The sequence below is a fragment of the Hyla sarda genome, chromosome 10 (genome assembly GCF_029499605.1).
Source record: "Hyla sarda isolate aHylSar1 chromosome 10, aHylSar1.hap1, whole genome shotgun sequence".
In the NCBI taxonomy this organism is placed as follows: domain Eukaryota; kingdom Metazoa; phylum Chordata; class Amphibia; order Anura; family Hylidae; genus Hyla; species Hyla sarda.
The window spans coordinates 27,381,633-27,453,721 of record NC_079198.1 but is presented as its reverse complement, the minus strand read 5'-3'; the positions used below and the strand labels follow the sequence as shown (position 1 = coordinate 27,453,721).

At 44.8% G+C, this 72,089-nt stretch overlaps 1 protein-coding gene across 2 annotated transcripts; it reads right to left on the bottom strand.

Annotated features, from left to right (window-relative positions):
- Positions 1-15,190: 15,190 nt before the first annotated feature.
- PNKP (polynucleotide kinase 3'-phosphatase) lies at positions 15,191-61,784 on the bottom strand. 2 transcript variants are annotated; one of them, XM_056542682.1, is made up of 17 exons: positions 61,650-61,784; positions 59,708-59,846; positions 56,948-56,994; positions 51,507-52,028; positions 48,575-48,654; positions 47,579-47,636; positions 45,576-45,683; positions 41,535-41,606; positions 41,226-41,274; positions 40,397-40,467; positions 39,440-39,532; positions 36,913-37,009; positions 23,146-23,207; positions 22,902-23,011; positions 20,720-20,807; positions 20,579-20,640; positions 15,192-17,930 (listed from the first exon to the last, which is right to left on the bottom strand). In XM_056542682.1, the coding sequence occupies exons 2-17, from the start codon at positions 59,832-59,834 to the stop codon at positions 17,810-17,812; spliced, it is 1,767 nt and encodes a 588-aa protein (XP_056398657.1). In that variant the 5' UTR covers positions 59,835-59,846; positions 61,650-61,784; the 3' UTR covers positions 15,192-17,809. The 2 variants fall into 2 exon arrangements, with proteins under 2 accessions (XP_056398658.1, XP_056398657.1); XM_056542683.1 differs by lacking the exon at positions 61,650-61,784 and having other exon boundaries at positions 15,191-17,930.
- Between the last annotated feature and the right edge of the window lie 10,305 nt (positions 61,785-72,089).

Genomic DNA, 72,089 nt, shown 5'->3' with positions numbered 1-72,089 from the left:
TGTTTGGAGCGGACACATCTCCTCCCACCTATTCTAATAACAAGAGCTCCCGGGTGGGTGAGAGGAGTATAGTAATTCCGAGCTGATAATGGAGGAACAATTGCTTCACGGAGGACTGAAACCTATTTGCATGTAACAATTCGGATAACCATTTTTAGGTTTTACTTGCTGTGTGAATGGTCGGCGTCCAAATGTTCCAATAACATTGGGTTACTAGTACGATCCAATATGCGTGAACCATATGAAGAACAATTGGAATTATGTAAATGTAAATCCCGCCCTGGAGATTAATTTGCCACCTTTCTTGCAAATAAATAAATTAATTAATAAATACCGGCCATGCTAATTTGCATAATTAATTATATATACGTAACATCACAGGATACACATATGTGGGGAAAATTTTGTCCTATTCTGACCCCTATAGCTTTTTTTTATTTCTCTTTATATGGGCCTGTATGAGGGATTTTCTTTTTGCATCCCGATTTGTAGTTTTTAACAAGATCATGTGACTTTTTGATCGCTTTTTTTTTTTTTTTTTTTAGCAAATTCGGGACTTGCAGTTAGTTACTAACTACAACTCCCAGCATGCCCTGATACAGCCTGTGGCTCAGTAGCTGTCCTAAATAAAATAAAAACTACAACTCCCAGCATGTTGGACTATATAGTAGTATTTAGTATAGGTCAGTGTTTCCCAACCAGGGGTGCCTCCATCTGTTGCAAAACTACAACTCCCAGCATGTTGGACTATATAGTAGTATATAGTATAGGTCAATGTTTCCTAACCAGGGGTGCCTCCAGCTGTTGCAAAACTACAACTCCCAGCATGTTGGACTATATAGTAGTATATAGTATAGGTCAGTGTTTCCTAACCAGTGGTGCCTTCAGCTGTTGCAAAACTACAACTCCCAGCATGTTGGACTACATAGTAATATATGGTATAGGCCAGTGTTTCCCAACCATGGGCACCTTCAGCTGTTGCAAAGCTACAACTCCCAGCATGCCCGGACAGCCAACGGCTGTCCGGGCATGCTGGGAGTTGTAGTTTTGCAACAGCTGGAGGTGCTCTGGTTGGGAAACACTTGTTTAGGTTATGGTGCAACATTCCGGGAGTTGGAGGATTGGTTGGATAAATACCGGCAGGGTGGCCAAAATACCGGCTGTCCCGGTAAAATACTGGCCAGGTGGCGACCCTACTGGTAATTTAGTAAAAACTTTGACACATTAGGCTTAGACTTTGGGACAGCATCACTAGGACCATACGTAACAAGCCTAGAATATCATAAATCCCTTTCACAGATACAACAAAGTACAGAAAGGGAAGTGTTAAGACAAGAGATAGAAGAGGAATTTCGCAGACTCAGGAAGTACTTGAAAGTTTCTATTGTATTCGCTTCCCCAAGCTATACACATTAAAGCCTATTTAACTTTCCTGGTTTTGTGATGCAAGTTATGCGACTACCCTTTAAATGATAAAGCTTCTGTGTTGCGTGAGGAGGAATTTTTGCGCCATGTCATCATTCGCCCCATGGGGCGTCGGTAGGGTCTTAAAAGAATAGGGGCAAGGCACCAATCATTGCAATTTCAGGAACACCCTTGACCAACATACTGACATGTAATGTTTAAAGGGGTATTCCATGAAAAAACTTTATTTTTTTTCCCTCATATCAACTGGCTCCAGAAAGTTAAACCGATTTGTAAATTGCTTCTTTAAAAAAAAAAAAAAAATCGCAATCCTACCAGTACTTAACAGCTGCTGAAGTTGAGTTGTTCTTTTCTGTCTGACAACAGTGCTCTCTGCTGACACCTCTGTCTGTCTCAGGAACTGTCCAGTAGCAGTAAATCCCCATAGCAAACCTCTCCTGCTCTGGACAGTACCTGAGACAGACAGAGAGTGTCAGCAGAGAGCACTGTTGTCAGACAGAAAAGAACAACTCAACTTCAGCAGCTGATAAGTACTGAAAGGATTAAGATTATTATTATTTTTTTTTATAGAAGTAATTTACAAATCTGTTGAAATTTCTGGAGCCAGATGATGAAAATATTAATATTTTTTTTCATGGAATACCCCTTTAACCACCATACAGAACTTTTTAGCCTTTTGGCCAAGATCTAGTGCAGCGGACATGAATGCACAGGTAGGTTACATTCTGGCTGTACACAAGCTGGCCCAAAGGTGACCCACGTGTCTGAATTGAAGCCATGCTGGCTGAGTAGTTTAAATGGATGGGGGGCACGTGTTGCACGCTCCTCTATTATACTTTGAGCACACTTATCTATATTCGTCCAAGCTTTTTGGCTTGGCAGTTTGTGGAATGTGTCCCCTAGGAAAGTCTGGGGTGTCATCATTCTGTACCCCCTTCAGCCCCGGCTACCTGTTTGAGAGGTCAAACCTGTTTTATGGCTCCTGGATGGAAACTGGGGGTGGAAATCTATGGAAATGCCAGGAGCAATACAGCCTCTTCCTAAGTTTCAGCAAAGGGTGGTCATCGATCCCCGACTCTTGCAGGAGCATTTGTGCCTGGGGAAGTTTTGTTGGAGAACCAAATTGCTGCTTCGTGGGTTACACAATTGTTTTTGCTTTATCAACACTTGTAGTGAAACTGGGCACAGGCACTACTGCAGCCGCTGGCTGTTTGGGCATGCTGAGAGTTGTAGTTTTGCAACAGCTGGAGGCACTCTGGTAGGGAAAATCTGGTATAGGTTATAGTGCAACATTCCGGGAGTTGGAGGATTGGTTGGATAAATAACGGCCATTGCATTGCCGGTTATTTTAATATAAAAATACTGTCAGGGTGGCCAAAATACCGGCTGTGCCAGTAAAATACCGGCCAAGTGACATCCCTGTCATCAGATCAGGTGATATACAGTCATGGGCGTAAATGTTCGCACCCCTGAAATTTTTCAAGAAAATGAAGTATTTCTCACAGAAAAGGATTGCAGTAACACAGGTTTTGCTATACACATGTTTATTCCCTTTGTGTGTATTGGAACTAAACCAAAAAAGGGAGGGAAAAAACCAAACTGGACATAATGTCACCAAACTCCAAAAATGGTCTGGACAAAATTATTGGCACCCTTTCAAAATTTTGAAAAATAAGATTGTTTCAAGCATGTAATGCTCCTTTAAACTCACCTGGGGCACGTAGCAGGTGTGGGCAATATAAAAATCACACCTGAGAGCAGATAAAAAGGAGAGAAGTTCACTTAGTCTTTGCATAGTGTGTCTGTGTGTGCCACATTAAGCATGGACAACAGAAAGAGAAGAGAACTGTCTGGGGACTTGAGAACCAAAATTGTGGGAAAATATCAGCAATCTCAAGGTTACAAGTCCATCTCCAGAGATCTAGATTTGCCTTTGTCCACAGTGCGCAACATTACCAAGAAGTTTGCAACCCATGGCACTGTAGCTAATCTCCCTGGGTCTGGACAGAAGAGAAAAATTTATGAAAGGTGTCAATGCAGGATAGTCCAGATGGTGGATAAGCAGCCCCAAACAAGTTCCAAAGATATTCAAGCTGTCCTGCAGGCTCAGGGAGCATCAGTGTCAGCCCAAACTATCGATTGACATTTAAATGAAATGAAACACTCTGGCAGGAGACCCAGGAGGACCCCACTGCTGACACATAGACATAAAAAAGCAAGACTTCATTTTGCCAAAATGAACTTGAGTAAGCCAAAATCCTTCTGGGAAAACGTCTTGTGGACAGATGAGACCAAGATAGAGCTTTTTGGTAAAGCACATCATTCCTGTTACGCCTAGCGCTCCGGGTCCCCGCTCCTCCCCGGAGCGCTTACGGCGTCTCTCTCTCCGCAGCGCCCCGGTCGGTCCCGCTGACCGGGAGCGCTGCACTGTCATGGCCGTCGGGGATGCGATTCGCACAGCGGGACGCGCCCGCTCGCGAATCGCATCCCAGGTCACTTACCCGTTCCCGTCCCCTGCTGTCATGTGCTGGCGCGCGCGGCTCCGCTCTCTAGGGCGCGCGCGCGCCAGCTCCCTGAGACTTAAAGGGCCAGTGCACCAATGATTGGTGCCTGGCCCAATTAGCTTAATTGGCTTCCACCTGCTCCCAGACTATATCTGATCTCCTCCCATGCACTCCCTTGCCGGATCTTGTTGCCATTGTGCCTAGTGAAAGCGTTACTGTGTTTATCCATACCGTGTACTAGACCTCCTGCTTGCCTTATTGACTACGATTCTTGCTGCCTGCCCCGACCTTCTGCTACGTCCGACCTTGCTTTGTCTACTCCCTTGTACCGCGCCTATCTTCAGCAGTCAGAGAGGTTGAGCCGTTGCTAGTGGATACGACCTGGTCACTACCGCCGCAGCAAGACCATCCCGCTTTGCGGCGGGCTCTGGTGAACACCAGTAGTGACTTAGAACCGGTCCACTAGCACGGTCCACGCCAATCCCTCTCTGGCACAGAGGATCCACCTCCTACCAGCCGGGATCGTGACAGTAGATCCGGCCATGGATCCCGCTGAAGTTCCTCTGCCAGTTGTCGCCGACCTCACTACACTGGTCGCCCAGCAAGCCCGACAGATCGCCCAACAAGATCACCAGCTGTCGTACTTGACCACCATGACACAGCAACTCCAGTCGCAGCTACAGCAGCTTCAGTCACAGCTACAGCAATTTCAGTCTCAGCTACAGCAGCAGCAACCATCTCCTCCGCCAGCTCCTGCACCTCTTCCGCAGCGAGTGGCCACTCCTAGCCTCCGCTTGTCCCTGCCGGACAAATTTGATGGGGACTCTAAGTTTTGCCGTGGCTTTCTTTCGCAATGTTCCCTGCACTTGGAGATGATGTCGGACCAGTTTCCTACTGAAAGGTCTAAGGTGGCTTTCGTAGTCAGCCTTCTGTCTGGAAAAGCCCTGTCATGGGCCACACCGCTCTGGGACCGCGATGACCCCGTCACTGCCTCTGTACACTCCTTCTTCTCGGAAATTCGAAGTGTCTTTGAGGAACCTGCCCGAGCCTCTTCTGCTGAGACTGCCCTGCTGAACCTGGTCCAGGGTAATTCTTCCGTTGGCGAGTACGCCATACAATTCCGTACTCTTGCTTCTGAACTATCCTGGAATAATGAGGCCCTCTGCGCGACCTTTAAAAAAGGCCTATCCAGCAACATTAAAGATGTTCTGGCCGCACGAGAAACTCCTGCTAACCTGCACGAACTCATTCATCTAGCCACTCGCATTGACATGCGTTTTTCTGAGAGACATCAAGAGCTCCGCCAGGAAAAAGACTTAGATCTCTGGGCACCTCTCCCACAGTCTCCGTTGCAATCTACGCCTAGGCCTCCCGCCGAGGAGGCCATGCAAGTGGATCGGTCTCGCCTGACCCGGGAGGAGAGGAATCGCCGTAGGGAAGAGAATCTTTGCCTGTACTGTGCCAGTACCGAACATTACTTGGTGGATTGCCCTATCCGCCCTCCACGTCTGGGAAACGCACGCTCGCACCCAGCTCTCGTGGGTGTGGCGTCTCTTGATTCTAAGCCGGCTTCTCCACGTCTCACGGTGCCCGTGCGGATTTCCCCTTCAGCCAACTCCTCCCTCTCAGCCGTGGCCTGCCTGGACTCTGGTGCCTCTGGGAATTTTATTCGTGAGTCCTTGGTGAATAAATTCCGCATCCCGGTGACCCGTCTCGTCAAGCCACTCTACATTTCCGCGGTCAACGGAGTCAGGTTGGATTGCACCGTGCGTTACCGCACGGAGCCCCTCCTAATGTGCATCGGACCTCATCACGAAAAAATTTAGTTTTTGGTCCTCTCCAATTGCACTTCCGAAATTCTCCTTGGACTACCCTGGCTTCAACACCATTCCCCAACCCTGGATTGGTCCACAGGGGAGATCAAGAGCTGGGGTTCCTCTTGTTTCAAGGACTGCCTTAAACCGGTTCCCAGTACTCCCCGCCGTGACCCTGTGGTTCCCCCTGTAACCGGTCTGCCGTCCTGCCATAAGAAGTGCCTCTCCCCCCCTCCCAGTCCAGTCAGGCAAGCCTCGGTGCCTCCCCATGGCCCCCGTCCTGGTGTCACACTGCCCCGTGCCAGGCCTCGCCCTCTGCCCTCCCTCCCCATTCCCACTCCTGCTGTACTGCCTGCCGTTGAGGAAACCCTCCTTTCTTTCCCGGTGTCCTCATCCCAGGGGAGGCAGTTACCGGACAAAGAGAAGGGGAGACCTAAGGGGGGGGGGGGTACTGTTACGCCTAGCGCTCCGGGTCCCCGCTCCTCCCCGGAGCGCTTACGGCGTCTCTCTCTCCGCAGCGCCCCGGTCGGTCCCGCTGACCGGGAGCGCTGCACTGTCATGGCCGTCGGGGATGCGATTCGCACAGCGGGACGCGCCCGCTCGCGAATCGCATCCCAGGTCACTTACCCGTTCCCGTCCCCTGCTGTCATGTGCTGGCGCGCGCGCGCCAGCTCCCTGAGACTTAAAGGGCCAGTGCACCAATGATTGGTGCCTGGCCCAATTAGCTTAATTGGCTTCCACCTGCTCCCAGACTATATCTGATCTCCTCCCATGCACTCCCTTGCCAGATCTTGTTGCCATTGTGCCTAGTGAAAGCGTTACTGTGTTTATCCATACCGTGTACTAGACCTCCTGCTTGCCTTATTGACTACGATTCTTGCTGCCTGCCCCGACCTTCTGCTACGTCCGACCTTGCTTTGTCTACTCCCTTGTACCGCGCCTATCTTCAGCAGTCAGAGAGGTTGAGCCGTTGCTAGTGGATACGACCTGGTCACTACCGCCGCAGCAAGACCATCCCGCTTTGCGGCGGGCTCTGGTGAACACCAGTAGTGACTTAGAACCGGTCCACTAGCACGGTCCACGCCAATCCCTCTCTGGCACAGAGGATCCACCTCCTACCAGCCGGGATCGTGACAATTCCACTGTTTAAAGAAAAGAACACAGTACCTACAGTGAAATATGGTGGAGGTCAATGATGTTTTGGGGATGTTTTGCTGCCTCTGGCACTGGGGGCCTTGAATGTGTACAAGGCATCATGAAATCTGAGGATTACCAATGGATTTTGGGTCGCACTGCACAGCCCAGTGTCAGAAAGCTGGGTTTATGTCTGAGATCTTGGGTCTTCCAGCAGGACAATGACCCCAAACATACATAAAAAAGCACCCAGAAATGGATGGCAACAAAGCGCTGGGGAGTTCTGAAGTGGCAGCAATGAGTCCAGATCTAAATCCCATTGATCACCTGTGGAGAGATCTTAAAATTACTGTTGGGAAAAGACACCTTCCAATAAGAGAGACCTGGAGCAGTTTGCAAAGGAAGAGTGGTCCAACATTCCGGCTGAGAGGTGTAAGAAGCTTATTGATGGTTATAGGAAACAACTGATTTCAGTTATTTTTTTTCAAATGGTGTGCAACCAAATATTAAGTTAAGGGTTACAATAATTTTGTCCTGACCATTTTTGGAGTATGGTGGGACATTATGTCCAATTTGCTTTTTTTCCTCCCTTTTTTGGTTTAGTTCCAATACACCCAAAGGGAATAAACATGTGTATAGCAAAACATGTGTTACTGCAATCCTTTTCTGTGAGAAATACTTCATTTTCTAGAAAAATTTCAGGGGTGCCAACAATTACTGCCATGACTGTAGATCACCTCAATGATGGAATATATACTGTATGCAGGTAATAAGTGAAAACAACGCTTACGTGATACATTGTGTTCTAGTAAAGTGAAATACACGCTACTCATTCTCCGGGCATGTGATGAGGTGTCCATTGTGAATCAGAGCCTCAGAGACATCCAGTCTGTTCAATATATAGTCAGCAGGCATGACTTCATGTGGCTGAGGTCATGTCTTGTCAGCTCAGGTGTGACAAGATGTCTCCTATCACAGAAATCTGCTTACTTTGGTGAAGTAATGTGACCAAGTCCTGGGTTGGGCAAGTGGAGATTCCGGAACGCGAACGGAGGAGCTGATACAAGGGAACGTTCTCCTGAAAATAAACAGAGAACACATTTTTGGGTGCTACCATTGCACTAGGAAATTTCCCAAATTGCTCATGATGTAATGAAATGACATCAGTAATACCAAGGAAACCTTCCAAGAAGCCTTTCCTTTAGGTCTCCTTATTTTATATGGATATTGGGTTACATCATACTCCGGTCGCATCCAAAGCTGTAAGATTTCTACTCTGTGTATCAGTGATCTCCAAACTGTGGACCTCCAGCTGTTGCAAAACTACAACTCCCAGCATGCCCGGGCAGCTGGAGGCACCCTGGTTGGGAAACACTGTCCTAGAGACATGTAAAAAAGTTTTGATTGGTAGGGGTCTCAGTGTTCAGACCCTGACCAATAGCTAGAACAAGCAGGGAGAGCTGTGCCAGCAACTGAGACAGCACCATAGACTTACAAAGTAAGGGTACGTTCACACGGGCGGATTACCTGCGGAATTTCCACAGCGTATTTGCTGCGGAGAATTCGCAGCGGATTTTGCTACCATTGACTTCAATGGGTCATCCGAAAATCCGCCATAGAGGCAGTTTTGCAGATTTTCCTTCGGACCCATTGAATTCAATGGTAGCAGATTATCTGCAGCGGATTTTCCGCAGCAAATGCGCTGCGGAAATTCTGCAGGTAATTCGCCCGTGTGAACGTACCCTAAGTTTGTCTGGGTCATCTGACACAGAGCTGTGAGAGAACTCTTCTCCCGGCTCATTGGGGTGGGAACACTGAGACCCTGACTGATTAAAACTTTACAACATGTCTTTTTTTTTTTTTTTTAAAGTGACAGTACCCAATTAATAAAAAGTTATTACCAAAACCCCTTGATAATAACATAGAGCTTTATGAATAACAGCAGGCTGTAGTCTGTGAAGAGACCCATAAGGCCGCCTGTAAAGTCCTAGATGCTACTGCCGGGTAACTTCTCTTATAGGAGAGAACCATTCTCTACACCAGTGTTTCCCAACAAGGGTATCTCCAGCTGTTGCAAAACTACAACTCCCAGCATGCCCGGACAGCCGTTGGCTGTCCGGGCATGCTGGGAGTTGTAGTTTTGCAACAGCTGGAGGCACCCTGGTTGGGAAACACTGCTCTATATACACTATCCGGTATCATATTGGGAAGTGCACAACCTACACTGTTAGGCTAGGTTCACACAATGGAATTTCCATGCGGAATTCCGCAGGAGAATTCTGAACGGACATTAGGCAGCAGCTAAGTCCCATCGATTTCAATGGGATTCTGCTGCACTGTGCACATTGCACGGCATATGTTTCTGCTGCAGAAATCCCGGTTCCGGAGTCCGCAGAAAGAATAGACATGTCTGTTCTTTCTGTGGAAACCGCATGGAAATGCATTGGTGTCTATGAAACGGTGCATTTCCAAATGGTCCTAGCGCCGACGGTGGAGTGATGCATGGAAATTTTACATGCGGACAATCTACCATCTGAACATAGCCTTACACTGCTGCAGTAACATAACAAATGATTAAACCTGCATTTAGAGAGTTGTGTTTCCAGAATTTCCATGGCACTCCCCTTCTATATCTGTCACCTTATTAGGGTGGGGTTGTGAGAAAAGTTAACCGACTTGGCAAGAAAAACAAAAAACCTGCAAGTAAGTGAGCAGGAATAGAGTGTACAAAGGGTTTTTATTCACAGACTGCTATTGAAACACAAAATGCTTGCAGAATTTGTGTCCTTTGTTAGGCCGCGTTCACAGGGATGTATCCGCAGCGTATTTTACACTGCGGATCCGCCGACGATGGACCCCTACACATTGCACCTCCATCTGAGCCTGATCATAGCGGCAATCCGCCGCTACGAGCAGACACGCTGCGATGTGCGAGTCGCCGCACGCATGCTAAGAATACTCGCACGCATCGCGGCTGCTCTCGGCCTAGCTCGGGGAGCAGTCGCGATGAGTCGCGACTCACAGATCGCAGCGTGTCTGCTCATAGCGGCGGATTGCCGCTATGAGCAGGCACAGATATAGGCGCAATGTAGGGGTTCATCGTCAGCAGATCTGCAGCATAAAATACGCTAAGGGTCTGTCCGTGTGAACACGGCCTTACATTGTAATAAACCCGCAATATAATTGGTGCAAAAATAAGCCCGCAATGTGCTGGACCATGGACATCTTCATGGTGGTCGTTCCACACTCCAAAAGCTCACTAAAGGCCTTATATACATTATGGTGATTATGGGGGGACTGGCTCAGCTTTTGATATATGTGGTTGCTATGACTGATCCTTTTGTTCTTGGGGAGTTAAAGGGGTACTCCGGTGAAATTTTTTTTCTTTTAAATCAACTGGCTCCGGAAAGTTAAACAGATTTGTAAATTACTTCTATTAAAAAATATCCTTCCTGTACTTATTAGCTGCTGAATACTACAGAGGAAATTCTTTTCTTTTTGGAATGCTCTCTGATGACATCACGAGCACAGTTCTCTCTGCTGACGTTAGTATAATAATAATAACACTTTATTTATTGTTGTCCTTAGTGGGATTTGAACCCAAGTCCCCAGCACTGCAAGGCAGCAGTGCTAACCACTGAGCCACCATGCTGCCCTTAGCATACATCTGCTATACACGGTTGCTAAAATGGACAGAGATGTCAGCAGAGAGCACTGTGCTTGTGATGTCATCAGTGTTCCAAAAAGAAAGGAATTTCCTCTGTAGCATTCAGCAGCTAATAAGTACTGGAAGGATTAAAATTTTTTAATAGAGGTAATTTACAAATATGTTTAACTTTCTGGCACCAGTTGATTTAAAAGAAAAAAGGTTTTCACCGGAGTACCCCTTTAAGCAGCATCCTGAGGTGTCTGGCAGCAGCTTAGCCCCCCCCTTACATTCTATTCAGAATACATGAATGCTCAACTGTGACATGCATTTATATGTATTATCGGATCAGGAGAATGAGCTGTTGTCCATTTTAAATGTTGAAGGTGTATGGCTACTATAAAGGAGTGACAGGAATGGTGATTGGGGATCATAATATCTCTTACGATACCTGTCACATGTGGACACAAGGTTTTAGAAAGCACATATCCCATCCAGAAAATGCAGGGTGGAATGCGGAATCCAGGAAATGGTTAAAATCCCTGGTAAGACTTGGCTTGCTAGGGAAATTGGTAAGTTCTGTTATCGGATAAAAGGCAGGTTTGGTAGTATGGACTTTTATCACCTTCCTGGATTTTTAGGTTGGCCCGAAGTCAGCACGGGGGCAGAGGTCAATTAATACTGGGTCTACTACAGTTATACCAAAGTCTGCACTGAGAGGATGTGAGGGACCTCTGATGAGAGTTGGAGTCCTGAGGTTTGCAGCCTCAAAAAAGGGACATTTACCTAGTGTGAGTACCACTTTTCTGGTGGCTGGTAGGAAGCCACCTGAGCAAATAGGGAAGAATTTGTGAACCTAGCACTGGACAAGCAGGATTTATTCTGTATTATTTTTGTTACTGAAAACTAAAGCCCTGTTTAAAGGGAATCTTTCATCAGTGTCACCCAAATTTATCAAAGCGGTCTATTTCCTGCATCAATATAGACCAACCTACAGAGCGTAAGGCTGGTCTATTGTGCACCTAATTTATCAAAAGTCGCACGGCTCTTGATAAATTCTGCGCACGGACTTCGGGATCTACAGCTTAGACTGTATTTAAACCTGCTTCAGCATGGTCTGACATTTCAAGTGTACCTGTTGTCAACAAAAACTTTTTATATAATGTAGATAATAACATTATATGTATATTTGTAAAATATGTGTATATTTTTGGGTGAAAAAATGCTGTCTCTGCAGCTATTGTCTGTGTGAGGAGTCCAAATACAGGAAGTGAGGGCGGGACAAGCAGGGCTCTGTGCAGGCTCCTGGATTGTCAATCATCCTCATGTGTGAGCCCATAGCATGTCACAGAGCCTCACTGTACAGAGCCCTGCATGTCCTCACTGTACAGAGCCCTGCTTGTCCTCAGTGTACAGAGCCCTGCTGGTCCTCAGTGTACAGAGCCCTGCTTGTCCTCACTGTACGGAGCCCTGCTTGTCCTCAGTGTACAGAGCCCTGCTTGTCCTCAGTGTACAGAGCCCTGCTTGTCCTCAGTGTACAGAGTCCTGCTTGTCCTCACTGCATAGAGCCCTGCTTGTCCTCAATGTACAGAGCCCTGCTTGTCCTCAGTGCACAGAGCCCTGCTTGTCCTCAGTGCATAGAGCCCTGCTTGTCCTCAATGTACAGAGCCCTGCTTGTCCTCAGTGCACAGATCCCTGCTTGTCCTCACTGCATAGAGCCCTGCTTGTCCTCACTGCACAGAGTCCTGCTTGTCCTCAGTGCATAGAGCCCTGCTTGTCCTCAGTGTACAGAGCCCTGCTTGTCCTCAGTGTACAGAGCCCTGCTTGTCCTCAGTGTACAGAGCCCTGCTTGTCCTCACTGCATAGAGCCCTGCTTGTCCTCAGTATACAGAACACTGCTTGTCCTCACTGCACATAGCCCTGATTGTCCTCACTGCATAGAGCCCTGCTTTTACTCACTGCACAGAGCCCTGCTTGTCGTCAGTGTACAGAGCCCTGCTTGTCCTCAGTGTACAGAGCCCCACTTGTCCTCAGTGTACAGAGCCCTGATTGTCCTCAGTGCACAGAGCCCTGCTTGTCCTCAGTGTACAGAGCCCTGCTTGTCCCTCAGTGTACAGAGCCCTGCTTGTCCCTCAGTGTACAGAGCCCTGTTTGTCCTCAGTGTACAGAGTCCTGCTTGTCCTTCCTGTATTTGGACTCCTCATAGAGACACACAGGCAATAGCTGCAGGGACAAAAATATACATAATTTTTTAACCAATGTATATTATAAATATACATATAAAGGTATTCTCTACATTATATCAAAAGCTTTTGTTGACGACATTTAAACTTTCAGCGGATGCTATTGATAAATTCAACACCAATGCATTTTTCCATCTATAATAGACTAGAATGCATCATGTACTAAAAATCCTCTAATGCAAAAGTCGGGAAAAAGTTGCACATATTTAGACTAAATCCTTTGATAAATACCCCCCCCCCCAGTGACTGTGTTATCATCCGTCTGCTGGGGGCCGGCAGAGCTTAGATAACAGACCCGGTCAAGTTAACAGGTCATGTCCTTGTTTCACCAAATATCTACAGTGTAAAAGGGAAATATTGTCTGGCTGAGCATCATGGAAGATGTAGGTCAGCAACAGCTGGATCCCCATCCACTAGCCAGCCCTGCCCCAGGCACAGAAGCGGCTGTCATTCTTTCTTCCCTGTATTTTCATTCTCTAATCAGATGATGTCAACATATCAGCTCTGCCCATTAACCCTTCCAAAAAAATACCCCTGCATGCCTATTGGGTTACACTTCCTGCCTGGTGCTGTCACTCAGGACAAGTGAAGACAATGACTTAAGCAGGTAGTTATTCCTTGAACTCATAGTTCATGAGGACTCACAGAACAACGTGTTACTGGCGGGGACATTCTTAGGACAGTTTTCGTGTCCCAGCAGTCTTCCTGCGTGATTGGAATAGGTTTCTTAACTATTTCCTGACTTGAAATCTTGGAATAGAACAGTGTTTTCCAAACAGTGTGTCTCCAGCTGTTGCAAGACTACAACTCCCAACATGCCCGGACAGCCTTTGGCGTGATTGGAATAGGTTTCTTAACTATTTCCTGACTTGAAATCTTGGAATAGAACAGTGTTTTCCAAACAGTGTGTCTCCAGCTGTTGCAAGACTACAACTCCCAACATGCCCGGACAGCCTTTGGCTGTCCGGGCATGCTGGGGGTTGTAGTCTTGCAACAGCTGGAGACACACTGTTTGGAAAACACTAAAATAGAAAAACCCTGTCAAGGAAGACACTGTCTCTCCTGCCTGCAAGGCTGTTTCAGACTGAGAAGAGACAATTTTTGTCACAAAATACTGCTCCCTTCATTTTTCACTTCCAAGATGCATTTTTTTTTTTTTAGGAGGTTTATCTCGTGCATTTTTTTCCCCGTACATCATGTGACTTAAAGCAATATTCCAGTAAAAAAAAAAAAAAAATCATTTCATATCAACTGGCTCCAGAAAGTTTAACAGATTTGTAAATTACTTCTATTAAAAAAAATCTTAATCCTTCCAGTACTTATCAGCTGCTGAAATTGAGTTGTTATTTTCCGTCTGACCACAGTGCTCTCTGCTGACACCTCTGACTGTCTCAGGAACTATACAGAGTAGGAGCAAATTCCCATAGCAAACCTCTCCCGCTCTGGACAGTTCCTGAGAAAGACAGAGGTGTCAGTAGAGAGCACTGTGGTCAGACAGAAAAGCAATTCACAACTTCAGCAGCTGATAAGTACTGGAAGGATTATGATTTTTTAATAGAAGTAATTTATAAATCTGTTTAACTTTCTGGAGCCAGTTGATAGGAAATAAAAATGTTTGTTTTATTTACTGGAATACCCCTTTAATGGGCACTGTCAGAATCTAAAACTTTTTATATGTTGTACGTCTTGGCAAAAAGGAGATTTTTTTGTACACACCGTAAAATCTCTTTCTTGTAGCCTTCATTCAGGCGCACTTTTCTAATATACTTCCTAAAAATGTTTTATCTCCTTTTTTTTTTTTTTTTAGAAATCATGGCTTATAAAAAAAAAAGACCACTAAGGGTCCCCATACCATCCAAAACATAATCCTGTTTGGCTGCAGCATCATCTTTGTCCCAGCTGAAATGCAGGCATGGACAAAGTCCAGTAAGTGAGGGCGGGTGAGACCGAGCACAGCAAAGCAGACTGAGGTAAGAAGTGAATGCATGGTGAGTGAGGGCGGGCTTAGTGCTTGCCTTGGACATGCCCTTTCCTGAGCAGTGGATGTCAGAATGAGTGAGCAGCAGAACAGAGTGATGATTTGTGAGCCAAATTCTGAAGCTAGACACATAAAGAAGACATAAAAAGAATCTGCATGACCTAGTGAGTAACATAAAGAAGCATTATTCTTTTCTGTCATATGACAGGTACGCTTTAATAAAAACTTGTACTCACCTGCTGCCATTTCCCCCCTGGTGTTAGTCCTGATGCTTAGAGCCTCAAGTCATCCAGCTAATCTTTCACTACCTAAAGCACCAGGGAAGCTGTCCTAAAGCACAAAATACCCTTGATGTCTAGTTATTACCAGTTACCTCTCCATCCATTTAGACCTCCAATAAAAAAAGTATATAGACTTCTATTCCACTTTATCATTAATCCCCAACATTCAATCTGTTTGGATTGAAACTGCATGAAAAAAAAAGGTAAGACGCAGGATTTTAACAAACAAATGTAGCAATTTTATTGTTTAGTATACCCTGAGACACAGATCCTGAATTTTACATTTTCATATCACAGGCAATAGTTTCACTGCTTTTAGAAATATGAATTCCTTATAGGTGTTTTCCAGGCCTAACAAAAAATTGCAGGTGGGCAGATATTTGGAGCGTACGGTGTCCATTTTAGGACATCATCAATCGTCAGCCGTACCTCAGGCAAAACAGCGTCCCGCCTCCTCCCTCGGACCAATCGCCATCAGGCGTCAGCCGCAACTCCCTCCTTTGTCATCCTAAAGTCTCTCATCCAAAACTCCGTCATCCCTCAGACGAAAAACCTTGTTGCAGTGTAGCGGAGCCGAGTCAGTGTCGGCTCTCTGCTATACGGGTTCTGCTGTACATGGTATTCCATGTGGGCTCTGCTATACAGTGCTGTGCAGCATCGGCTCTGCTATGCGGCAGGAAGTTGCGCCTGGGGCATGACGGCGTTTTGGATAAGGGACTTTCGGATGAGGGAGTTGTGGCTGAAGGATAAGAGCGATTGGTGTGAGGGAGGAGGAGGGACGCCGTTTTGTCTGATGGAGGACGGAGTTGTGGCTGACGGCGATTGGTCCGAGGGAGGAGGCAGGACGCTGTTTTGTCTGACGGAGGACAGAGTTGCGGCTGACGACTGACGGCGATTGGTCTGAGGGGGGAGGAGGAGGGGCGCTGTTTAGTCTGACGGAGGATGGAGGTATGGCTGACTATGTCCTAAAATGGACACCGTAGGAGCGGAAGTGCCTCAGAGATGGGACTAGCTTCGTGGTCATATGTACTTGTTGCTTATGTCCGGAATTGGCTGCAGCATCCTTGCACAGTGTATGGGGACGCCAGAGGGACACTGCCACCGCGTTCCAAAGAGGTACTGGTATTGGATTTGGAATGATTGGAAGACCCCTTTTCATACAGTGTATATTAGAGCACTCCGTTTTTGGATATTTAAATGCCTTTTATCAGTTTCATGATCTGTAGAACCCTTCTGGATGGAATGTATTGTACTGCTGGCAGCATGGTGGTTTAGCGGTTAGCGCTGGGATCCTAGGTTCAAATCCCACAACATCTGCAGGGAGTTTGTATGTTCTCACAGTGTTTGTGTGGGTTTCATCCCATGCTTTAAAGGGGTACTCTGCCCCTAGACATCTTTTCCCCTATCCAAAGATTAGGAGGTAAGATGTCTGGTCGTGGAGGTCCAGCTGCTGGAACCCCCGCGATGATGTCACGGCTCCGCCCCTCCTGACGTCACGCTACGCCCTCTCAATGCAAGACTATAGGCCACCACGCCCCCTCCCATAGTCTTGCATTGAGGGGGCGTGGCCGTGACGTCCCAACTCTCACCACCCGCTACAAGCATTCGCAACAAAATGTTCCAAACGCTGGGGCAGCGGCAAAAACCCTTTAAAACATACCAATTGGTGAATTTCATTTGTAAGCCCCAATGGGGACAGGGACAGCGCTGCAGTATCTGTGTGCGCTATACAAATAAATAATTACTATTCTTAATATTATTATTGTTCCTGAATACAATTCCAGAATGACAGTGAAGACAAAGAAATGGCTTGAATCATATTATAGTGCAGATTACTTGCCTTTCTAGGTTTCCAGAAATTGGTATGAAAATGGCCGCCATCATGGTGGGCACTGGTCACTGCATAAGATGCATAGAATACACAAAAGTTGGTATCATTTGTTTAAAAGTAAATATGTAAAGATTGTTTTTGGTTATTTAGGTATCTAGTGATTCTAGAACAGTGGTGGACCTCTACCTGTTGCAAAACTACAACTTTTAGCATGCCTATATGGCCAACGTTGGCTGTCCAGACATGATGGGAGTTGGAGATTTGCAACATCTGGAGGTCTGCAATATAGGGACCACAGCTTTAAGAGGAAGTGCGGGAGAAACAAAGACCCCCCTTCTGGGGACCAACATCCAGTCTTCTTGATATTAGCAATGCCAGCAGATTATCAGTGTGTTCCATTAGGAATCTGTGAAGAATTTTGTTTTTAATTAAACTCGCAGAACAGCCAAGGTACAAGAAGAGAAAATGTTCCAGGGTTTATTAAGTGTCTGCGTTAAGGGGACATATTTGAGCGATCTCAACAGCCTGTGCGAGAGCCAAGAAATGACATCATTGGCACGGGTGCAATGTCAAGAAGACATAAGGTGTCATTCAGTCTGCACTAACTCCTGTAATTGAGGGTCAGTCCCGGTAATGGATCTAATTTCTTCCACATTTCTAATGATTGTGATTATTTGCAGTCAGGACAATTGTATTTATTTAACAATAAGAACAATGTGCATTAGCAAGAAAAATTTGAAAAAAATAATAATAATTCTACAAATCAACAGCGCCACCAAGTGGTAAAAAATGAAGTTACAGAACCTTGATTTCTCGACTTTTCATCTGCTTTGAAGTCACCGATAAAAGAGCTTGTCTGGAGTGGCTTTGTCCTCTACAACATGTAAACTAAATTATTTAAGCTTCTTTTGCTTGGGTGATGACTGGTCCCAGATCATTGTAGAAGCTGTAACTCAGCCCTCTGAGAATTGCTCATACATGGCTTTTAGATCCGGATCTTTGAAATTTGGCACAAAGTTGATTTTAAGAATTTCACTAAAACCTTCGCTCAGAGAGGGAGCCACAAATTTACTTCTGTACAGAAAAAAAAAAAAGTAAAATAATGAAATTGTAATTATACTTTTGAGATGGCATATTAAATAGGCATTTATCTTAAAAACCTATAGGGGTGAAAATAACTTATTTCCTATCCACTGATGGGACTCCCCACGATCTCCTGTGGATAGGTGATAAGACTTTTTCACCTGACCACACCTTCAAAGGGGTATTCCAGCCAAAGATATCTTATCCCCTATCTAAAGGATAGGGGATAAGATGTCTGATCACGGGGGGCCCACTGCTGGGGACCCCCGCAATCTCCGTGCAGCATCTGAATTATATGAGGGGCTGCTGCTCCAGTCTCAGAAACCTCTGTGTGTCCGGGACTGGAGAAGTGATGCCACGCCCCCTCCAATCATGTTTATGGGAGGGGGCGTGACGGGGGGGCGTGGCATCACTTCTCCAGTAGACATGAATGGAGGGGAGCGTGAATGCGGGTGCTGCATGGAGAGCCCCCGCGATCAGACATCTTAGGCTGCTTTCACACTATATATATTCTCCGTCCGTTAACAAAACCATTAAAAACGTCCATTAAACGGCCGTTACAAAATCCCATTATAGTCTATGGGATTTTTATATTACCCGTCTTAACCCGTCATAGCTTGTTATTAATAAAGGACGTTATTTTTTGACGGGAGAAATAGTGCATTTCTCCCGTTAATTTCTCCCGTCACAAAATAACGTCCGTTATTAATAACAGGTTAAAAAGGGAAATGTAAAAATCCCATAGATAAATGGGATTTTGTAACAGTCGTTTTTAATGGTTTTGTTAATGGGTCATTATAATGGATCTTTTAAAACAGAGAATTCTATAGTGTGAAAGCAGCCTTATCCCCTGTCCTTTGGCTGGAATATCCCTTAAAGTGGAAGTCAACACTTGACCACCAATTATAGGCCCCAAAATTATGAGCTAATTACTTAACATTTCTTTAAAAGGGCAAAGCTCACTTTTCTTGCTACATGGCTCTAAATTACTTACACAGAGGTTTACAAAAGGTTACTTTGGGGGAAGTGGACGAAACCATATAGTGGCATGTGTTTTTAGGACCAATTGTAATTTTTAAGGGGCACCCATTGTTCTACGATAAGATGCCATTCACTGCAGTAATACTGACTTGCTAACTTTATTCTGCAGGTCAGTACAATTACAGCAACACTTTCTAAATGTGAGGGGGAAAAAAAAAACATAAAATGAAATTGCTGTTCATCACCATATTCTGACCCCTACAGCTTTAGTTCTTTTCATCTATGGAGGTGTGCGAGTTATTGTTTTTTGTCGAGTTATCTGTAGTTTTTATTGGTGTTATTTTGACAGGGTGTAATTGGAGAACAGTCGTGGCTGGCTGAGAAGCCTTTGCAAGGTTCACTATGCCCCCTGGCTGTCATGAAACCAAACCGCACCCTGAAACTGTGTTGTGGGCATGCAGGGTGGGGTCAACAGGGCTGACCCAAGGCTGTTAAACACCTACATGTCATAGTCGCTATTAACCACTTTTAGGGAGTTAAGGGGCTGGGATCAGTAATCTATAATTGTAGGTAGCAGCTGCCATGTACGGACCTCAGAGCTTCTGTGCCCCGTCCCTACTCTCTAACCCAACATTTCAATAACCAAAAAAGCAAAACACAAAATGACAAATAAATAAAAAAAACTTTTGACATGTCACAATCTGCATTTACTCCTCTAGTTGCACGAGACAGGCCCCATTATAAGTCTATGGAACCGTTCTAGTAAAACTGGACAGAAGTCGAAGCAACTCGGAGAATGAAGAGCACAGCACCACACCTCTTCCTACTTATGGTCGGTGGAGGTCTCAGCACTGAGACACTGATTGGCCAAAGCTATTGACAGGTCTTTGTGACATGTCAAAAGTTTATTTATTTATTTTTTTTTAAACTGGGACACATTAAAGTGGAGATATAAAAGAATAAAAAAAAAATAATTTATTTACATTTTTTTAAGAACAGAGCCCCTCTTGTCTATGGGCTAAGTCTAAGGGTGCATGCACACCATGTTTTTGCAATACAGTTCCCGTATCAGGTTTTTGAGGAAAAACGGATTCCTGACTAAACTATCAAAACGTGTGTACAAATTTCAACCCGTATACTGTTAAAAACCATTTGCGGTTTGAAAAATGTCCGGTTGCATCTGTTTTTTAATAAAAAAATGTATAAGTTTTTAACTTTCACTCCATTTTGAATAAAGTTTCACTTAAACTGTGTGGTGTCGAACCGTATGGAGCCGTAAGCACATATGGTTCTGTACAGTTCCCATTGACTCCCATGTTTTAAAAAAACGTATACGGTTTAATACTGTTTCACCTGGACCAAAAAACGTGGTAGACTACGGTTTTGGGTACGGGTAAAAAAACAGACAAAACCATATAAAGACGCAAAACGGACTAAAATAGATGATGCGTTGGACATACGGTTTACAATGTTAAGTCAATGCATACGATTTTCTGTACGGTTTTTACCTTGAAACCGTTTACGGGAACTGTATAGCAAAAAGGTGGTGTGCATGCACCCTAATATTGCAGGTAAGTCTCATAACTTAGCTACATTATCAAACAATATGGAAATTCCAAATTCCAACATTTGCGCCATAACCATTGTTAATAACTTACTTGTAGCTATTGATGACCATGTCATTTACTGAAACATGTCCTTTACTGGTCATCTCCCGGAACTGTGAACAAGTAAAGGATTGTTACGTAGAGTCATAAACTAGGGACGTGATATCTGGGGGACTATGTATTCACACCTACCCGATTGTTGTGCTTGGCAATTTCAAGAGGTGCTGTGAAGAGGAAGCATCGGACCGGGACGCCTGCCTTCTGTGCACAGCTGATATATCTGATGTATTGTAGGAGGAGATCACATTACGTATGGGAAATAAACATACAATATATATATACATAGAATTCCATTTGTGATGTTTGAAAAGCAGAGCAAAACTTTAGAGGTAACAGGAATTTGCGTGTCGCTGAATGGGACGGACACAATACAGGTGCGAGGACTTGAGAAAAAAAACCTTTATTAACCAAGATGCAACGCGTTTCACTGCACAAGCGCAGCTTCCTCAGGCATATCAGGTACAAGCAATGATAAGGTTATATACCACTGGATTAACCCTTGCATATCAACAGCAGAACACTTGTAAATAATATATCTATATAAATATAAATAAAATATGCATATTCAAGATTGCTTCTTAGAGTAAAAATAGATTTAAAAATATATATATATATATACTAATTATAACCAATATATATATTACAAAAAAAACAAAAAAAATATACAAGAAAATGGTCAAGCGCTGCAGGTGAACGGGATAAAGCGAATAAACGCTGGTTCCCGTACACAGTAAGATGTTTCATGGTATACAATGTCAAACCTCCTACAAACATAAGATACATAACATAGTAAATACTATATAATCTAAAATAGAATATACAATTGTTATATATATATATAACAAAAAAAAACAATTATATATAACAATTGAATTATATTAAAACGCTACTTTTGGATAAATTACCGAGTATTTTCTATTGTTTCATTCAACCCCGAATGCGCTAACGTGTCAAGTTTGTGAGTCCAAAAGGATTCTCTATGTATTAATTGCTTATATCCGGTGAATCACTAGGAATAAGCTCAATAATTTTTAGATTCAAAGAATCTAGTGAACCCTGGTGTACAGTACTGAAATGTCTCGATACACTATGGATTAGAAAACCATGTTTTATATTCCACCTATGTTTATTAATACGGAACCGCACTGTCTGAATATTTATTTTTATCCTTTTTTAATTATTATTTTTTTTAATATACACATTACAAAACCCAATACCTTTTCCAAAGTTCTGTTTATATCAATATCCACCCTATCCCAAGTACATTAATCCTCTGAGGAGCGAGGGGTCCGGAGGGTCAGGAGACCACCACTTAATCCCTCTTATATTTTATTCACCCTCTAAATTTCCCTTTTTACCTTACACTTATTATTTTCTTTTTCCTAAATCAACCATAGTAGATTAAGCATATACTCCTTCTATTTTACAGTTCCTTACAACCTGTCCTCCAAGCCCCTCGCCCCCTTACATCATAGTTCTATCACATTATCAAAACCAAACCCCCTAAATATTATAAATGTTTGTAACACAAATATAAGGCAGTGTTTCCCAAACAGGGTGCCACCGGCTGTTGCAAAACTACAACTCCCAGCATGCCCGGACAGCCGAAGGCTGTCCGAGCATGCTGGGAGTTGTAGTTTTGCAACAGCTGGAGGCACCCTAGTTGGGAAACACTGCACTAAGGACTAGCAGTTATCATTCGCTTTGTCAATAGGGTGTGTCTAACACTGTCAGATCATGCAGGAACACGCCATATTAATAAGGGTAATGGTAACATCCATTGTATTTATACATTTCCAGGAGGAATAAGAGAGGGACAGCATAATGCAGAGTTCTTAGAAACGATTCTCTGGAAGTAGTAGTCCAGTGCTGAAAAACTTATCCCCTATCCTAAGGATAGGGGATAAGTTTCAGATCGCGGGGGGGGGGGGGGGGGGGGGGGGGGGGCGACCCCTGGGTCCCCTGCGATCTCCTGTACGGGGCCCCGGCTCGCTGACCAGATAGCAGGTGTCGACCAACGCACGAAGCAGCGGCCAACATGACCCTTCAATACATCGCCATGGCAGAGCCGGAGATTGCCGAAGGCAGCGCTCTGTCTCTGCCATAGAGTTGTATTGAGGGGACATGTCAGTTGCCGCTTGGTGCAGCGCCGCCGGGGCCCCGTACAGGGGATCGCGGGGGGGCCCCAGCGGTCGGTCCCCCCCGTGATCTGAAACTTATCCCCTATCCTTAGGATAGGGGATACGTTTTTCAGCACTGGACTACTCCTTTAATTTACTAAAACAGATGAAATGCATTACAGTCACATACTAACCGGCTGCGAGATTCCACATCAGGGTTGGTGTTATCAATTACTATACTCTTGCCTTTTTTCAGAGCGTCCTCACAGGCTGCAACACACTTCTGCCACGTTCCAAGTGTGTCCTATAACAACACATACATATCAGGATACCAGGCAAACCTCAGTTTCACTTTCAATTTGGGTGTACAAGATACAGCACGTCATAATCTTATGAATATGCAAAGATTTGTTATGTCATATTGTTATATCGACTCACCCTGTTGGCATACGCATAACCTTTTGGCGCCAGGTGTTCTTTTATAAAAGTAGATTTTCCAGCTAGGAATAAAAAATAAAAAAAAACAGATAAATATACAATGCATTCGGAAAGCCTTCAGACCCTTTCACTTTTTTCACATTTTGTTATGTTGCTCCTTGAGCTAAAATAAAAAGTAAAATAAAAGAAAACAAGTTTTCCCCATCATTCTGCGCTCAATTCTACATAATAATAATGAAAAATCCTACAGAAAAACCTTAATTAAATGTACAAATAAAAATAGGCTCCGATTTATCAAAGAATGTCTATGGTAGAGCTATTTTCCCACGTTTATTTGGGTGGTGGGTTTGACTAGCGTGCATCTTATTTATCACGAAGGTGCAGCAGGATGATGAATTTTGCGCAGCTCTGCTGTGGTGGGAAAAGCTCTACCACATACACTTTTTCTAGACACTTGTGAGGGAGGGAAGTAGACACTTTCCCGGGTAATGAATTTGGCAGATTAGGTGTTTTTACTTACTTGCCCAGAGCTGCCTGGACATTTTTACTTGCATTTTAGATGCTACAATCAAATTTGATTGCGGTATCTAAGGGGTTAAAGCCGGGCATCACCTTGATCAGTGTCTGGCATTGGAGATGGGTCCTGGTGGCAGATAGCCGCCAGGACCACCCAGCCATGACCCGTGATCAGCTCCTGAGCACGTGTCATAGAAGGGGAGTGGGACAATGTCGTCCACAAGGGGTTAAAGGTTGAATTGCGGAAGGTAGAAGTGATTCTCACGTCTACTGGTAGGTGGTGTGGATTGGGCCTAACAAAGTACATTTGCGCACAAAATAGCGACTTTTGACAAAAGTCGCAAATGATAAATACGTGAGCACTGCATGGTCAAAAAGAAAAAGTTCTACAGGTAGACAAAAAGAGTGAAACTGTCTATATGAAAAGACGCATAAAAGTCGCTAAATATGCTGCTTGCGCCTGAACTGCGCCAAAACATAAACTAAAAAAAATAATTCTAAAAGCAATGAGAAATCTGCCCCATAATCTTTATTGAATCTATATAATTCATTGGCCCTTATTTACTAAGAGTGTTGTGTAGGTTTCTTTGTGGGTTTTAATTCCCTACAATTTATTTTCCACGGTATTTACTAACGTTTCGCTACATTTTCCACTTTCCCTACACTTTGCTTTTTTTACACATGCTCTGATCTGTCTGGTTTTCCTCAGCTCAAATCCACCACATTTTCTGTGGAAACCTTAGTAAATATATTGGGATTTTGTGAAAATGTGGGGAACACGACCCTTTTCGGTGACCACGCCCCCTTTCCCCGATGACCATGCCCCCTCTTCAGGTTTTCTTAGCAAAATGGAGAGTTAGTCTGGGTTTTTTCAATTCTGGCGCAAATTCTTGCACGGACAGAATTTCTGTCGCAATGCGCCAAAATCTGGCGCACAACCCGACAAAACATGTCAGATTTGCCATAGTAAATGAGGGCCAATGTATGTGTGTGTATATGTGTATGTTCCAGCATCACGTCCAAATGGCTGAAGATATTAACATGAAACTTGGCACACGTTACTTATAAGTCAACAACAAACATAGGATAGGTAAATTTAACCCTTATTCACCCCTATTTGCCAGGGTCGGGGTTTTTGTTTAAAGTCCCATACAAGTCTATGGGAAATATATGTTACTGCATAACTTCCAAACGGCTGGAGATATTTCGATAATACTTGGTCACATGTTACTTATATGTCCACTTAAAATATAGGATAGTTAATTTAACCCTTAACTACCCTCATTTGTGAGGGTCGGGGTTTTTGTTTAAAGTCCCATGCAAATCTATGGGAAATGTATGTTCCTTTGCTTTGTATAATTATATTGCTACGCTATAAAATGAATGAAAGTAAATTTATGTTAGAGCTACATCACAATTAGTGTTAATTTTGTTATGACTTTGTTTACAAGTATGATACAATCATATAACAATTATTACATAACAACTATAACAAAGCCTTTTAACTAAATAAATGAAAAACCCAATAAAAATTTAGTTCAAACGGAAATGTATGTTCCCACATAACTTCCATACGGCTGGAGATATTTCAATAATACCTGGTACACATATTACTTATATGCCACATAAAAATATATGATAGTAAAATTAACCCTTACCTACACCCTTATATAAAAGATGGGTTTTTGTTTCAAGTCCCATGCAAGTATATGGGACTTCCAGTACCTTACTCCACAAGCTCCGCTCTGCATCTCCTGGTGAATGTGTCAGTCCGGCTTGCAAGCCACACCCCATCTCACAAATACACGCCCACTGTTTAAGCCCCACCCCTTTTATTCTCTACCCTTTTTGTGTATCAGTTTGGTTTGCAAATCACACCCAGTCCCACAAAGCCATGTCCCCTTCTATTTTCAGCTTGCAATATCTTCATCACAAATCAGTCCCACCTGAGGACAGGATATGAGGATGGGACATAAGGATGGGATATAAGGACATCATATGAGGACGGGATATGGGGTCGGGATATGAGGTCAGGATATGAGGACGGGATATGAGGACGGAATATGAGGATGGGATATGGGGTCGGGCTATGGGGTCAGGAGTTGAGGGCGGGCTATGAGGACGGGATATGAGGTCGAAATAGGAGGAAGGGCTATGAGGACGGGATAGGAGGTCGACATATGAGGACGGGATATCAGTTTGAGATATGAGGACGGGATAGTAAGTCGAGATATGAGGATGGGATACGAGGACGGGATATGGGGACGAAATATGGGGGCGGAATATGACAATAATATATGAGGACGGGATATGAAGTCAAAAGCTTCCTCCTTTGTTGATTTTCCTCCCCAACATGGATTAGGAAGGAAAAAAACAGGCAACGCCGGGTACTCAGCTAGTTATCATATACAGTACAAGGATAAAATTCATAAAATCAGAATGCACAAGGACAACAAAGAAAATTCCACTGGGCAAATCATGAGACAAACATTGGGGCACAAGGAAAATTATCTTCTCATAGTGAGAGGTATATATGTTACCTAAAGTGCAGGGTATAAACCATTATATGGTGTGCATATATTGTATAGATATACATAAACAGGTGCAGTGCAACCTATAGTAACAGTACATATATTGGACAATAAGCCAAAGTGGCTCTATATTGCACCGGTATAATATAAGTGTATTTAAATAACCAAGTGATAGTCCGGTATAATGCAAATGTATCCAAACGGGCAACAACAAAACCCAAGTAATTCATGAAAAGTTGACCAGTTGCCATAGCAACCAGTTAGATCGCTTCTTTAATTTTTAAAAAGCCTTTTGAAAAATTAAACAAGCTATCTGATTGATTGCTATGGGCAACTGGTCAACTTTACCTCTACACAGGTTTTGATAAATCTCCCCCCATTACCTTTTTGAAGGCCTAGTCTGAGGTCCAGAGTGCTCTTGATCAGGTTTCCATTCAGAATATATCTTACTTTGCTTCATTCAGCTTTACCTAAACCCTGACCAGTCTCCCTGCCATAACCACTGAAAACATCTCCACCTTATGACGTCACCACCATGCTGTAGGGATTTTATAGGGCAGGTGATTAGCAGTGCCTGTTTCCTTTAGACAAGAAGCCTTAAAGTTTAGTCTTGGTTTCCTCAGACCAGAGAATCTTGTTATAGCTTTTATGTCTCTTATACTAAGGAGAGGCTTCCTTCTGGCCACTGTGCCATACAGTACAGATTGGTGAGGTGGCCAGCTCTAGAAAGAGTCCAAACTTCTTCCATTTAAGAATTATGAAGGATACTGTGCTCTTCTACAATCCTTTCTCTTTGCAGGCAGTTCTTTCCTGCTCATGGCTTGGTTATTGCCCTAATGCATTGTCAGCTATGAGACCTTCTAAAAATAGCACTGCGTCTTTTTTAAAATCCTGTCTATATCACCTGAATTTCCCGCAGGTATCTCTAATCATGGTGTAGGAACATCTCAGAGACGATCAAGAAAATTAGGAGACCTTAGAGCTAAATATCAACCGTCATAGCAAAGGGTCTGAATACTAATGTCCAGGAATAGTTTAACTTTTTCCTTTTTAATAAATTTGCTAAGATTTCAAGGATTATTTTTTCACGTTTTCATTATGGGGTATTGAGTGCAGAAAGATGGGAAAAACCTGATTTCTTTTTTTCTTATTTTAGCACAAGGCCACACAACAAAATGTGAAAAAGGGTAAAGGTTCTGAAAACCTTTCAAATGCATTGTACGGTTCTATCATATAAGCATTAAAGGAGTACTCCGCCCCTAGACATCTTATCCTCAATCCAAAGGATTAGGGAATAAGATGTCTAGGGGCAGAATACGCCTTTAAGGGTCTATTTACATGTACAGCGTCCTACGCAGATTTGATGTGCTGGTTTTAGAGTTATGTTCACTTAGTTTACATTGAAATCTGCAGCTTCAAATCCTGCGCTTCAAACCCGTGCAGGATACTGTACATGTAAATTCACCATAAATGAGTATTCCCATTAAATTGAAGGAGGTGCAAGGCCAGCATACAGCTACAGTCATGGCCGTAAATGCTGGCACCCCAGAAATGTTTCAAGAAAAAGGAGATTTTTTAACACTTACCGTAAAATCTCTTTCTCGAAGGATCCATTGTGGGTGTATCTTGCTGTCTCTAGGAGGTGTGACACTATGGTAATAAAAAAAGTCAGCTCCTCCCAGCAGGATACACCCGCCTTCAGGCTCTGAGCTAGTCAGTTTAAGTTCCAGAGCAATAGGAGGAGACCAATAGGTCAAAGAAAGACCCAAACACTGTCCGAGAGCAAGAAGAAAAAACATAACTGAAAACACCCAAAGAGAACCAAAGGAAAAAACCCAAAAAGGGCGGGAGCTGTGTCCCCCAATGGATCCTTCGAGAAAGAGATTTTACGGTAAGTGTTAAAAAATCTCCTTTTCTCTATCGGCTCCATTGGGGGACACAGACTGTGGGCCGTACCAAAGCCGTCCCTTGGGTGGGCAGATAAGTAATCAGGCAGACGGCCGTTCCACGGCCGCCTGCAACACTTTACGGCCCAGACTAGCATCAGGCGCTGCGAAAGTATGAACTCGGTAAAAAATCTCGAGAAGTATGCAAAGGCAACCAGGTAGCCGCCTTGCAATCTGCGAGGCCGAGGCTCTACTCTGGAGAGCCCAGGATGCCCCAACAGAAAGTGTAGAATGAGCCACAACCCTGAAAGGAGGAACCTTCCCCTTACAGCGAAGGCTTCCGAAACGGCAGACCCGATCCACCGAGAATGGTAACCTTGGAAGCAGGTGGTCCCTTGCGACGACCTTCCGTAAGGACGAAACGAAAAAGTGATGGAGACATAAGACCGAACAGCTCGAACTACGTCCGGCTTGCGTAGTAAACGCTCCTTAGAATGAGAAGAAACCGGACAAAAGGACGGGAGGACAATGTCCACATTGAGGTGAAAGGCCGAGCCCATCTTAGGTAAAAAGGAAGGATCTGGCCGGAAAACGACCTTGTCCAGTTGGATCACCAGAAACGGAGAACGGCAGGAAAAAACTGCCAATTCAGACACCCTCCGGATGGAGGTGATAGCCACAAGAAATGCCACTTTCCAAGAAAGGAGGCAGAGAGACACCTCTCTAAGGGGCTCAAAGGGTGCACCCTGGAGGGCACTCAGAACCAAATTCAAGTCCTAAGAGGGAGAAGGTGACCGATAAGGAGAACAGCGCGCTCCACTCCTTGCAGGAAGGACCGGACATGAGGATTAGAAGCCAGGGGCCGCTGAAAAAGAACAGTAAGAGCCAAAACCTGACCTTTAAGAGAACTGAGAGACAACCGCAGTTCCAGCCCCGACTGCAAAAAGGAGAGAAAACAGGGGACCGAGAAGGTTACCGGGGCGAAGTCCTGAGCTTCACACCAACGAAAATAAGACCGCCAAGTACAGTGGTAAGTTCCTGCGGAGGAGAGCTTACGAGCCTTGAGCATGGTGTGAAAGACTGGGGAAGGGAACCCGCGGACCTCAAAACCGCGGTCTCAACCGCCACACCGTCAAATACAGCGACTGTAAATTGGGGTGGCAAAGAGGACCCTGAGATAGTAGGTCCGGGTGGGGCGAAAGGCGCAGAGGAGCGTCGACAGGAGCTTGACTACGACGGCGTACCACGACCTTCGGGGCCCATCTGGAGCTACCAGAATGGCGGAGACGTCCTCTGCCACGAGCTTCCTCAGCACCCTGGGAAGGAGGGGAAGAGGAGGGAACAGATAAGGTAGGGCGAACCCCGCCCAAGGAATCCCTAGGGCGTCCACAGCCAAAGCCTGAGGGTCCCGGACTTGGACACAAACCGAAGAATTTTCCGATTGTGCCAGAACGCGAAGAGATCCACGTCCGGAATGCCCCAGAGGCCGTAGCTGCGTGAAGACCTCCGGATGAAGAGACCACTCGCTGGGGCGGGCGAGGACCGACTGAGGAAGTCCGCTACTCAGTAGAGCACTCCCGGCATGTGAATTGCCGTAAAGGCCAGAACTCTGTTCTCCGCCCAGGTGAGAATCTTAGTCACCTCGGCCAAGGCTGCCGAGCTGCGAGTGCCGCCCTATCGATTTATGTACGCCACGGCCGTGGCGTTGTCCGACTGAACGCGGACAGGACAGGACTGAAGACGTGACTCCCAATGAAGAAGACAAATTCCAATATGTTAATCGGAAGAAGGGTCTCCGGAGGAGACCAGAGTCCCTGAACCGTCCAATCCCTGAACACGCCGCCCCAGCCCGACAGACTGGCATCCGCTGTAACAACCTGCCAGTGACGGGGAAGAAAGGAGCGAAGCCACCAGAGCGGAGACTGACGGACCCTGAGAGGGAGAACAATCCGACGATCGAGGGACAGAGGAGACCTGTGCCATCGAGAGAGAAACGCCAGTTGACGGGGGCGGTAAGAAAACGGCAAAGGTTACGGCCTCCATAGGTGCCACCATCCGACCCAGGACTTCCATACAGTGCGGATGGAGACTGATACCTGGGTCCGAAGGGAGCGGACCCCCGCCCGGAGCGCCAGGCGTTTGTCCGGCGGAAGACAAATTCGGGCAGAGGCCGGACGAATCGAAATTCCAGAACGGTTAGAGACTGGGTAGGACGGAGGACTGACACGTCCCGGTTGTCCATCCCCCCCGAGAGAATCAGGGTGTGGAGAGTGACGTCCAGGTTCTCCAGAGTCTGGGCTCTGGTTGGAGCCTTGATGAGAAGGTCGTCCAGATAGGTTATCACCGAGATACCCCTCGACCGTAACAAGCCCATCACTGGCGCAAGGATCTGTTAAGACCCAAGGAGCCGAGGCTAGACCAAAGGGGAGGGCTACGAATTGAAAATGCCCCTCCTGAAGCTCAAGCAGAGGTACTGATGATGGCCCGGAAATATTGGCAAATGGAGGTAGACATCCCTGATGTCCACCGATGAAGGAACTCCCCCCTGTTCCAGGGACGCCACCACCGAGCGGAGAGATTCCATTCGGAAGTGGCAGATGAGAAGGACACGGTTGAGACGCTAAAGGTCTAGGATTGGTCGCACAGAACCGTCCTTCTTGGGGACCACAAAAAGATTAGAATAGAAACCCCAAAAACGTTCCCCTGGAGGGGCGGGAACGATAACCCCCTGGAGAAGCAGAGACTGGGGAGCCACCCGAAATTGCTTCACCAGAGGAGGAGACGGGGGGCCCGGGATCGAAAGAAGCGATCCCTCGGAAGGGAGGCGAATTCGATCCGGTAAACGTTGGACACCACATCCCTGAATGTGTGTCCTGAATGTGTGAGGTCCAGATGTCTCGGAAAAAACAAGAGACGACCTCCCTCCCGAAAAGTGAGGTGGGGCCTCACTTCATGCAGAAGTGGGGTTGCGGTTGTCCGGTTTGGGCGGTTGGAGTCCGACTTCCAAAACGGCGTGCCCGGAACGAGGGAGCCAAATACTGGGGCCAGAGGTCCGAAGGACAAAAAGGAAAAGGACTTCCTTTGGGAAGTAGGGCGAGCCTTAGTGTGAGGAAACAAGGAACTCCTACCTCTCATTGCCTCAGAGAGAGAATCTCATCAAGGCGTTTGCCAAAAAGACGGCCGCCCGTAAGGAGAAGCTCAATGAGAGACCTTTGGAAGCCGCATCCGCATTCCAAGCTTTAAGCCACATAGAGTGGCGGAGGGCCGCTAGGTGACCCACGGCAAAGACAGAACAGCGGGCTGACTGCATGGAAGCTGTGCACAGAAAGTCCCCAGCTTTAGCGCATTGGAGAGCCAGAGCAGATAGATCGTCTGGGGTGGGGGGGGGGGTCCCGCTAAAATATCCTGATAGAGCTTTTGGCACCCTTCGACAGGGCCCTGAACACCCATGTCGAGGTGAAGATGGGAATAAGAGAAGAGCCAGCTGCTTCAGAAGCGAACTTCGCTAAAGATTCCATCTTTTTGTCCGCGGGATCCATGACGGCAGCGGCATCTGCCAGAGACAGTGTAGTCGCCCTAGAGATCCGGGAGATTGGTGGATCCACAGAGGGAGGGGAAGCCACCTTAGCGACAAGGTCCTTGTCAAATGGGTCATGCTCTTGAATTGTCTTGAATCCCGGGAATCTCTCGTCTGGATGTTTCCATGCGGATTCCAGAATGTCATCAAAGTCAGCGAGAGAGCTGAACCTGTTAGGTGCTGGCTTAGTACGATGAAAGGATACTTCTGGACAGACATCCGAAGATCCTGGGTCCTCCAAGGGAAAGGTGTCTCTTATGGCTGTCACCAATGAGATCACCATAGAAATTGAGTCCGAGCGGTCCTCTGTGTCAGATGCCGGTTCAGAAGCCTCGTCCACTAGTTCACCAGGGGCATGTGAATGAGTAGAGGCAGTCTTATAGAGGGCGATCCAGACCGGTACGCGGCTCTGGCGTGGCAGAGCGGCGACTCCGAGAAAGTCCTCTAGAGGAGCGACGTTTGTGCCCAGCTGATAGGGAGGGGCGGGACCCACGCGTCTATCCGAAGACTCAATGGAAGGGTACCCCTAGCACGCTTGTGAGAGCGTGAGGTACGAGGGGACAAAGAGCAGGCCCTCTCAGAGGTCCTGTGCCGGGATGACCCCTTCAAAGCGGCCAGTTCGCGGAAGGCCTCAGCCACCGAACGGGAGACTTGGGACAAGTCAGCCATACACTGGGTCAGGGAAGAAACCCAGGCTGGAGGAGCGGCTGAACCCACTGGACCGAAGGGGCATCAGGGGGCACCAGGGGGTCTGGGGGAGCAGAGGAGCATGCAGAGCCAGCGGGCTCAGCGGAGCCAGGCATCTAGGTATTACAGTGCTTACAGGTATAGTAAGTCACTAAATTCCCAGGTTTCTGTTTAGAGGGATGAACAGCCCTGGGTACGGACATAAAGGGTTAAAAAGGAGAAGGCAGGCACTTTCTTAACCAGATCTGTTTCCCTTACAGCTGTAGTGAGGAGACATTGCTCCGTGCAGCAGCTAGACTAATAAGGCCAGCCAATAGGGAAGGAGGGGCGTGCCTAGCACGAAGTAACTGACCCCTAAACACAGAGAATCGCGCCCACGGCGCTGATTGGGCGCTGCTTCGCGCCTCTGAGAGCTCCCCCCGGTCAGTGGGCGGAGCTACAGCGTCGGGGAAGAAGTGTCATGGCACCAGCTCCTTGTCCCGATCACCCATATAACTGTATATGCGCTCGGGGGAACAGAGCAGGCGGCAAAACTGGGCCGGCGCAGAAGCGCCCGGCTCATAACAGTGCCGCGGCTGCAGACGCGAATAAGGCGCTGTGAAGGAGATATGTGCGCTCGGGGCCAGAAATAAAGTACAACAGAGCCGGCGCTGAAGCGCCCGGCTCATAACAGCGCCGCGGCTGCAGCCGCACATAAGGCGCTGTGAAGAGAGAAAAGAGCCGGCACTTGAGCAGAAAAAGCGCCGTGGCTGACAGCCGCATATGAGGCGCTAAGTAGTGTCCAAAAACACACAACACACACAATAAAGGAATAATATATGCCCCCTCAGTAAAACTGCTCCCCCAGCAAATGCAGCCCCTGTTAAAAAAGCCCCAAAAACTGAGGTGGGCCAAAACAGGGGGTCTCCAGAGGTTGCGAGGCAGTACCTGTGGAAAAAGGTACTTACCTCAGTGAAGTCTTCAGCCAGCTTATGGTCCCTGCATCACGTCTGGCTGCTATGCGCGAGCGAGGCGAGCAGAGACATAGGGGGACCCGGACCCATGAGGTACCACCCAGGCACTGACCGTTAGCGAGGGGGGGTTAACAGCGCATATACGCAATGTCTGTGCCCCCTTACTCGCAATGGGGAAACAGGGAACCGCAGTCCCTGAGTCCCCACCTGAAAACAGAAAAGAAAAGGAATTAAAAAACTAACACGTCCCTAACTAGGAAAACAAAAAATCAGAAGACCTGGTCTGGAGCAAACCAGACCACATCCACCTCCTCAGACACTAAGCTTAAACTGATTACCTCAGAGCCTGAAGGCGGGTATATCCTGCTGGGAGGAGCTGACTTTTTTTTATTACCATAGTGTCACACCTCCTAGAGACAGCAGCATACACCCCACGGTCTGTGTCCCCCAATGGAGCCGATAGAGAAATGAAGTATTTCTCACAGAAAAGGATTGCAGTAACACATGTTTTGCTATACACATGTTTATTCCCTTTGTGTGTATTGGAACTAAACCAAAAAATGGAGGAAAAAAACCAAACTGGACATAATGTCACCAAACTCCAAAGATGGTCTGGACAAGATTATTGGCACCCTTTCAAAATTGTGGAAAAATAATATTGTTTTAAGCATGCGATGCTCCTTTAAACTCACCTGAGGCAAGTAACAGGTGTGGGCAATATAAAAATCACACCTGAAAGCAGATAAAAAGGAGAGAAGTTCACTTGGTCTTTGCATTGTGTGTGTGCCACACTAAGCATGGACAACAGAAAGAGGAGAAGAGAACTGTCTGAAGACTTAAGAACCAAAATTGTGGACTGATTTAGTTATTTTTTCCAAAGGGTGTACAACCAAATGTTAAGTTAAGGGTGCCAATAATTTTGTCCAGCCCATTTTTGGAGTTTGGTGGGACATTATGTACAATTTGTTTTTCTTCCTCCCTTTTTTGGTTTAGTTCCAATACACACAAATGGAATAAACATGTGTATAGCAAAACATGTGTTACTGCAATCCTTTTCTGTGAGAAATACTTCATTTTTTTGAAAAATTTCAGGGGTGCCAACATTTACGGCCATGACTGTATATCATTTTCACTGTTATCTCATAGCAACACCATGTTCACCTGGTTGTTTGGGGGAACTACAGTCACCTCTATTCTCTTAATAGGGACCATCCTTTAGTAAAGGGGTTATGTGTTGAAAAGATCTTTTAAGAATTATGAAACCCCAACAATGAGATATACTAAAGTTAATGTAAATGCTCATCTCATTTTGGGACAATTGGAATCAATTGGTGACCACTTTTTTCGATGGACAACTGTATATAATAGTAAGTCGCAATTTGCAGTCCTGTTGACTGTATGAAAAATGCATAAATAACGGATCTCGGAAAGTGTAATTGTGCGGCAAGGGGGAATTTCAGAATTACCATCTCAATTAAATCTGTCAATATTTCATGAAATATAATTTGCTCATACTCTACCTCATAGCTGGCAGGCAGCCCAGAATGTGCCTCCATTTTTAAGATGGAATTACATCACAGGTCCATTTTGCAGGAGCTTGGCCTCTGATTTCACAGTATATGATATCATTATGTCCTCAAGCTTCAGAGCAGACATTCATGCTAGTCTCTAGTACAGGGTTTTTCGACCAGGGTGCCTCCAGCTGTTGCCAAACTACAACTCCCAGCATGCCCGGACAGCCTTTGGCTCTCCGGGCATGCTGTGAGTTATAGATTTGCAACAGCTGGAGGCACCCTGGTTGGAAAACACTGTTCTAGTAGCTGAGTGTATAATATGCACTACATCCCTCCTGCCTTTCTGTTCTACATGAATGGTACATACTGGAAGTGGCCCTAACAGCAATTCAGCTGTATGGACCCTATTTGAGAATACCAGGGAATATACAGATGGGAAATGATATATATATATATATATAGGGGTCAGTACTTTCCTCAGGGAGAGGACACCTCTTCAGGTGTAACAGAGATTCAGGTTAGGCCAATTCGCACTTCGCAGGCATTCTGCGGAGTGCTAATTGGCCTAACCTGAATCTCTGTTACACCTGAAGAGGTGTCCTCTCCCTGAGGAAAGTACTGACCCCGTTTAAAGCCTCAGGCCTCTCACCACAGCCAAGCCAGATCACCCTGCTCTGTACTGACGAGGGGCAAACACCCCGAAACAGCTGTCTGCAGATGGGTCGAAACTTCCCTTTTGGGGAGTAGTCTGGCTTGGCATAAATCCCGTTCAGCTTTTTATATTCCTTAACAGGAGCTAAGCTGATACCAGGGAACACTACCTGAAAAGGTTGTGTAATGAGCTGCTTTGCATATTCCTATATATATATATATATATATATATATATATATATATATATATATATGTATATATACTAGCTGAGTACCTGGCGTTGCCCGGTTTTTCCTTCCTAATCCCTGTTTGGCAATAAAATAAACAAAGGAGGAAGCTTTTGACTTCATATCCCGTCCTCATATATTGTTGTCATATCCCAACCCCACATCCCGACCTCCTATCCCGTCCTCCTTTCTCGACCTCCTATCCCGACCTCCCATCCCCACCTCCTATCCCGACCTCCTATCCCGTCCTCCTATCCCGTCCTCCCATCCCGTCCTCCCATCCCGTCCTCCCATCCCGTCCTCCCATCCCGTCCTCCCATCCCATCCTCCCATCCCATCCTCCCATCCCATCCTCCCATCCCATCCTCCCATCCCGTCCTCATATCCCGACCCGTAATATGTGTACCAGGTATTGAAATAGCTCCAGCCGTACGGAAATTATATGGGAACACACATTTCCCATTGATTTGCACGGTTTTTCCTTCCTAATCCTTGTTGGGGAGGAAAATCAACAGAGGAGGAAGCTTTTGACTTCATATCCCATCCTCATATATTGTTGTCATATCCCAACCAATGTCCCGACCTCCTATCCTGTCCTCCTATCCCGTCCTTATCCCGACCTCCTATCCCCGATCTCCTATCCCGACCTGTAATATGTGTAAAAGGAATTGAAATATCTCCAGCCGTATGGAAATTATATGGGAACATACATTTCCCATTGATTTGCATGGGACCTTAAACAAAAACCCCGACACTCACAAATGGGGGTAGTTAAGGGTTAAATTAACTATCCTATATTTTAAGTGGACATATAAGTAACATGTGACCAAGTATTATCGAAATATCTCCAGCCGTTTGGAAGTTATGCAGTAACATATATTTGCCATAGACTTGTATGGGACTTTAAACATAAACCCCGCCCCTGGCAAATGGGGGTGAGTAAGGGTTAAATCACCTATCCTATGTTTGTTGTTGACATATAAGTATAAGTATGTTAATATCTTTAGCCGTTTGAAAGTTTTTGTGGAACATACATACACACACGTTGAGTTTTATATATATAGATATAGATATATATATATACACACAGGGGTCTTGTCCTGTGAAAAAAAGTGTAGGAACTCCCCCAAGATTTCCACTCAAGGGCTGGTCCTGCTAATGGGAATGGTGTTCCTGCTCTGGAAAAAGTGCAGGAACTCCGTTCCTACACGTTCCTTACAGTACCTGCAGGAAAGCCAACAGTTACGACTACTTCTACAGAAGACGAGACCAAGGACGAAGAAGGAGGATCGTAGAGCGGACCACTGGGATTCAGAGCTTTCTGTTGGTATAAAAGGAGGTGGTGATAAGTATATAGCAAGTAACAAAGAGAAAAATCCTTCCAAGTATATGGTTTATGTATCTTCAAATATTGTTTACTTTAGGATTTATGCAGATTTGATGCGCAGGATTTTCTTCTGCAGATTTCAATGAAAACTAAATGACTGAACACAGCTTCAAATCCTGCGCATCAAATCTGCTCAGAATACTGTCCGTGTGAATAGACCCTGATAGAGTGTAAGCTACACATATAATAGTTACCAACAGCATGCACAGTGGTTTTAAGCTGTACGACTATGAACTTAGGGAAACTTTCTATTACAACCTAGGACCTGTAACCATCTCATTTTTGGAATCCACAGAGCTCCCAGCTGGCAAAACCTTCCAGAGTGGATTTGATCACATAGTGAATTTCCCAGGTGAATTTGTCTGCCCATACGTTTGTAATACACCTGAAAATATAGTATTCCATAGTGGTAATCCTAATGAATATTCAACTGCATAAGGCCTTGTCTGCCAAAGTGAAAAGTGTTAGTCCTTAAAGAAGTACTGTGGTCCTAAACCATTTATCCAATGGATAGGGGATAAGTGTCTGATCGCGTGGGGTCCTCCACTATCGCTTGCGAAGCGCCACCGCTCTCCCTATGAAAGGAGAGGTGTTGACCCCCACATGAAACAGTGGCCGACATGCCCCCTCCATGCATCTTTATGAAAGAGCCAGAGATACAGCATTTGTGTCTACAGCATTCGTGTATCTCCAGCTCTCTCATACAGATACATGATGGGGGCGTGTTGACCACAACTTCGTGCGGAAGCAGAGATCACGGAGCAGAGATCACTCTGAACACAAGGGGAGAAGGGCGCCACTCAGGAAATCAGACCTCCCACGATCAGAAACTTAGGGAGAGATTCATGAAAACCTGTGCAGAGGAAAAGTTGACCCGTTGCCCATAGCAACCAATCAGATCGCTTCTTTCACTTTGCAGAGGCCTTGTTAAAAATAAAAGAAGTGATCTGATTGGTTTCTATGGGCAACTTTTCCTCTGCACAGGTTTTGATAAATATCGCCCTTATTTCCTATCCTTTGGATGGGGGATAAATTGTTTAGCACCACAGTACTTTTTAATGTCTCTCAGTTTCGGCTACTATAGGAGGGACTCTAAAAAAAAAGTGCTTTTGCAAAGTGAAAGGATTGTAGGCCTTATCGCTTTGCTGTGTTGTATGCAGTTTGCATTTTCTGCAATGAAACAACGAGAAGTTCTTACTGTTGTTGAGTGCCGTGGAGCCTCTCTACTGCCTAGATTGTTTTAAAGGGGTTATCCAGTGAAAAAACTTTTTATATATATCAACTGGCTCCAGAAAGTTAAACAGATTTGTAAATAACTTCTATTAAAAAATCTTAATCCTTTCAGTACTTATGAAGTTAAGGTTGTTCTTTTCTGTCTAAGTGCTCTCTGTTGACACTTGTATCGGGAACCGCCCAGTTTAGAAGAGGTTTGCTATGGGGATTTGCTTCTAAACTGGGCGGTTCCCGAGACACATCAGAGAGGATTTAGACAGAAAAGAACAACCTTAACTTCAGAAGCTCATAAGTACTGAAAGGATTAAGATTTTTTTAATAGAAGTAATTTACAAATCTGTTTAACTTTCTGGAGCCAGTTGATATATAAAAAAAAAAAAGTTTTTTCCTGGATAACCCCTTTAATGTATTTCTATTGCACCAAGCACCACTAAAGGTTGGATAGTCTCTGCTGCCGCTAAAGGCGTGTCGGTGGAGTATGCAGATATCTTTTCTACTACCTGTTTTATTACAGGGGGGTCCTGGGCAGGAGTACCTCCTTTTTTTTTTTTACATCAATATCCCCTTAAACAGCCTTTGGCTGTCCGGGCATGCTGGGAGTTGTAGTTTTGCAACAGCTGAAGGCACCCTAGTTGGGAAACACTACCCTAAAGAAAACATCAAGGCAACCCCTGATGACACATGGCTGGATGCTAAAAAAGGGACTAGATCACATAATTACTAAGCGATTTATTTCAAGGCAATCTTAATTGTTGCAGAATTGTGGTGCAGATTATGTCCACTACATTTTACAATTTAATATAGGTAGTAACCTAAATTTTGCATTTGAAATATTCTGGATTTTCACCACGGATTTCACCTTCTGCGCTGCATAGTGGGGAAATCTGTGCCAATTCCACAGCGCTATCTGTGACAAAATCCAAACTTATCACCATAGGTGTGGATTTACCGTTTTAGGCCTTTTTTTTCTCTTATACAAACACAAATGACCTCTTTAAAGCAATAAATAAGAATATTGTCTGCCTTCTGGATTAACAAAACAAGAAAATGGCTTCACATGTGGGTGCAAGCATATATGAATCTAGGATTACATTAAAAACAGTTTCTTTCCTTTTTTATGTTCACACTTACAGGATCAAAGGTAGGTAGATTAAATGCAGCTTTCTTCCAGCCAAGGAAATACTCTTCTGGAGTGTAGAACTGTATGCCAATGTTTATTGCGAACTATAGAACAAAGTCACAAGTTACTGTCTTGTTATTTGCCTATTGTATCTTGAACAAAATTCATTAATGTCACACACGGTTAGAACTAACTAAAGGTTATGATTGTAGCATTAAAGGGGTACTCCGGCCCTAAGACATCTTATCCCCTATCCTAGGGATAGGGGATAAGATGTCTGACCGCAGGGGTCCCGCCGCTGGGGACCCCTGCAATCTTTTGGCACCCACCTCTTTGAGCTGCACGCCGCGGCGTGCAGCTCAAAGAGGTGGGTGCCGAATGCAAGATTGCGGGGTCCCTAGCGGCGGGACCCCCGAAGGGGATAAGATGTCTTAGGGCCATAGTACCCTTTTAATACTTCATATAATGTACAGCATAGTCAATTAAAGGGGGTGTCCATGGTAAACAAAAGAATTTCTCCAGTGCTTTGGGTAGTGTAAAAAAAAAAACAAAAAAACATGCCATACTCACCTCCTCCGCTCTCCCACAGCTGCAGCGCTGATGCTCCTGCTACTTTGCTGTTCTCTGCTTCTTCTGATTCTATGTCGACCCAAAGATCTGTCCATACTGCTGCAGCCACTGACTGGCTGAGTAGGTAGGTCCTGTAGGGTTGGAAGGACACACAACCAGATAGAAGTGAAGATTGGGAGTGTTAATGCAGCAGCTGTGGGGGACTGGAGGAGGCGAGTATAGGATGTTCTCTCTGTACAACCCATAACAATATTTGCAACGCTTTAACATTTTCCACCACGGCAGATACTTTTTCATAAAAGATGTACCGATGCAGTGCTCTTCTGTTCTATAACAGTAAGGATGCTTTAAAAGATACTGTAAAATATGAAATCTATGGCTGATTTTAGATGGTTTACCAAGCGGTCACTGCAGGAGAAATCTTTCTTCTTACGGTCAGGAGCCCAGTTTGCAGGTCTTCCTGCAGCATCTGAAACATAACATTAGGTCATTAAAAGAGTATTCTTATCTAATTAAAGGGGTACTCTGCCCCCTACATCTTATCCCCTATCCAAAGGATAGGGGATAAGTTGTGAGATCACCACGGTCCCGCTGCTGGGGACCCTGGGGAATCGCCGTGCGGCACCGCGCTATCATTACTGCACAGAGCGAGTTCGCTCTGCACGTAATGACGGGCGATACAGGGGAGAGAGCAGCGTGACGTCATGGCTCCGCCCCCTCGTGACGTCACGGCCAGACCCCTCAATACAAGTCTATGGGAGGGGGCGAGGCGGTTGTCTCGCCCCCTGCTATAGACTTGCATTAAGGGGATGGGCCGTGATGTCACGAGGGTGGAGCCATGACGTCATGCTGCTCCGTCCCCTGTATCGCCCGTCATTACGCACAGAGCGAACTCGCTCTGTGCAGTAATGATAGCACCGTGCTGCAGCGGCGATCCTCGGGGTCCACAGCAGCAGGACCCCAGCGATCTGACATCTTATCCCCTATCCTTTGGATAGGGGATAAGATGTCTAGGGGCGGAGTACCCCTTTAAGTCATGGCATATTGCTGGGATATTCCCGAGTTCCCTCCCTCTTGAAGCAAATATACCTGGGACGTACTGATCTCATTACCAGGCATACATGACTACCATTACCAACAGCTACTGAGGTATGTGACCCAAGAAAGGTCTCCACTGTGCAGTACACATTCCTAGGCCAAGCTTCCTATAACTGCACTCATTTTTACCTCCTACATATACGCAGTCTTCCTTCTTCACTTTCATACCATCATTAGCCTACAAAAAAACATCACAAATACAGAATTATGATTACGGTATATTTCCTGTAATTATTAACGCATCATTGCTATTTTGAGACTAATTTCTTTTAAACAGGGACAAACTTAGTTCTATAAAAATCTATAAATTACTGTATCATACTAAGAACATTAACCACTGACATGTCGGAGCTGTCACAGGAACCCCCATATGCATTGTGTTTAAACATAATACAAGTCTCTTCTACATAAGTTAAACTGTATATAGACCTGTCTCACCTTCTCACAAAGGTAGTCCCACATTCCAGTGACAGGTTTACGGTATACACCCAAACCAGTCGCCACAAAAATCTGCAATAAAATACAACAGATCTTATCAAGCACTCGTATTTAGGAGGAAGGTTTTCTAAGGTTCATGATATGGACAATAAACTGGAAAAAAAATGTAATGAAAAGGGGTTATCCAGGAATAGAAAAACAGAGGTACTTTCTTTCAAAAGCAGCTCCCCGTCTATTTCCAGGTTGGGTGTGGTTCTGCAGCTCAGTTCGATTGAAGTGAATGGAGCCAAGTTGTAATACCACACCCAACCTGGAGACAGATGTGGAGCTGTTTTTGAAAGAATTTAGCTGTTTTTTTCTATTCCTGGAAAACACCTTTAAAGGGGTACTCCACTGAAAAACATTTTTTTTTAAATCAACTCGTGCCAGAAAGTTAAACAGATTTGTAAATGACTTCTATTTAAAAATCTTAATCCTTCCACTACTTATCCCACTTCTGTATGCTCCACAGGAAATTATTTTCTTTTTGAATTTCCTTTCTGTCTAACCACAGTGCTCTCTGCAGACACCTCTGTCCATTTTAGGAATTGCACAGAGTAGAAGCAAATCCCCATAGCAAACCTATCCTGCTCTGGACAGTTCCTGACATGGAGGTGTCAGCAGAGAGCACTGTGATCAGACTGAAAAGAAATTCAAAAAGAAAAGAACTTCTTCTATAGTATACCGCAGCTGACAAGTACTGGAAGGATTTTTTATATAGAAGTAATTTACAAATCTATTTAACTTTCTGGCACCAGCTGATTTAAAAAAATGTTTTCCACTGGAGTACCCCTTCAAAGTGGTTCTGTCAGGTCTCCTATCTGAACTGCATAGGATATAGAAGGGGCTGTAGAACTCCGATATGCAAAGTTTTCTATCATATAATTGAGCATTTCAATACAGCTTACATTCTATCAGGACCCAGCCCGCACTGAGTGACTGACAGCTCTTCCTATATGAATTCATACAAGGATACCTGCTGATCAGGGGAAGCAGAACTTTTACGGATTCCTAGGCTGTAGGGCACACTCACATATCTGTTCTTCACTTTTCAATACCAACAGTGTGTGAAAATTGGGAGCAAATCCCATGATAAAAAATTAGCAAAAGAAAAGTTTTCCCCTCTAATTTCTTAAAGGGAATCAGTTTCTGCTTTTGGTTAAAACAACATTAACCCCTTAAGGACTCAGGGAGTACCTGTACATCCTGAGTCCCGCTATTGGGGTTTAATCCATTCTCATGAGCGGAGAACAGGTTAAACCCCGTCGGTCTCGGTTTCTACGGGCAGCCAGGACCCATGGCTAATGCCAGGCACCGCCGATCGGGCCGACGCCCCCGGCATTCAACTTTGATTGCGGCGTCTAAAGTGAAAGTAAAACTATCCCGGCAGCTCAGTGGAGCTGATCGGGACTATTGCGACAGAAAGTAAAAAGTGTTTAGAAAAAAAAGAGAATACATGTAAGTAAGCCTCTCCCCCCAATAAAAGTTTGTATCACCCCCCATTTCCTATTTTTTTTAAATAAAAAAACGTAATAAAAAAATAAAATAATCACATGTGGTACCTCTGCATGCGTCTATGTCCGAACTATTAGGGGCCTCCTAAATGCGACATGCCCCCAAGCAAAATTTGCTCTCAAAAAGCCAAATATGACTCCTCCTCTTCTGAGCATTGTAGTTTGCCCGTAGTGCGCTTCAGGTCAACTTATGGGGTACCTCCATACTAAGAAGAGATGGGGTTACAAATTTTGGGGGGTATTTTCCACTATTAATGTGAAATTTGGGGGGAAACACACATTTTAGTGAATTTTTTTAAACATTTTTTTACATATGCAAAAGTCGTGAAACACCTGTGGGGTATTAAGGCTCACTTTATTCCTTGTTATGTTCCTTAAGGGGTCTAGTTTCCAAAATGGTATGCCATGTGTTTTTTTTTTTTGCTGTTCTGGCACCATAGGGGCTTCCTAAATACAACATGCCCCCCAAAAACCATTTCAGAAAAACATACTCTCCAAAATCCCCTTGTCGCTCCTTCGCTTCTGAGCCCCCTACTGCGCCCGCCGAACACTTTACATAGACATATGAGGTATGTGCTTACTCGAGAGAAATTGGGGTACAAATATAAGTATAAATTTTCTCCTTTTACCCCTTGTAAAAATTCAAAAATTGGGTCTACAAGAACATGCGAGTGTAAAAAATGAAGATTGTGAATTTTCTCCTTCACTTTGCTGCTATTCCTGTGAAACACCTAAAGGGTTAAAACGCTGACTGAATGTCATTTTGAATACTTTGGGGGGTGCAGTTTTTATAATGGGGTCATTTGTGGGGCATTTGTAAGATGAAGACCCTTCAAATCCACTTCAAACCTGAACTGGTCCCTGAAAAATTGTGAGTTTGGAAATTTTGTGAAAAATTGGAAAATTGCTGCTGAACTTTGAAGCCCTCTGGTCTCTTCCAAAAGTAAAAACACGTCAATTTTATGATGCAAACATAAAGTAGACATATTGGAAATGTGAATAAAAAAAATTTATTTGGAATATCCATTTTCCTTACAAGCAGAGAGCTTCAAAGTTAGAAAAATGCAAAATGTTTAAATTTTTAATCAAATTTTGGGATTTTTCACCAAGAAAGGATGCAAGTATCGACAAAATGTTACCACTATGTTAAAGTAGAATATGTCACGAAAAAACAATCTCGGAATCAGAATGATAACTAAAAGCATTCCAGAGTTATTAATGTTTAAAGTGACAGTGGTCAGATGTGAAAAAAATGGCCGGGTCCTAAGGTGTAAAATGGCTGGGTCCTTAAGGGGTTAAAATATTAGGTTAGCTAAACTGCACAGATGATGGCGTACACGTAAAAAAAATACCAAAAGTCAAAAATTGCTCATTTTTGGCCACTTCATATACCATAAAAATATTAATAAAAAGTGATCAAAAAGTCCCATCAAAACAAAAATGGTATCGATAAAAACTACAGACCACAGCGCAAATAAATTTGCCCTCATATAGCCCCGTATGCGGAAAAATAAAAAAGTCATAGGGGTCAGAAAATGCCAATTTTAAACGTACTAATTTTGGTGCATGTAGTTTTTTTAAAGTAGTAAAATAAATAAAACCTACAGAAATTGGATATCCTTGTAACCGTATGGATCTACAGAATAAAGATAATGTGTCATTTCTACTAAAAAGTGCACTGCGTAGAAACGGAAGCCCTAAAAAGTAGCAAAATGGCGTTTAGTTTTTTTTCATTTCACCCCACAAATAATTTTCTTTTTGTTTCGCCGCAGATTATGTTATTACAAAGAACAATTGGTAACGCAAAAAACAAGCCTTTATATGGGTCTGTAAGTGCAAAATTTTACGCGTTATGATTTTTAGAAAGTGAGGAGGAAAAAACTAAAGTGAAAAAACAAGAATTGTTTTGAGTCCTTAAGGTGAAAATGGGTGAGTCCTTAAAGGGGCACTCTGGCCCTAAGACATCTTATCCCCTATCCAAAGGATAGGGGATAAGATGTCTGATCGCGGGGGTCCCACCGCTGGGTGGGTGCTGCATGCAAGATTGCGGGGGTCCCCAGTGGACCCCCCGCGATCAGACATCTTAAGACATCATAAGATGTCTTAGGGCCGGAGTACCCCTTTAAGGGGTTAAGGAGGCAACAAAGTCAGAGAATACAGTCATGGCTCACATGGGCCGTATTTTGCTGCATATTTAGTGCAGTGCATTTTTCTACCCATTAAAGTCAATGAGAAGCAAATACAGCACATGTGACCCTACCCTTAAAGGGAATGTCAGCTTTAAAAAACTCGTTTGCATTAGGGTACACAGGAATGTAATGGAGGAGGGGGGTCCTATACTAAGGAGCAGCTCACCCTCTGGAGGACTTGGTGTAATGCTTCATGTCTCCTGACAATGCAGGGAAAATGAGCACTTGCTACCTGCTTAGCCAGCTGATCATCGGGGGACCTTTCATATAAACAGGGGTTGTTTAAAGTCCACACTAACCTGAACAGGTATTCCCAACTGATCTAAAACAGCTTCTGCTTTGGCTTTAAAAACTTCAGGCCTTAGCTTACCACGAGTAATTCCCATCTGATTGGTGAAGAAGACCACCTGATAGAAGACAAATAAAAAAGATGATTCTACAGACTGTGCTTTCCTATATAGTAAGGGCCTATTACAAAAGCTAAGTATCGGACAAAGAGGTTGATATAACCCAACATAATAGGGTCAACGATCAGCTGACAAACAAGCAAACACTTTTCGCTGGCTGATCAGGTTGTTTTTGACCTGTGAAAAATTAATTGGCCATTGGCCTCAAATCTCCCAAATAATAGGGGATGTGCCGCTGAAGGTCTACACCAACCATCCAGCGCCCCTGAACACCGCTGCCTGTTGGGTAAAGGCTCTGTAAAGATCCACGCTCATTTACTATACAGCACTGTGGTCAATGGGTAATATATACCACTGTACGGTAGGGCTGGGCGGTATACCGGTTCATATCGAAATTTTTGTGCTGCACGATATGAATTTTAACCCATACCGTAATACCGGTTTGGCCCCTCCCCCTCGGGAATGAATGAATTGCCAGCCCAGCGCTGCGCTGTCCCCACATCGGGGAACTAATCATATGTCACCCGCGAGCGCTGTTCTGCCCCCCCCCCCCAATTAATTATCAGCCCAGCGCTGCGCTATCCCCATCGGGGTAAATACTCACATGTCACCCGCAAGCGCTGCCCTCCTCTTCCTTATGCTCGTTGCGGCCGCCGGCGCTGACACTCTATACCAGTGGTCTTCAACCTGCAGACCTCCAGATGTTGCAAAACTACAACTCTCAGCATGCCCGGACAGCCAACGGCTGTCCGTGCATGCTGGGAGTTGTAGTTTTGCAACATCTGGAGGTCCGCAGGTTGAAGACCACTGCTCTATACTGTGCGGTATCCCTATGCCCAGGCTGCAACAAATAAATAACACTTTAACTCGCCTCCCGTTAGTCCGGTACCGGCCTCATCTGCTTCTTGGAGACAGGAACGTCGGACAGCCGTCAGCCTATCACCGGCCGCAGCGATGTTCCGCCTCGGCCGGTGATAGGCTGAGCCCACTGTCATGTAAGAAGCCGGCCAGAGCTCCTTACATGACAGTGGGCTCAGCCTATCACCGGCCGAGACGGAACATCGCTGCGGCCGGTGATAGCCTGACGGCTGTCCGACGTTCCCGTCCCCAGCGTTAGTTTATTTTGTTTACCTTTTGCAGCCCGGGCATAGGGATACAGCGTACAGTATAGAGTGTCAGCGCCGGCAGCCTGCAACAAACAGGACGAGGAGGGCAGCGCCTGCGGGTGACGTGTGAGTATTTACCCCGATGGGGGCAGCACTGGGATGATAATTAATTTGGGGGGAGGGGAGGAGGAGAAAATACCGTTATATACCATAGAACCGCCAAAAGTTACAAAAATACCGTGATACACACATTTGGTCATACCACCCAGCCCTACTGTACGGCTATAATACAATAGCACAAGTCAGAGGCTTTTAAAGGGTACCTCTCATCAAAAAAAACTTTTGATATATTATAGATTAATGTATGCAGAATAACTTTACAATTGCATGTTATTAAAAAATATGCTTCTTTCTATTTAATTTTCCACTTTGGAGAAATGACCACTAGGGGTCTCCCTACCAGTCCTGGCAGCAAGCATTTCAGACTCATGCTGGAGTCCTAAACACTATGAGCTGCCAGTCTGCTTTGTTCACAAAGGAGAACAAAGCAGGCTGGCAGCTCTGAGTGTTTAGGACTCCAGCATGAGTCAGAAATGCTTGCTGCCAGGACTGATCGGGAAAAATACAATAGAAAGAAGCATATTTTTCATTAACATGCTATTGGAAAGTTATTCAACATTCATTAATCTAAAATATATCAAAAGTTTATTTGATGAGAGTTATCCTTTAATAGTGGTATATTAGAATGCTCCCAGCATATACCTCTGAGGAGAAAAGAGTGGAACTCACCTTATATCCATCTGCCAAAACGGCTTTTAATTTTTTGGGAATTTCAGGATACAAAATTCTGCAAGAGAAAAAATATAACTTTCTATACTAATTGGACTAAAAGCTATTATTATAAATAAATAAAGAAGTGAAACCACCGGCACTGCTGTGTATATCCGGGTCACACAATGATTCAAAATCTCGGGCTCAGTACTTCATATAGTCCAGTATTATGGTTCCACCTTAGAGTGTGCTAGCATGGGGATCGACTGTATGCAAAGACAAGGGGGGTGCACTTCTATACAGACAAGAGACATTCCATACAGGTACATTCGAAAAGATCAGAACGCACTCACCCGGAGTCGATCGCCGTCACCACGGGATCCCAGCTTGGGTCACCATCAATCCGTGAGGAGCATAGCAGGAGAGAGCCTCAACGCGTGGGGGAGTTCTCAGACGCTGGTCACGGACGGTATCACACCCTCCGGTGCTTCGTCAGGCCACCTGGCCTGATGAAGCACCGGAGGGTGTGATACGGTCCGTGGCCAGCGTCTGAGAACTCCCCCACGCGTAGAGGCTCTCTCCTGCTATGCTCCTCACAGATTGATGGTGACCCAAGCTGGGATCCCGTGGTGACGGCGATCGACTCCGGGTGAGTGCGTTCTGATCTTTTAGAATGTACCCGTATTATTATAAATAGTTTATAAAGAAGACAGTAATAATGACTTTACACTACTACAGAAAATAGTTATTAAAAGTCTGGCGAAAAGGCTTTTTCTAAAAACATGCCCAGGCTGCAAAAAAAACCTATATTTTGCCTCCCGTAGCCTCTGGCAATGCTGCTCCAGTCTTTACTTTCTGTTTCTTGGGCAAAAATTTGTCACATTGCTATATATATATATATATATATATATATATACATATATACACACACACACACACCACACACACCACACACTTTGCACCCTTTCCTAGTGTGAACTCAGCCTAAAAGGAATAAACTAAATCTCCCCTTACCTCCAATCATCTGCACTGGTGGGGAAGACCTTCCCAGACTTTGTAGTTATAATGGTTCCATCAATGTCGAACCCGGCAATCTATAAGGTAAACAATACAGTGTCAGTCTCACAGCCCATGAGCTGGGTAATACACTCAGGACTGGTAGGACAATAAATGCATGTTTCCATAGCAGCATATTAAAGAGGGCATTCACTGGTGGAACCAACAAGACACAATTGGATCCAGAAGGTGTTGGTGAGTGATGTCTGCTACATCCACCTCATATTACCACCCACATAGGCAGCAGCATTGTCCTTTGTGAATGGGGCTGATAGACAAAGGGCAGGTTGATAATGATGACTTCTTATGGCGTGCACAGTGCCATGCATGAATTATTGTTGGGATTCTGAGGCACACTCTATTAACAGATAGAAGGGACACAACACTATAGGGACAGGACGTGACAGCATGCAGTGTTACTGTGTGGCATTATTAGGAGAGCCATGGACATTTCTGACTGTGTCCAAAGAGGCTCTTGCCCTCCAAAAACTGACAAGGGTCTGAGCTAAGAAACATCCAAACATCTACTAACATTAGGTAATGATCCCCTTTAAATAGGCACTGTCAGAAACAAAAACTTTTGATATGTTGTAAAGAATGTATAACCAATAGGTTTTGCAATTGCTTTAATTAGAAAATTTTCAGTATTTCATATTGAAGAAGCCAGTCAAACAACTGCCCCCCCCCCCTGTCTGCTTGGACAGATACTAGTCCTGCTGTGTCCATGCATCATCACCTATGTCATGGACACACTTCCTTGATTGACAGCTGTGAGCGCAGGGCTCAGAGCTGGAGGAACAATCCTCCCACTGTCATCTTGTGTCCCGCTACTGTCAGTGAGGACAAGCTGGGAGTTGTAGTTTTGCTAATGCTAGGGGAGATGTGAGCAGACAGCATACTGAGGGAGGGGGCGGAGACCTGCACAGTGAGGCCACGCCCCCTGCCTTTGAGAGGAATTCAGACTAGTGAGCTAAATTAAAAGTGTAATGAAAAAATAAATAAAGGTGCTAGACACATAAAAATTAGATGTACATGGTCAAGATTAGGTACTGAGTGATATTTTAAAAAATACGCTTTAAAGAATTACTGTCATGCACAAAAAAAATGTGTTGACAAGTCATGCAGCCATGTTAAAAGTTTTGATCGGTCAGGGTCTCAGTGCTGAGACCCCCACTGATCTGGTGCTCAGTCTATCTTTTTGCAGATGACAAGCCCCTAATTCTATAATGTATAATGTCTCCTACAATGATCTCCCAACTATATATATAAAAAACATCTGTAAAAATATCTGCTGTATTTTTACAGTCTTTGTAAAAAATGTGGCTTTTTTTTGAGTGTTTCTACAAAATTTGCCAGTTCTTTCATCGTTTACAGACAATTTTTCCCCCAACATGAACCAAAGATAATGAACATAGGGGAAGATACGTGCAGAGGAAATGTGGTGCAGTTGCCCACAGCAACCAAACAGATTGCAATTTAATCTGATTGGTTCCGATGGGCAACTGCACCACTTTTCCTCTGCACAGATTTTGATAAGTCTCCCCAATACTATTTATTTCACGTCTGCTGAACTACATTGTTTGTTTGTTTTTTTACCATATTTGTGCACTAACGGATGATTTTCCATTGACAACAATGGAACACAAATTAAGAATTTACAGATTCTTTTTTTTAACTCCCCCCCCCCCCCAAAAAAAAAGCCAATTATACTGTGTGTGAACATTGCCCCATGCGTGTAGTGACATTTCTGTGAATGCTCAATCTAAAGAGCTGGAAGCAGAGTAAGGCTATGTTCACACAGCAGAATATTTTCAGAATGTCCAGCCGGAAAATATGGGCAGAAACATGCTGGCACTGGGCACAGGCAGAACATGCCGGCACTAGGACCGCTCAGAAGTGCACTGAAAGGACCGAAATGTTAATTATTTCGGTGGAGGCCAGAATCTGGATTTCTGTGGCATATGTTTGAAATTCAGCCATGTGTATGGTGCTGCAAAATCCTTTTGAAAGCAATGGGACTCTGCTGCAACTAAATTTCCATCATGTGAAGATGGCCTTACAGTTGATTGGCACGTTTAAGGGGTATTGCGCCGCAAACATCTTATCCCTTATCCAAAGGATAAGGGATAATATGTTAGATCGTGGGGGTCCCACCGCTGGGAACCCACACGATCTCCGTGCCGGCAGCATCAGGAACGCGGAAGTTCGTGAGGTCATGCCATACCCCCTCCATTCATTTCTATGGGAGGAGGCGTGACGGCTACATCATAGCCGTAAAGCCTCCTCTCATAGAAGTAAATGGAGGGGGGGGCGTGGTGGCAACATCGCCAGTCAACTGGCACGGAGCGGAGTTTGCTCTGTGCGCCGAATGATGGGGCGCCGGAGATCGCGGGGGTCACCAGCGACAGGATCCCCGTGATCTAACATCTTATCCTTTAGATAAGGGATAAGATGGTTGCGGCGGAGTACCCCTTTAAGTATCCAGGCGCTCTTCTTTGTTTACAAAGCGGCAGCTCCCATACACACGAGTCTGACTGTACCTGGAAATGTAGCTCAGACTCATAAACTTACATGGGACCAAGTAGCAACACTAGGCACATCCCTGAGTACAGGAGGGGTGGCGTGCCTTTGTAAACAATGAAGTGGTTGCGGCACATCTTCATGGTCCCAGAGGTCCAACTTTATTCATCAAATATTGTGGGCCTATACTAACAGTAACACCATCTGACCGCTTCTTTCATGGGTGACCAAATACTCCCTAGGCTAAGCTAGTGTTACACGCAAGCAAAATAGTAAGAAGGATCTAGCACTGTCCAAAATGAGAACCAGGCAAAGTCATTCTAGAAACTGCAAGATAAATACGATATAGACAGGTGATCCATTCTTATACCTTAGAAGATGACTGCACACCTTGCTTGGTAAACACTAGAAGCTTGCCGTGTTCTTCCCAGGTGTCTTTGCTGCAGGCTGTGCCTCTCAAGGTATCAGGAGAGTCTCTAGATGTTTTTGTACTCGTGTGGTTTGCTTTGGCTGCTGTCTCCTGCAACTCCTTAAGTTTATAGGAAATGTCTTCATCCTCTGACTCCTCACTATTTTCTTCAGGCCTAGAAGCGAACCCTTGTGTCTTTGTTCTCTTGCTGCTTGGTTCTGATTTACCATCTTCCTTCCGTTTGGTCCTATTTTTGCTTTCCGATGTGGATGCATTAAAAAAGTCTGTAATAGTTTTCTTTGGAGAGGTGGCAGCCGCCGGCTTTGTGTCCCTGGGTTTCCTTCTGCTTGGACTTTCATCACTGAACACAACAGTGTAAGGATATAAGGAATTCACCATGTGCAGAGTCTGATTCTCATTCAACAATGTGCTCTCCCCATGCTTCAGCTTCACCTCTCCAACTGAGGTAGGGTTTGCACCCAGCTAAAGGAAAGCACACTGATGAAAACAATATAAGATATCGGAGAATTATTTCTAGAAATACACAAGCCTACAATATTGCAGATTATTGTCCCTACTCCACACAATGGAAAGAAAGGGTGCAGGCTGATGCCAAATCCGGGTCAATTATTTTGCAACCTGCCCGCCTAAAGAAGAAAACAAGGTTAAGATGGTTTATTATGGACCAGACAACAGCTTTTAATGCAACTACTACAAAATGAGTCACACTGCTTTCCCAGCATCCTGGAGCTATTCTCACATTAAGGGTGCGTTCCCCCATTTATTTCACGCTGTGCAAAATTTGCGGCAGCAGCAGGAAATACGCTGCGTATTCCTCGCTCACTATACACACAGGGCTTTCCGGCGTCAGCCCTATGTGTGCAGTGAGTTTTGGAGGCGGAGCTGCTTGTCACAGTCACGCCGGCACACGGCTCCGCCTCGGCTGCTGCCGGAAAGCCCTGTGTGTATAGTGAGCGAGGAATACGCAGCGTATTTCCCACAGCTGACGCAAATTTTGTGCGCTGCATAGACGCCAGGTGGGGAAGCACCCTAAAGGAAAACTGTCACATATTCACTCCCGCATTAACCACAGGTACTGACGGATAGTGCGGGGGACACTGATTCATATGATCCCTACCTTGCCCGGATCCATCGGCCGTTCGCCCGCAATCTTAGTTTTTCTATATATTCAAATTTGGCTGTAACTGGCACGGGCGGGGGTTTTCAGGAGTCTAGTGGCACTGTGACGTCAGCGCCGCCCACTTATGAATATTCATTCCCCCTCACTACGGCTCTCCGGCTCCCTGCCACTCCTAACTGGTCTTCACTGCACATGCGCAGTGAAGACCAGTAAGGAGCGGCAGGGAGCCGGAGTGAGGGGGAATGAATATTCATAAGCGGGCAGCGCTGCGGGTGGGTGGCGCTGATGTCACAGTGCCACTAGGCTCCTGAAAACCCTGCCTGTGCCAGTTACAGCCAAATTTGCATATATAGAAAAACTAAGATTGCGGGCAACCGGTCAGACGGGTTCAGGCAAGGTAGGGATCATATGAATCAGCGTCCCCCGCACTATCCGTCAGTACCTGTGGTTAATGCGGGAGTGAACATGTGACAGTTTTCCTTTAAAGAGGTATTCCCATTTCATAAAGTGACAACATATGAACAGCGAAGGACTGACCTCTGACACCCCCACAGCCTTAAATGGGTACTCCACTGCGGGGGTCGTGATTTCACGCCATGCCCCCTCCCATAGACTTGCACTGAGGGGGCATGGCCGTGACATCACGATCCCCACAGCCCGCACCCAGCGTTCGGAACAAAATGTTCCGAAGGCCGAGGCAGCGGAGTACCCCTTTAATAAGGATAGGGCTTATTCAGCAAGGTGTTTTCCCCTGCACAGTTACGCTCCTGGGCACCGGGCTGTGTGTAAAACTGCAGGCGGGCCCATCTACTTGAATGGAACCGTGTTGTAGTTTTCCTCCACAGCAAGTGGTAGTGCAACCCTATTTAGGGCAGACTGATGCCCCAGAGTTAAACCAGCATTTCAGCCCCTTCATTATCAGGCATAGAATGGGGTGCAAGAGATCAGACCCCCACTGATAATGAAATTATGGCATACAGTTGTGATATGCAATCACTTATTATTATTAACAGTCAAAGACAGATGATACCCGGCACTGCAACTCCACTATTATATATCCCGCTAGGCTTTCCTGGTGTAATGACCTTCCCGGTGCTCACATATAACAGTCCAAAGTAAAATCCAAACAGGAGATTAGAAAGAAGGAAGCACTCACCAGGTCTTTTTTTTGGAAAATCACAATCTTCTTTATTGCACATCAGCCAGCAGCGTTCCTACAGGTGGAGCGAAGTGGGGGAGTGGGTTGGGCGACGGTCCGTATTGCGCACTGAGGCCCCTAAAGGATCACGTGTCCAGGTGTGTAGATATAGGTAAGGGGAGACTATCGCCATGGTTACATAAACAAAAAAACGTTTAAACAAAACAACAATCTATGTGAATGGTGATAAACCTATGAAAACAAGACACTAACATGTGAAACAAAAATGCAGGCACTCAATTACACTAAAAATTATTTTCGTTTCTTTCATTCAATCCCAGGCGTCCAGTCGAGTCTCATCTGGGTATCCACCTGGATTCTTTGGTAAGTAGTAATTGGTGCCTGTTACACTTAGAGTTTGTTAGCTCAATTCTTTCCAGCGCAGCAAATTTCGGAGTGTTTGTGGAACCATTATGTGCTTCTGTGACATGGGCAATAAATCTCGTAGCACCAACACCGGTTTTAAGGGATCTAAAATGTTCCCTTATCCGGGGAAAAAGGGGACGTATAGTCTTCCCAATGTAAAAGTGCCCACACTCACAGAACATTGCATAGACCACAAAGTCTGACTTGCATGTGATGAACTGGTTAACTTTGATTGTATAGCCTCCCAATTTCAATTCTTTAGATTTTGCATTATGACTGCAGAAGGAGCATGAACTGCACGCGTAATGTCTCCAGAAAGGGTGCGTAGGGATGCTAGGATGAAAGCAGAAAAAATAGATCGAAAAGAAAAAAAACAAACAAAAAAACAACGAGTAAATTTACCTCTGTTTTTCCAACACCCCAATGAATGAGGTTATCAGGAAGGCTATTATAAAAAAAATTGGTTTATTTTACAGCAGGACAAAGATTTATGTGATGTCACTGAGGAGACCCCAATTGTGACTTACAGAAGGAGCACCACTATTGGTGATTATCTTAAAAGACAAACTAAAAAAACAAAAAAAATGAAATAAATAGAAAAAGGCACTGGTTGTCTGAATATAGACCTATGGGCAATTATGCGTGCGGTTCATGCTCCTTCTGCAGTCATAATGCAAAATCTAAAGAATTGAAATTGGGAGGCTATACAATCAAAGTTAACCAGTTCATCACATGCAAGTCAGACTTTGTGGTCTATGCAATGTTCTGTGAGTGTGGGCACTTTTACATTGGGAAGACTATACGTCCCCTTTTTCACCGGATAAGGGAACATTTTAGATCCCTTAAAACCGGTGTTGGTGCTACGAGATTTATTGCCCATGTCACAGAAGCACATAATGGTTCCACAAAGACTCCGAAATTTGCTGCGCTGGAAAGAATTGAGCTAACAAACTCTAAGTGTAACAGGCACCAATTACTTCTTACCAAAGAATCCAGGTGGATACCCAGATGAGATGCGACTGGACGCCTGGGATTGAATGAAAGAAATAGAGATGAGCGAACTTACAGTAAATTCGATTCGTCACAAACTTCTCAGCTTGGCAGTTGATGACTTATTCTGCATAAATGAGTTCAGCTTTCAGGTGCTCCGGTGGTCTGGAAAAGGTGGATACAGTCCTAGGAGACTCTTTACTAGGAATGTATCCACCTTTTCCAGCCCACCGGAGCACCGGAAAGCTGAACTAATTTATGCAGGAAAAGTCATCAACTGCCGAGCCGAGAACTTCGTGACGAATCGAATTTACTGTAAATTCGCTCATCTCTAGAAAGAAACAAAAATAATTTTTAGTGTAATTGAGTGCCTGCATTTTTCTTTCACATGTTAGTGTCTTGTTTTCATAGGTTTATCACCATTCACATAGATTGTTGTTTTGTTTAAACGTTTTTTGTGTGTTTATGTAACCATGACGATAGTCTCCCCTTACCTATATCTACACACCTGGACACGTGATACTTTAGGGGCCTGACGAAGCGCTTAGTGCGTGATACGGACCATCGCCTAATTCACTCCCCCACTTTGCTCTACCTGTCCGCTCTCCCGCACATGTAGGAATGCTGCTGGCTCATGTGCAATAAAGAAGCTTGCGATTTAAAAATAAATAAATAAAAGACCTGGTGAGTGCTTCATTCTTTCTAATCTCCTGTTTGGATTTTACTTATTATTATTATTTCACCTATATCCACAAGGAAATATATATATATATATATATATATATATATATATATATATATATATACAGTGATCCCTCAACTTACAATGGCCTCAACATACAATAGTTTCAACATACAATAATCTTTTCTGGACCATTGTAGCTTGAAACCAGACTCAACATACAATGCTATGGAATCTGCGAAATGTGTCAAGGGCTGGAAGAACCGACCAATCAGAATGGACATTTCACTGGTAAAACCCCTGTATTCCTAAAGTGCATGCACTGACTGGTGTCTGGTAGCGCCCCCTACAGTACAGGGAGGTATTACATGTTCTGTACTCTTTACCTGTATTACTGAAGTGTATGCACTGACTGGTGTCTTGTAGCGCCCCCTACAGTACAGGGAGGTATTATATGTTCTGTATTCTTTACCTGTACCAGGGTTAGCTGCTCCTTTGGACACCAGGTAGTGGCGGCTCCATTTGACTTTTTTTCAGGACATTGCGTGTTCTCTACAGGACCCTGAAGAAGCTTCTGTCCTCTACATAGACCAGTGTTTCCCATAGAGGGTGCCTCCAGTTGTTGCAAAACTACAACTCCCAGCATGCCCGGACAGCCTTCGGCTGTCCGGGCATGCTGGGAGTTGTAGTTTTGCAACAGCTGGAGGCACCCTCCTTAGGAAACACTGAAACAGACAGTGATTTACAGCTCCCAGCAGATCTTTCTTACTTTTATATGTACGATCTTGCCTTATCTGTATTATTTATCTACTTGTTTTTGTTTAATCCTCACATTTTCCTATTTTTTGATGACATTTTGGGGGCTTCAGAACCAATTACCAGGTTTCCATTGAGTTAGGGACTTAACATACAATGGTTTAAACATACAATGGTCGTCCCGGAACCAATTAATATTGTAACTTGAGGGACCACTGTATATGTACATACATACATCTTGTGAACACTGCAGCTCACAGGTTTCTTACCTGTGTGACGCGAACAACTTTCTTCCCAACATTGGCTACAAACTCCGCTGTAAGACAGAAGGAGACGTCATTATATTATCTGCATCTATCCCTATCTAGCATTATACAAATAGATACATATGTGCTTCTATTATAAAGAGAAATACTTCTACGGTTTCCCACGGGGATCCTGTGTGTAATCCAGATAGGTAAGCTACAGAGGACAACTGTCTGCTCTAGTGGAGAGAAATCGGTATTAGGCTGGGTTCACACCACGTTTTTCAAATACGGTTACCGTATACGGTTTTCCACTAAAAAACGTATGACAAAAACCGTATGCAACCGTATGACTCCAAATTAAAACGTATACGTTTTTCCCCTGTTTGCATCAGTTTTTGCCAACGGTTTTGCTATTTTGTTGGAATTAGTTTTCCAGCAATTTAATAAAGTTACTATTGTTCTATTGAAATTCCAATCCGCGCATGTGTCAACTCCAAAAACGGATTAGCAAAACCGTGTGCAACCGTATTCTGAAATTCCGTGTACGGTTCTCATAGACAACAATGTTAAAAGAACCGCATACGGTTCGCATATACGGCTTTCCAACCGGAGGCAAAAACGTGGTCGACAGCGTTTTTGCCTACGGTTGAAAAATCGGCAAAACCGTATCCGAGGCAAAAACGGATGCAACCGTACACAACATTTGGAATACGGTTTACAATGCATTCTCTATGCCTATGGTTTCGGATACGGTCGTATACGTTTTTTTTGCGGGAAACCGTATACGGTTACCGTATTTGAAAAACATGGTGTGAACCCAGCCTTACTTGTCTTTCTTTCATCTGGATGCATGCTGCGATCTTTATTATAATTTAATTTTTATTTTTTTTAATCTAACTTTCTCTTAGGCTGGGTTCACACTACGTTTTGTCCCATACGGGAGCGCATACGGCAGGGGGGAGCTAAAAGCTCGCGCTCCCGTATGTCACCGTATGCGTTCCCGTATGTCATTCATTTCAATGAGCCGACCGGAGTGAAACGTTCGGTCCGGTCGGCTCATTTTTGCGCCGTATGCGCTTTCACAACCGGACCTAAAACCGTGGTTGACCACAGTTTTAGGTCCGGTTGTAAAAGCGCATACGGCGCAAAAATGAGCCGACCGAACGTTTCACTCCGGTCGGCTCATTGAAATGAATGACATACGGGAGCGCATACGGTGACATACGGGAGCGCGAGCTTTTAGCTCCCCCCTGCCGTATGCGCTCCCGTATGGGACAAAACGTAGTGTGAACCCACCCTTAGCTGGTTGCATGTAATATTTGATTATGTAGCTCAGCCTGTATGTGGTTAAAGCAGTGTTTCCCAACCAGGGTGCCTCCAGATGTTCCAAAACTACAACTCCCAGCATGCCCAGACAGCCGAAGGCTGTCTGGGCATGCTGGGAGTTGTAGTTTTGGAACATCTGGAGGCACCTTGGTTGGGAAACACTGGGTTAACCATTCATGGACCTCCTTGTGTGACTGCGTCTTCCATCAGTGGCAGATCTAAAGGATGAAGATAAGGTTTTCTGACCAATGTATAGAGAAAGGTGGAGGGGTCATGTAGGATCTGAGCCGTCTAGTGTCTGGTATTGTAATAAGACACAAGATCCATGCACCTCATCCCTTTCTACGGAATAAGGCGGCATTCACACCACGTTTTTGCAAGGCAATTCCCGTATACGTTTTCAATGTGAAAACCGTACGGAACCGTGTGCATTGACTCTCCATTGAAAACCGTATGCCAAAAGATGCATCAGGTTGTGTCCGTTTTGCATCCTGTACGGTTTTGTCAGTTTTTTTTCCCCGTACCCAAAACCGTAGTCTACCACGGTTTTTGGTCCGGGTGAAAAAAATGTATTAAACCGTATACGTTTTTTTTTTTTTTCATGGGAGTCAATGGGAACCGTACAGAACCGTATGTGTGTACGGTTCCATCCGGTTTTATCATACAGTTTTTGACTTTGTACGTTTTTTTTTTTCTTGGAATTTCAATCAAACAAGTGAAACTTTATTCAAAATGGAGTGAAAAGTTAAAAACGTATACTTTTTTTCTTTCTTAAAAAATGGATGCAACCGGACATCATTTTTTAAACAGTATACGTTTTTGAACTGTATACGGGTTGAAATTTTTACACACATTTTGATACAGTTTAGTCCGGTTTTGAGGAATCCGCTTTTCATCAAAAAAACTGATACGGGAACTGTATTGCAAAAACGTGGTGTGCATGCAGCCTTAAAGGGGTACTCCGCCCCTAGACATCTTATCCCCTATCCAAAGGATAGGGGATAAGATGTCAGATCGCCGCGGTGCCGCTGCTGGGGAGCCCCGGGATCCCCGCTGCGGCACTGCACTATCATTACAGCACAGAGCAAGTTCGCTCTGCATGTAATGACGCGCAATAATGACCCGCCCCTTTCAATACAAGTCTATGGGAGGGGGCGCGGCGGTCGTCACGCCCCCTGCCATAGACTTGCATTAAGGGGACGGGCCGTGATGTCATGAGGGGCGGAGCCATGACGTCACGCGGCTCCGTCCCCTGTATCGCCTGTCATTACGCACAGAGCGAACTCGCTCTGCGCAGTAATGATAGCGGGGTGCCGCAGTGGCGATCCCTGGGGTCCCCAGCAGCGGGACCGCAGCGATCTAACATCTTATCCCCTATCCTTTGGACAGGGGATAAGATGTCTAGGGGCGGAGTACCCCTTTAAAACATGGTAATAAAAGGAATAGATGACTAACCTTGCTGCTTGGAACACTTTCTATCTGTGATACAGGTCTCAGGTCCTCTTCCCAGGATGACTCCTACTCCATCGGGGAGCTCTATAGGACTGTGTTTGCCGTCTGTGCTCTTAATGTAGCACTTCATTTCTACACAATCCTGAAAGAGGGAGAAGACTCATTTACATTTTTATAAGTGCATCTTCCAAGACTCCGATACACATAAAAAAAAGAACCCCGTGCATAAGATTATGGGGGAGATTTATCAAAACCTGCGCAGAGGAAAAGTTGCCCAGTTGCCCATAGCAACCAATCAGCTCGCTGCTTTCATTTTGCAGAGGCCTTGCTAAAAATGAAAGTAGCGATCTGATTGGTTGCTATGGGCAACTGGGCAACTTTTCTTCTGCACAGGTTTTGATAAATCTCCCCGTATGTCCACACCGCATTCTGGCTCTTGCACTGAATGTAGCCAAAGGACCCAATTGTATATTATTTTTTAGGATACAGAGCAAAACCACCTATCTTGGGACACAAAGGGTTATGTAAAGCCAGAATCCTGCTCCTGGTTAAAACACTACTAGAGCCCATAAAGGGGTACTCCTATGTAAAACTTTTATTTATTTATTTTTAAATCAACTGGTGTCAGAAAGTTAAACAGATTTGTAAATCCCTTCTATTAAAAAACCTTAATCCTTCCAGAACTTTTTAGGGGCTGTATACTAAAGAGATATCCAAAAAAGAAATGCATTTCCTCTGATGTCATGACCACAGTGCTCTCTGCTGTCCATTTTAGGAACTGTCCAGAGCAGGAGAAAATCCCCATAGCAAACATATGCTGCTCTGGACAGTTCCTAAAATGGACAGCAGAGGTCAGCAGAGAGCACTGTGGTCAGTACTGGAAGGATTAAGATTTTTTAATAAAAGTGACTTACAAATCTGTTTAACTTTCTGGCACCAGTTGATTAAAAAAAAATAAAAAAAGTTTTCACTGGAGTACTCCTTTAATACAGTTTTTCACCCGGACCAAAAACCGTGGTAGGCGATGGTTATGGGTACGGGAAAAAAAAACGGACAAAACCGTACAGGATGCAAATCGGACACAACCTGATGCATCTTTTGGCATACGGTTTTCAATACGGTTCCGTGCGGTTTTCACATTGAAAATGTATACGGGAACTGTATTGCAAAAACGTGGTGTGAATGCAGCCTAAGGCTGGGTTCACACCACGTTTTGTACTAACGGTTCCTGAAGGAGGGTGCGGGGCTTAATCGCGGCGCCCGCACTCAGCCGTATAGAGGAACCATATTTAATGTATGTCTATGAGCCGACCGGAGTGAACTGCAGCCTCTGGTCAGCTGCGTTTTCGGCCGTATGCGGTTTCCCGACCGCAGGCAAAAACGTGGTCGACCGCGTGTTTTGCCTACGGCTGAAAACGCAGCCGACCGGAGGCTGTGGTTCACTCCGGTCGGATCATAGACATGAATTAAATACGGTTCCCGTATACGGCTGAGTGCGGGCGCCGCGATTCTCCCCCCAGCCGTATACGGGAACCGTAAATACAAAACGTGGTGTGAACCCAGCCTTATACAGTTTTTAACTGTATACGGGTTGAAATTTGTACACACATTTTGATACAGTTTAGTCAGTTTTTGAGGAATTCGTTTTTCATCAAAAACCTGATACGGGAACTGTATTGCAAAAACGTGGTGTGAATGCAGCCTAATACTGAGCATAAGTCAGTGTTTCCCAAGCAGTGTACCTGCAGCTGTTGCAAAACTACAACTCCCAGCATGCCCGGACAGCCTTTGGCTGTCCGGGCATGCTGGGAGTTGTAGTTTTGCAACAGCTGGAGTCACATTGCTTGGGAAACACTGGTATAAGGTAATAAATAAGCTGTGGTGACAGCCCGGTCTATGAGAGGTGATGACAAATCCCTATTCCCACATCCCGCCACATACTGACCTGAGATACAGCCGGGGAGACGCTATTTCCTAGTGGGCAAAAGGACCTGTGATGACGTCATGCCCATGTGACCAGCCTCTTGTGTGGGCGGAGCTGTTGTCAGTCTGCAGATTTCCCGGGTTGTCTCTCCGCTTCTGGAGTGTGTAGTGAAGTGTACAGAGTGTGTTCTGGGTAGTGGAGGTAAGACACTCTGGTGCACTGTTATGTAATGCTCTGCAGGGACTGGGGACTCTATGTACTGTACTTCTAGGGGAGCAATGCTCTGCAGGGACTGGGGACTCAATGCACTGTACTTCTAGGGCTGTAATGCTCTGCAGGGACTGGGGACTCCATGTACTGTACTTCTAGGGGTGCAATACTCTGCAGGGACTGGGGACTCAATGCATTGTACTTCTAGGGGTGCAATGCTCTGCAGGGAATGGGGACTCAATGCACTGTACTTCTAGGGGTGCAATGCTCTGTGGGGACTCACTGTACTGTACTTCAAGGGATGTAATGCTCTGAAGGTACTGGGGACTCTGTACCTCTAGGGATACAATGCAGTGCAGGGACTGGGAACTCTGAACTGTACTTGTAGAGAAGCAATGCTCTGCAGGGACTGGGGACTCTACTGTACTTGTAGAGAAGCAATGCTCTGCAGGGACTGGGGACTCTACTGTACTTGTAGAGAAGCAATGCTCTGCAGGGACTGGGGACTCTGTACCTCTAGGCATGCAGTGCAGGGACTGGGAACTCTATGAACTGTACTTGTAGAGAAGCAATGCTCTGCAGGGACTGGGGACTCTACTGTACTTGTAGAGAAGCAATGTTCTGCAGGGACTGGGGGCTCTGTACCTCTAGGCATGCAGTGCAGGGACTGGGAACTCTATGAACTGTACTTGTAGAGAAGCAATGCTCTGCAGGGACTGGGGACTCTGTACTGTACTTCTAGGAATGCAATATTCTGTAGGGACTGGGAACTCTATGTATTGTTTTTCTAGGGATTATATGCTGTGCAGGGACTGGGGACTCTGTACCTCTAAGGATGCAATACTCTGCAGGGATGGAGGACTCTGGATGCACAGTACTCCTAGGGGTGCAATGATCTTCAAGAACCAGGACTCTATGTACTGTACTTCTAGTGATGCAACGCTCTGCAGGAACTGGGGACTCTATGTACAGTACTTCTAAGGATGTAATGCTCTTCAGGGACTGGATGCACTGTTCATAGGGATTCAGTACAATTCAGGGACTGGGGACTGGATGCACTGTTCATAGGGATTCAGTACAATTCAGGGACTGGGGACTGGATGCACTGTTCATAGGGATTCAGTACACTTCAGGGACTGGATGCACTGTTCATAGGGATTCGGTACACTTCAGGGACTGGGGACTGGATGCACTGTTCATAGGGATTCAGTACACTTCAGGGACTGGGGACTGGATGCACTGTACTAGGGATTCAGTACACTTCAGGGACTGGGGACTGGATGCACTGTACTAGGGATTCAGTACATTTCAGGTACTGGGGACTGGATGCACTGTACTAGGGATTCAGTACACTTCAGGGACTGGAGACTGGATGCACTGTACTAGGGATTCAGTACATTTCAGGGACTGGGGACTGGATGCACTGTACTAGGGATTCAGTACACTTCAGGGACTTGGGACTGGATGCACTGTACTAGGGATTCAGTACACTTCAGGGACTGGGGACTGGATGCACTGTACTAGGGATTCAGTACACTTCAGGGACTGGAGACTGGATGCACTGTACTAGGGATTCAGTACACTTCAGGGACTGGGGACTATGGATTTTAAAGGGGTACGCCCTAATCCATCTTCTCCCCTATCCAAATGATAGGGGATAAGATGTGTGATCGCAGGGGTCCCGCTGCTTGGGACCCCCGCAATCTGTCATTCTGCACCCACCTTTATGAGCTCTCCGCAGCGCTGGAGGCTCCGAATGTGAAGTGTGACAACCACAGAGCCGGAGTATCGTGACGTCTCCCATAGACTTGCATTGAGGGGCAGAGGCGTGACGTCACGCTGCCCGCCCTGTAGTCGCCGGTAATCAGACCCGGAGCGAACACGCTCCGGGGACTGATTACAAACGGGGTGCCGCGTGCATGATCACGGGGGTCCCCAGCGGCGGGATTCCCGCGATCAGGCATCTTATCCCCTATCCTTGGGATAGGGGATAAGATGTGTAAGCACCGGAGAACCCCTTTAAGAGGTGTGCACCCTTAATGTATCTGTCACTGCAGCTTCTGCCCCAGCACTGCATGTAGAAAGCTACAGTAGCTCAGAGCATGATGGGGGCCATCTGCAGTAGGTGTTCTTTTTGGGGTCTGATCACACGCACACTGGACACATCATCAGCAATATTTGTGGTACTTGTTGTTTTTATTTTATTTTTAAATAAAAAAAAAACTTCAATGATTAAATTTTTGTGTTTTATAGGCTCATGTGGATAGTAGAGATTGGACTCTGTAATAATAAGATCCCACTGTGGCGACAAGTTATATACAATGGAAACCTAAAATAAAAAGAGAATTCTCAGTCCTCAGCATACCATTTATAGCAAAAATAGAATTGAATGGAAGTAGAAGCAGGGGGGTGAATAGAAGCAGTGGCAGGGTTGATAGGGGGTGAATGGTAGCAATGGTGGGGGGATGAATGTAGGCAATGGAGCTAGGGTGGGTGGGTGGCTGGAGGCGTTTGGGTGGGAGGCTGAAGGCAAAAGGTGTGAGTGGTTGGCTGGAGGCAATGGTGGTGGGTGGGAGTCTAGAGGCAATAAGGGAGTATGAAGGCAATAGTGGTTGGTGGATGAGAGTCTGGAGGCAATAGGGGTGGGTGAAAGACCGGAGGCATTTGAAAGAGGTTGGAGGTATTTGTGTGGGAGAGGCTGGAGGCATTGTGTGTGAGAGGGGGAATGGAGGCATTTGGCGGGGAGGCTGGAAGTATTGTGTGGGTGGGGGAGAGAGGTTGGAGGCGTGTGGGTGGGGGAGAGAGGTTGGAGGCATTTGGGGGGGGGGGCGGATGCTGGAGGCATTTGAGGGGGAGGCTGGAGGCATTTGAGGGGGAGGCTGGAGGCATTTGAGGGGGAGGCTGGAGGCATTGTATGTGAAGCTGCTGGAGGCATTGTATGTGAAGCTGCTGGGGGCACTATGCATGAGTGTGGTTGCTGGAGGCACTGTGTGTGAGTGAGGCTGGAGGCATTTGTGTGTGTGTGTGAAGCTGCTGGAGGCACTGTGTGTGTGAGACTGGACCTATTTGTGGGTAAAAAGATAGGATGATGCTGGAAAAGTGTGTAGCCTAAGGTTTTTTTTTTTTTTTTGTTTGTTTGTTTTTTGCAGGTTCTGCGGTGAAGAGTTGTGGCTGGAATCATGATGGTCCGGGCCAGATGGAGAAGAAAAAGAAAAGTGAACGACTGATCAGAGAAGACATCACCTGTGAGTCCTGCATATAGCAGCACTGTAATCTACATAGCTAACAGATATATAGGTGTTGTATATAGCTTCTTGTTAGCCATTTTTTGTCTTTCGTCGAATATTATCCGGTATGGGTGCCCCGCAAAAATTTTTTGCTGCAAGGGGTGCCTCGAGCCGAAAAAGTTTGGGAACCACTGTCTTGGAATAAAGACATTATTATCTCCACCCTCTGTGCATCAGAACCAGCGGATTGTGGGCTTATCTGAAAATTCAACTTGCAACTCACGAAAAACCATGAATGGCTTCCGATCACCAGAAAAGCGGTCAGGTAGCTTAACACTTTCAGGACTGAGTGTTTTTCTGTTTTTGCATTTTCGTTTTTTCTGCCTTACCTTTAAAAAATCATAACCCTTTCAATTTTGCACCTACAGACCCATATGATGGCTTGTTTTTTGCGCCACCAATTGTACTTTGTAATGACATAAGTCATTTTACCAAAAAATCTACGACAAAAAAAAAAATTATAATTTGTGGGACAAAATTTAAAAAACAAACAAAAAAAGGCGACTTTTTGTAACTTTTGGGGGCTTCCGTTTCTATGCAGTAATTTTTTCGGTAAAAATGACGCCTTATTTTTATCCTGTAGGTCCATATGATTAAAATGATACCCAATTTATATAGGTTTGATTTTGTTACCGTACTTCTGGTAAAAATCATAACTAAATGCACGAAATTAATAAGTTTAAAAATTTCCGCTTCTGACCCCTTTATTTTTCCGCCTACGGGGTGGTACGAGGGCTCATTTTTTGCACTGTGATCTGAAGTTTTTATTTGTACCATTATACTTTGATCGCCACGTCATAAGGGGTTATGCTCCAGCGATGTGGAAAGCTCACAAAGGTGGGTGCGGAAGGACATATTGCGGGGGGTCCCCAGCGGCGGGACCCCCTCAATCATACATTTTATCCCCTTATGCATCTCATCTAAGATGCATTAGGGCCGGAGTACCCCTTTAAACCAGGCATAGCATGAGGCCCACTTCATGCAACACTGTTCAAATACTCCGCATTGAGGGACACAGACTTTAAAGAGTACCTGTCACCAAACTTAACTTTTAATATATTGTTCTTAATGTTATTATAAGACACTTTGCTATTTACTTGCTGTTAAATTCCCAATCTTTATATGTTTTTAATGTGATTGAAAAAACGGCCACTAGGTGGCTCGGTTCTTTTCCCTGACGCAAGTCAAACAGTTAGTTTGGTCTCCACTTGGACATGCAGAAGTCCAAACTCAGGAAGTGCGTGCGGGGCACAGCTCTCGCCTACTGGTGAACGCCCACATTCTCCTGCCGGGAGCTCACGCAATTTGAGCAAGGGGAAAGGTATGATACAGAGCTTTTTAAAGCTCGTAAAAAAAATTTTAAGGGCATGAGGGGTGTGAGAAATTGTTAAAGAATATAATCTGAGTTAGTTCAGAAAATATGGTTTGATGACAGGTACTCTTTAAGAGACTACAATCTTCTCCCAGACTTCAGCTTAATGGGGGAGGAAGAGATACCGCCCATTCTGCTGGGGGAGATAGAGAACACAGTGGGTAAAGCAGCACAATATGCCAGTGCCTCCCATAGACTGAGAGAAGCATGATATGCCATGAATTTCTATACCCCAAACCATAAGTGTGTTCCCATCCCTCTTCCCCTTATAATGATATGCCATGGACTTCTATACCCTGACCCCTGGGTGGTCCCCATCCCTCATACTTTACTTCCATCCCTCAACCCCTTATATTTCTCTCCCTTTGGAGATGCTAATGTGTATTTGGTCCTGCCAATAAAGCTTTTTCATTTGAAAGGGGAACATGGAGTACAAATTTATGACAACATTTATAGTGTACCTGTCGTTAGCAAAAACTTTTTACATAATGTAGATAAAATTCTGTCCCTGCAGCTAATGCATGTGTGTCTCTGTGAGGAGACCAAATACAGGAAGTGTAGAAGGACAATCAGGGCTCTGTGCAGGCTCCAGGCTGTCAATCATCCTACTGTGTGAGCCAGGATTGTGTCACAGAGCCTCACTGCACAGAGCCCCGCTTGTCCTCAGTGCACGGAGCCCCGCTTGTCCTCAGTGCACGGAGCCCCGCTTGTCCTCAGTGCACGGAGCCCCGCTTGTCCTCAGTGCACGGAGCCCCGCTTGTCCTCAGTGCACGGAGCCCCGCTTGTCCTCAGTGCACGGAGCCCCGCTTGTTGTTTTCCATTTTATTATAAAAAAAAAAAAAAAAACTTTATTGTATAAAAAGGTTTTTCTAATGACAGGTACACTTTAACACACTTAGATATGGAATAAATGTGTCATGTGGATTCGTCATCTAATATGTACCCGTCAGAGGGCACCAAAACTTTGAACCAGTTCCTTTTCTCGGGATAATAAAACTTTCACCCTCCAAATTTTGATGAGGACATTACAACAACAAGGACCAGATAGCTATCACAGGGCAGTAAAACCTTCACACACTTTATGTACAACATGCTGAATTTAGCGCCAGACCGCCATAGCCATGAGACCCCTCATGCCCCCGGGACCGCTCTGTTCTCGAGACCCCTCTGCTCCTAGAGTGTCCTCTTGTGTATAAACGTGCTTCTTGCCTAAGAAGATGCCATATGGGGTTTCAGCTCACCCCTATTGTCACCATCTATTTCAGTTAGGTATCAACTACCGAGAACTCAAATTTTTTACCATTTTTTTTCAAACTTGTGAACAGGTGGCACTATCGTGAGTTGACACTAGGGGGCACCAAAGCTTCAAAAGTCAAAGTGAATTCTTGCTCTATGACAAGTATACGTCCACAAGGAAAGCGGTGAGAGCGAGGCCAATGGGAGGTAACCGTGCTTGCTGGACAGATATAACCGCACACCCATATGGTGAACATGACTGCATAGTAATTCAGAGGAAGATGTAAAGCTATGCCGAAAGAAAAAGATTATATACAGACCTGCAGCGTTATTAGAGAAGTATTTTCCAAACAGTGTGTCTCCAGCTGTTGCAAAACTACAACTCCCAGCATGCTGGGAGTTGTAGTTTTGCAACAGCTGGAGACATACTGTTTGGAGAACACTGAATTCGAGAATGTCAGCTATAATATCCCCCTTATACATCCCGCACTGGTCACTTAACCCTCACTTCGCAGTGCCAGGCTCATATACAGCATTGACTGCACATCCCGTATCGCAATGTCTACAATCTTCATTGGTAACATAAACTATTGATTGTCAGCTGTGCAATATAGGATGTGCAGTCAATGTTGTTACATGTGCCTTGTTTTTGTAATTGGTTTTACCCTAATTCTGACGAGAAGAAGGGTTGAAGCTAAGAGGAGTCATAACATGCACCAAAGTTACTAAAGGCATGCACAATTTGTGGTGCAAAATACTGCCATAGGGTAGGGTCACGTGTCGTATTTTGCTGCGTATTTTCTGCAGCTGATTTTGCTACCCACTGACGTCAATGGGAGGGAAAATATGCAGCAAAATTCGGCATGAATAAGAGAAAGTGTGTTAACATGCTTAGTACATTAAAGGGGTACTCCGGTGAAAACCTTTTTTCTTTATAAATTAACTGGTGCCAGAAAGTTAAACAGATTTGTAAATTACTTCTATTAAAAAAATCTTAATCCTTCCAGTACTTATTAGCTGCTGAATACTACAGAGGAAATTATTTTCTTTTTGGAACACAGAGCTCTCTGCTGACATCATGAGCACAGTGCTCTCTGCTGACATCTCTGCCCATTTTAGGAACTGTCCAGAGCAGCATATGTTTGCTATGGGGATTTTCCCCTAATCTGGACAGTTCCTAAAATGGACAGAGATGTCAGCAGAGAGCACTGTGTTCCAAAAAGAAACATAGAATGTGTCGGCAGATAAGAAAAATTTGGCCCATCTATTCTGCCCAATAGTCTGAATCCTATCAATACAGATCACGGCATCAGTGCGGTACTTTGAATGGATGATCGGATCACCCGCAGCGCTGCCGGAGGGATCCGATCATCCAGCATGGCGGCCGGAGGTCCCCTAACCTTGCTCCGGCCGTCTCCCGGGGTCTTCTGCTCTGGTCTGCGATCGAGCAGACGAGAGCAGAAGATCACTGATAAAACTGATCGGTGCTATGTCCTATACATAGCACTGAACAGTATTAGCAATAAAATGATTGCTATATATAGTTCCCTATGGGGACTATTAAAGTGTGTAAAAAATAAAAAAAATAAAAAGTTTAAAAAAATTGGAAAATCCCCTCCCCCAATAAAAAAGTAAAACGTCAGTTTTTCCCATTTTACCCCCAAAAAAGCGTAAAAAAATATATTTAAAGGGGTATTCCAGGCAAAAACTTTTTTATATATATCAACTGGCTCTGGAAAGTTAAACAGAGTTGTAAATTACTTCTATTAAAAAATCTTAATCCTTCCAATAGTTATTAGCTTCTGAAGTTTTCTGTCTAACTGCTCAATGATGATGTCACGTCCCGGGAGCTGTGCATGATGGTAAAATATCCCCATAGGAGCTGGACAGCTCCCGGGACGTGAGTCATCAGAAAGCAGTTAGACAGAAAACAGCAACTCAACTTCCGAAGCTAATAACTATTGGAAGGATTAAGATTTTTTAATAGAAGTAATTTACAAATCTGTTTAACTTTCCGGAGCCAGTTGATATATATAAAAAAAGTTTTTGCCTGGAATACCCCTTTAACCCCTTAAGGACCGGAGGTTTTTCCGTTTTTGCATTTTCGTTTTTTGCTCCTTGCCTTTAAAAAATCATAACTCTTTCAAATTTACACCTAAAAATCCATATGATGGCTTATTTTTTGCGCCACCAATTCTACTTTGTAATGACGTCAGTCATTTTGCCCAAAAATCTATGGTGAAGCGGGAAAAAAAATCATTGTGCGACAAAATTGAAAAAAAAACGCTGTTTTGTAACTTTTGGGGGCTTCCGTTTCTACGTAGTACATTTTTCGGTAAAAATGACACCTGATATGTATTCTGTAGGTCCAAACGATTAAAATGATACCCTACTTATATAGGTTTGATTTTGTCGGACTTCTGGAAAAAATCATAACTACATGCAGGAAAATTAATACGTTTAAAATTGTCATCTTCTGACCCCTATAACTTTTTTATTTTTCCGTGTATGGGGCGGTATGAGGGCTCATTTTTTGCGCCGTGATCTGAAGTTTTTAACGGTACCATTTTTGCATTGATAGAACTTATTGATCACTTTTTATTCATTTTTAAATTACATAAGTGACCAAAAATGCACTATTTTGGACTTTGGAATTTTTTTGCGCGCACGCCATTGACCGAGCGGTTTAATTAATGATATATTTTTATAATTCGGACATTTCCGCACGCGGTGATACCACATATGTTTATTTTTATTTTTATTTACACTGTGTTTTTTTTTTTATTGGAAAAGGGGGGTGATTCAAACTTTTAATAGGGGAGGAGTTAAATGATCTTTATTCACTTTTTTTTTTTCACTTTTTTTTTGCAGTGTTATAGGTCCCATAGGGACCTATAACACTGCACACACTGATCTTCTATGTTGATCACTGGTTTCTCATAAGAAACCAGTGATCAACGATTCTGCCGCATGACTGCTCATGCCTGGATCTCAGGCACTGAGCAGTCATTCGGCGATCGGACAGCGAGGAGGCAGGAAGGGGCCCTCCCGCTGTCCTGTCAGCTGTTCGGGATGCCGCGATTAGCCGCGGCTATCCCGAACAGCCCGACTGAGCTAGCCGGGAACTTTCACTTTCACTTTTAGCCGCGCGGCTCAGCTTTGAGCGCGCGGCTAAAGGGTTAATAGCGCGCGGCGCTGCGATCGGCGCTGCGCGCTATTAGAGGCGGGTCCCGGCTTCACTATGACGCCGGGCCCGCCATGATATGACGCGGGGTTACTGTGTAACCCCGCGTTATATCAGAAGAGCAGGACCAAGGACGTACCGGTACGTCCTTGGTCCTTAAGGGGTTAATACACATATTTGGTATTGCCGCATGCGTAAAAGTCTGAACTATTAAAATATATTGTTAATTATCCCGTACGGTGAACGGCGTAAACGTAAAAAAAAAAAATTTAAAACTCAGAAATTGCTGCTTTTTTGTCACATTTTATTAATTAATTAATTAATAAAAAGTAAAACCTAAGCAAAAGTGTTACTGATAAAAACTACAGATCATGGCACAAAAAATTAGCCCTCATATCGCCCCATATACGGAAAAATTAGAAAGTTATAGGTGGACAAAATAGGGCAATTTCAAACATACTAATGTTAAAATGGTTTAAGATTTTTTTTTTAAGCGGTACAATTATAGAAAAGAATATAATCATGGGTATCATTTTAATCATATTGACCCACAGAATAAAGACATGTCATTTTTACCTTAAAGTGTACAGCGTGAAAACAACACCTTCCAAAATTTGATAAATTGCGTTTTTCTTTTAAATTTTCCCACATAAATAATATTTTTTTGGTTGCGCCATACATTTTATTTTAAAATAAGTGATGTAATTACAAAGTACAATTGGTGATGCAAAAAACAAGCCCTCATATGGGTGTGTGGATGGAAATATAAGAGTTATGATTTCTAGAATGCGAGGAGGAAAAAACGAAAATGCAAAAATAAGATTGGTCTGGTCCTTAAAGGGGTACTCCGGCGCTAAGACATCTTATCCCCTATCCCGTTATCTTCCACGCCGCACCCAGTTAGAATCAGCCCCCGTAGCGTGCTCGCTTTGGGTCTGATTACTGGCGATCACGGGGACGGAGCATAGTGACGTCACGGCTCCGCCCTCGTGACGTCATGCTCCGCCCCCTCAATGCAAGCCTCCATAGCCTTGCATTGAGGGGGCGAAGCATGATGTCACATGGGGGCGGAGCCGTAACGTTACTATGCTCCGTCCCTGTGATCACCTGTAATCAGACCCAGAGCGAGCACGCTACGGGAGTTAATTCTAACTGGGTGCGACGTGGAAGAT

Coding starts and splice junctions, on each gene's coding strand:
- PNKP (XM_056542682.1), bottom strand. CDS start 59,834: ATGAAGTGCTACATTAAGAGCACAGACGGCAAACACAGTCCTATAGAG. Junction 47,637..48,574: donor ACCAGTGCAGATGATTGGAG/GTAAGGGGAGAT, acceptor TTTCTCTTGCAG/AATTTTGTATCCTGAAATTC. Junction 20,808..22,901: donor GATGTGGAATCTCGCAGCCG/GTTAGTATGTGA, acceptor ACAATACATCAG/ATATATCAGCTGTGCACAGA.